Source organism: Phaseolus vulgaris, chromosome 6 (assembly GCF_000499845.2).
Source record: "Phaseolus vulgaris cultivar G19833 chromosome 6, P. vulgaris v2.0, whole genome shotgun sequence".
NCBI classification, from domain to species: Eukaryota; Viridiplantae; Streptophyta; class Magnoliopsida; order Fabales; family Fabaceae; genus Phaseolus; species Phaseolus vulgaris.
Window position 1 is genome coordinate 5,038,530 of NC_023754.2, and position 72,089 is coordinate 5,110,618.

The 72,089-nt window shown below is 33.6% G+C and overlaps 2 protein-coding genes across 3 annotated transcripts; one reads left to right on the top strand and one right to left on the bottom strand.

Moving 5' to 3' along the window:
- Positions 1-9,735: 9,735 nt before the first annotated feature.
- Positions 9,736-12,928, bottom strand: LOC137830983 (protein ETHYLENE INSENSITIVE 3-like). Of its 2 annotated transcripts, none has more exons than XM_068638436.1 (2): positions 12,662-12,928; positions 9,736-12,037 (listed from the first exon to the last, which is right to left on the bottom strand). In XM_068638436.1, the coding sequence occupies exon 2, from the start codon at positions 11,900-11,902 to the stop codon at positions 10,043-10,045; it is 1,860 nt and encodes a 619-aa protein (XP_068494537.1). In that variant the 5' UTR covers positions 11,903-12,037; positions 12,662-12,928; the 3' UTR covers positions 9,736-10,042. The 2 variants fall into 2 exon arrangements, with proteins under 2 accessions (XP_068494537.1, XP_068494538.1); XM_068638437.1 differs by having other exon boundaries at positions 12,562-12,671.
- A 15,246-nt stretch (positions 12,929-28,174) lies between these two features.
- LOC137830984 (uncharacterized) lies at positions 28,175-30,907 on the top strand. The gene is made up of 4 exons (XM_068638438.1): positions 28,175-28,458; positions 28,531-28,640; positions 29,808-30,606; positions 30,694-30,907. The coding sequence occupies exons 3-4, from the start codon at positions 30,145-30,147 to the stop codon at positions 30,766-30,768; spliced, it is 537 nt and encodes a 178-aa protein (XP_068494539.1). The 5' UTR covers positions 28,175-28,458; positions 28,531-28,640; positions 29,808-30,144; the 3' UTR covers positions 30,769-30,907.
- Positions 30,908-72,089: the final 41,182 nt, after the last annotated feature.

Here is a 72,089-nt window from a genome sequence, read left to right on the forward strand (position 1 = left end):
GTATCATCATCTTACTCACGAAACACATTCACGTCTTTATTTTATTGTTTATCAGCACTTAAACAAAAATATCAAATATCTATTTTTGACTTTCTTCTAACATATAGTTTATAGAAAGTTTACTTTTATTGTACTTTTTTAGGGCTTATAAAAATTTTATCAAACCGAATTAAAATTGTGATAAAGGTCATATTTCAGCTATGTGAAGTTAAAAAATGGTAATGAAAGGGAAAAAAACCCTCTAGGTGAAAATCACACAAGAAAATTAAGGGTTAATCTAAATAATTTAAACTTAAAAATAAATAAGAATCCAACAATTATAGTTGTGTGTAATTATTGAATAGAGAAACGACAAAGCTTAGAAAAATACGCACAAAACCAACCATTTAACCACCCACGATGGACAAACACATAAGATGCAATATTTTCATATAAAGTGTCAATCAAACAAACAAATCTTTTGCCCACTAATTTCCATAATGCATCTCATGTGTCATTCTCACAAATGCTATTCTAAATGGAGTTTCCATCACCAATGTTATCTTTCTAAAAAATTTAGAAAAACATAAATAATTTTAACAAGCAACGATAAAAAAATGTAATTAAGTTATTGACAAAGATATTTAATAGCGTATATATAAGGTGAGTATTTCCCTTTTTAACATGTTTCATTTCATATACAAAATGATATCATTCCAGTCTTAGTCCACTTAATTATAAAAAATAAACCTACAAGTTATATCAACCACTATGATACTGGACATTAAAAATTACAAACACTAATATTTTTATTTCAAAATTTTAATAAAGTAAATTAAATTTATCACTTAATTTCTTCTAATAAAAAACTCCTTTTTTTACACTATGAGAAAAATGTAATGTTTCTTAAACAATTAGGATTTTTAGGATAATATATAAGAGCGTGTTTAAGGATAATATATAATTGCAGCAGTAAGCTTTTCAAAAAAATTCAAAAATTAGTATAAAAATTAAAAATATAATATAATTTTGTAAAATTTTTATAAACATAATTTACTCTTTTAATATTATAATATTTCAACATGCAGGGTGTATTATATATAACGTAATTAACTTTCCTATATTTTTATGAATTTGTTTGCATCATTCTTCTACAATCGACTACTTTATTGTTAAATAAAAATATATTTATATTATTGCTCCCTAACATAGGATATGATCATTTGTTGATTATCAGAATCTCTCTTGAGATCATAGTCTATAAAATTTCTTGATAATTGGGGATATTTGAAATGCTTTGTTCTAGGTTTTCCTCATCATATTTATATTGGAATATTTTGGCATTCACTTTTGGAATTTTGCAAAACTTTTGCCGACACTTTTATTTTCTTGTTGTATTTGATACTTGTAGCTAGATACTGTATGACCCACTTTAGAAGAAGTAATGGCAGAGCTCCAAACCCTAAGCCAACAAAATGAAGATCCACATTAGATGTCATTTGAAATAGGCTCATCAGATAGCAATGTAAAATAAAGAAAACACAATAAGTTGAATTGTATAAAGTGCTTTCAACATCAAATATATTATAGTCAAGTGTTATGGCAAAACCCAATTGTCAAAAAATTGAACGATCACTCTTTTAAAACATTTTCTTTTCTAATACACTAAAATATAAATTGGCGTTATATTTATATTAGTTCATCTCAACACAAAATTATGTTAAGATTTTGATAAAATTTTCAAATTTACTAACATGAGTATTTTTTTAATGTCGATTCTAGCTCACAATATGAGTGTTGATAAATTCTAAAATCTTCTCCAATCATAGCATGCCACGTTGAAATCCTGTGTTCGAGAAACTCTCCATTTAGTAATTGACACATGGCACCAAATGATTGGAGAGTTCTTGAATAACAAGTCTTTAAAAGGAGCTTGAAGAGTCACTCTCTCAAGGATTACATGGATATTCTAGTATTTACAAAATTATACAAGTTTAAGGCATATATTTTCTTCTGTATTCTTCCAAGGTTAATCATCTACCTTTAGTTGAGAAAAAATGTGGCTTTAGAGAGGATGGTCCTCTATGAAAAATGGAGCCACAAATAACCATTGAAACATCTTCCTTCTCTAGATCTCAACGTTTATTGGAGAAGACTCTCCTTATTGAAAAGATCGCATGAAGATGTACATTAAGTCCACACATTAATAGATGTGGTATATATCATCATTCTCGGTGATATTAACATCACATCCTTAGAGGAAGAGTGACAAGAAGAAGAGTTTAACGAAATGTAGTTAAACAACAAAGTAAGTACATTTTTATTTGTGCTTTCTCTAAAAATGAATATAAAAGGGTTTGCAGGTTGAAGACTGCCAAGTAGATAGAGGAATCCAAGACATTTCCTTACACTTCAGTTTTGTTCGTCTTTCATCTGCTCTTTTTCTGCGTAGTTCCTTTTCGACATCAATGTGAGTGGAGGTGCTTTTAAATTTTTGTCATTGACTCTACTCGATTTCGGAGTAAGGACTCGCTGAAGGTGATGCAATGGATTTTTTCTCTTGTGGTGGAGGATGATTATGGTAGCGGAAGTCTTGGAAGAAGATGGAGGTTGCACCAAAATGGGTTTGGAAGAGATAGTGAAGAGGTGTGTGGGTTTAGGTGCAAAGGCCAAGGAAAAGGTTAGGCCAACTTCCTTGAGTGTCTACTAGGCTAGAGAGCAGCTAACCAAGAGAGACTTGGAGAGAAATGTATTGAAAATTCAGAAACACAATTCAATATTCATTCAAGCCTCCAAATTACATGAGAGAAGCCTTTATTCACCTTAGTTAAGTTAAACTTAACTATGCTGAAGATTAAAATAACATGATCGTCTTAGGTGCTCTAGAAATGCTTAAATGTTAAGTGAAGGTTTCTATAGTGCCTAGGATTTATTTTCAACCTATTTTAAGAATTGGCTCAAAAATACAAAGCCAAAGAAATATTATTTTACTATTTACAAATTTATACAAGCTAAGGCAGAGATTTCTTCTGTATATTTTTGTGGTTGGTCTTCTGCTCTTACCCAAGATTATGGTGGCTTGGAAGTGAAGATGGTCCTCCATCAGAAGGGGATTGCACGAATTCCTTTCACAAAAGTGTTCATGATCATCGCCTCATTTAGTTGTTGGATATGCACTAAAACCTTGCATAAATAGTTGAGGTAATCTTTAAGGGGTTCACCCTCTTGCTGCCTACACTAGTACAAAATATGAATTCTACGACGCCCTATAAAGATGGTTCGTAAAGAACAATCATTATAAAAGAGGCGGTGGCACATTTGTAGTTTTTCGCAAAATTTCAGTGTTTTTAACGACGATTCCCGCCTGAACCGTCATTATATGTGTTTTCAGTGTTTTTAACGATGATTCCTTGATGAACCGTCGTTATATGTGTGTCCAGTGTTTTTAACAACGGTTCCTTGTTGAACCGTTGTTATATGTCTCCTGGGCGCTTTTTTCTGCGCGGGCTCCCTTCACTCTCTCCTCACTTCATCTTTTTCCTCTCGCTCCCTTCACCTTCCTCACTCTCACTTCACCTCTTCACCTTCATTGCACTAGGCGTTGCTTTGTCAACCACCCTTAAACACGCCACCCCCCCCCTTACACTCACACGGCCAACCCTAAGGTTGTGTCGCCTGCCTCCCTTCCTCCTATAACCGCGCGTTACTACCGAAGGAGAACATTGCTACCAATTTTGTTCCGTCTTACCACCGTTCATCTTATCCGTGCAACTTTTTTTCGCAGGTTAGGGTTTTAATACTCTTTATTGTTTTTAATAAATTTGTGAATACAACGTGTTGGTTGGTTCTGAGTCTAGGGTGTTCGACCTTCAGCAATTTTGATTTAGAAGGTTTTGAATTAGATAATATTTGCGTTGATGAATGTAATGTAATAGACACAAAATGGGTCTTGAGATATGTTCCTGCCGGTTGACTCGATTATCTTTGCGCGTCTACGAAGATCACACGCCCAATTGTGTCTGCCTTCGTTCGTGCCTTCTCTCGATCAAACACCTGAAAATGCAAAGACAAAGGGTGCCCTAGAGGTCGTTTGCACTCCGACGCTCAAGTCAGGGCTAGGAAACACCAATGTAAGCTGTAAAAAGCTTTATGTGTATCTGTGTGTTCTGTGTAAAAACTGTTACGAATGAATCGCGAGTACCTTATTAGGTTTGATACTACCCTTTATATACTCTAGGGTTTCCACTGATTTCGCTAACCATAATTAGGTTTACTGAGGGTGGGTCTTAGTGCCGCTATCACTCACTCTTAGGGCAATCTAGCGCGTAAGGCTCCCTTACTGAAGTGCAACCTCTGACGGGATGACCACCTGGATACCAACTTGTGCACCTAATCTCTAGGGCCATCCGTCCTGGGAGTGCCCTAGTTGTTCACGTGCCATGCATGCATCTCACCCCTGGAACGTGACCCTCACAGGTCGTCTCTCTTCCAGTGGCTCTTTACTCGTGTTACGCTTGAACGCGTCATCCACACCACACAAAACGACCCCTCGTGATCTAGGCTTCTCTCTAACTGATAATCGGTGTATGGTCTAGGATCCACCTCTCGTGGCCCAGCTCTACTGTTTGAGTCACCGATGTCCGATCTCTCATCTCCCTCACTACCCTGACGAGGACACATCAGCACATCCTGGTGATCGATCTCTAACCACTCTTCAGCCTTGGCTCACGTGCTTTGCGAGGCACTGGCCTAGCCGTGCTCGTGGGACCCAACTTACGTGGCTCCATCATTACTAGCGGTCAACGACATCCGAGGACTGGTCAGTACAAGATACAAAAGGGATGAACAACGTAAGGAAATATTGTAAAATTCATTAAAAATAGGTAGAAATTGATTTTTGATCCAAAAAATTTTGTGGGATCTTGATTTAGCGTATATTTGATGGAGGAGTTCTCGTATTGAAGAGAAGAGTGATAGATTTGGATTTACCAAAAATTATTGTGGCAAAACTTCAAACGATCATAACTTTTGATAGAGAAGTCAGATGGAGACGCGTAAAAAATGAAAGTTGTTCGAAACGAGGTAACAAATCTAGCTGCCATGCCCAAAGGGAATTGGCCCCACCAAAATTCCAAAAATCCATCATTTACTATCATTTTTTTTATTTTTTAGTATTATTTGTGTATTTTTTAGGTATTTTGAGGTTTTAGTTCTCATACTTACACTTATCAAAAAATTATGAAATTTTACATGATGTTTTCTAGTATAAATTAGAGATTTATCAAACCATTATGATTACATTATACATTCAAAAATTTATTTATTACTCATATATTACATTACATAATCTTATGTGTGTTCTAACTTGAAATCTTATTATTTCAGTACTTATTTTGGATATAACATGTTGAGTAAGGGAAGAAATGCAAGTGCAAATGCAAAGAAACTCACTTGGATGTACCTTAATGTATAACACTTTAGAATTATATCAAACTTTTCCATATATTTATAGAACTTTTTGTACACTTTTATATATTTAAATTATGGTATTACATGTATTATTGTTCTGAAAATTTGATATTTTATGTAGGATTAGATTAGAGTACAAATATAATAATAAAAAAAAATACACTTATAACGATGGTTCTCCAATAGAACTGTCTTTAAAAAGCATTTATAATGATGGTTCTAGTGGGAAACCGTCGTTATAAGTGTATTTTTTTTTAAAAAAATATTGTTATTTTGTATAACAATGACAGTTTTAGAATCGTCGTTAAAGTGGTTTTATAACAACGGTTCTGAAATCATCGTTATAGATAGTTGATTTATAACGACAGTTCGAGAATCGTCTTTATATGATCTTTTCAATCATCGTTAATGTGCTTTTTTGTACTAGTGCTAACATCATAAAGGTCAACAATTTGTGGAGGTTTAACCTTATTAGTCACAAACTGCTCTTCAAACATCTTGGTGAATGCCTTAAACGTGGTGATGGAACCGTCATTAGGTCCCTTTACTTATTGGTCCATTTTTCCCAAGTAAAACACAATGATCCCAAAATGATTTACCTGACGAATGCCTTAAACGAGGTGATGGAATCGTCATTATGTCCCCTTTACTTATTGGACCATTTTTCCCAAGTAAAACACAATGATCCCAAAATGATTTACCATGTTTTTGGGAAAAATTAATTACTTTCCAAAAAATTCTTCGAGGATACAAGACGGTTACAATGGGTCACAAAAATGATGGTCTTGGGACTGCTCGACTTATATCCAAGCTGAGAGTACCGAGGGACGTCTTACCCATCTCCGGGTGTTCCAAAGTCACCTACCTTGCATCGCATACCGTTGTAGACCTTTCCCTAAAGCCGACTCGAGCTAGGAAAACACAATTTCCAATCATTCTATCATTAAAAGGGGATTGGAGCATATCAATTGAACATTATGACCATTTCTTTTTTTGACAATGGAGGTTGTACCTAAGCACGTACCATTTTTCAATGCTAACACTACAAGAAAATCATTAAATAACAACTAATTTTAGAAAAAAAAATTATTTATTATATTAACTAAGTTAGATACTATTTTATAAACTGAACAACTATTGGTATCTAAAGTAATTTATATTATTAATAAAGATTTATAAAATAGTTTCTAAATTGGTTGAATAATCAGTAGCTAAAACCTTGATAGCTAAGTTAAATACCAATTTAGAAATTACTTTATAAATTTTTATTAGTAATAAAAACTATTTTAGATACTAGTATTTATTTAGTTTATTTGATAAAATAGTATCCAACTTAGTCACTATAATAACTAATTATTTTTTATAAATTAATTTTTATTTAATGATTTTCTTATAGTGTAAAAATATTCCTTAAATGTTTCACTTTCTTTTTCACCATGTTTGAGTTGAGTCTGGTTAGGAGCCATGCCTATGTTGTACTTGTATCATTTCAAAAAAGATTATGTCAAGTCTTTCCAAGTATGTATTCATCCTCGCTTAAGTTCATAAGTTTATGTCCCAACTCAAGACGAGTCCCACAAGGACTTCTTGAAAGAAAATAATCAACAACTTATTATCTTGAACGTATAAGACCATTTTTCTATCATACATGATGAGATAATATTTTTTTACATCTATTTCCACTTTATTTATCAAACTTTGGAACCTTGAATTTCTGAGTGTATGATAATAGTTTTTTTTGTTGGATTAGGATATGAAAGATTTAAGAGGACTTCAAAAAAAATTGTAATAGTTATTTTTTATTTGTATATAGCGATGTACGACGTATATTTAGAAGGATGAAGTGGGATTTAGGTATGTTGAGGTTTAAGTCTTGAATTAGTGTTTGGTTTAATGGGTTTGGAATGGAGCTACACACATAATTTGTAAGAAGACTTTTTTTCTCAATTTTAACCTTTATAACGTAGTATGTTTAAAATATGAATAAAATGAAAATGGAATTACCTTATTCTTTTTTGGAATGCAAGGTTGTTTAAGAACCATAAGTCATATGATTCATTGTGAAGATTTCCTCGACCAAAGCTTAAAATCTCTCATCCTAAGTACTTAGTCTAATAAAAAAAATGTAGACAAAAATTATGTGTGTTATCCAATTAGAATTTTCCTTTGTAGTGTTATGTTTGATGATGTTCCAAGCAACTCATCAATGTATTTTCATAAGACGCATGTATCGATGCTAAATAGTAGAGACGGACTACACATGCAATAGAATAAATATAAACACTTATTTTGTAGTAATTGACTCTTAGTGAGTAATATTCAATTTTGTTTCAAGAAAAATATTTTGATTAGTGTTGACTATCACTTTTTCCTTACACGGGTATATAACATCTTCCTTAACAAATCATCTTATCTTTCCTTGAGTTACAAACAAAAGAGTTTGAATGAATGGAGATTTACTCTCAATAAAGAACAAATATGAACCTCATTTTAAAATATCAATTTCACTAAGTGAAAGGTTTACAAATGTGTATTAATATCCATTAGATGAGTAGTCTTTGGATTAATAGTCTTATCACCTTCAATGTGACAATTGAGAGTAAGTGGTCTTTATATGTTTTTAAATAAAGCTATATGTGCTTAGAGAAATGTTAATCATTGTTAATCTAACTAAAAAAAATATTGGATGTTAATCTAATTAAAAGGGTGCTCGTTGTACCATGTCAATTTAAAATTTATTAGTTAAGGTACCAAAATCTTAAATAGAGATATTTGAACTAAAATTAATATCATTGAATTCAAAATATTAGTTAAAAAAGAGTTCAACATCATTCCAACATACATTTATATTTGATTAATTCATTTTAGTTATTTACCTTAATCCTATTTTTGAATGCATGTTCAATAGAGATGAAACACTCTTTTGAAGAATTAGAATGCGATGAAACTCGACACCAATTTAAATAGGATGTTTATTAGTATTGGAAACATGGAAACATAACATGATCTAGTTTTAGTTTTTTTCAAGAAAATTTATTGACTTTTTATAAATTTTGAAATTTTAATATTAATTTGCTTGACCATTCATTAGTAAATTAACATACATTTATCTTACACGACAAACAGTATGTCATAACAAAATTGTCATTTAACAAAAATGCATGTCATATTATTACTAAAAAAATAGAATCTTTTTTAAAAATCAAATTTACGAGGATTAAAATTAATATAAACTAAGAGCATAATTAAATATTCGTAATTTTATAGAAAAAAATATGTTTCTTTATTTTAAAATCATTATTAATTTGATAGTGTTTTTTTTTAATTATTTGGATATTTTTCTCTTAATAATATATTTTATATTCAAATAACATCGTTAGAATTCAAATTTTGAACTATTTAGTTCTGGGATACAACTTGTTAATATTGATTTATATCTTTCTCGACCTCGTCAATAAGATAGAATGATATATATATATATATATATATATATATATATATAATTGAAGTTTTAACATTATTATCATCACCATTTACTAATTACAAACCATACTTGGTCCAAATGAAAATAAAGAACAGTTTTCTTCTTTATTTTCTTTTCTTCCTACCAAAGATCTTTTTGAGTCAACACGGGTCTCTTCCACCTTCCCCAATTTTTTTCAACCCGTGCTATTATTATCCTCAGCACATTTTCAACCAATAAACTTTATTCACTAAATTTCATGCCACTGTTCCATTCTACACCCACTTATTTTCAACAAGACAAGAAAGTAAAGTTTGACACAAAATTCAAGTCATACAAATTTTAACATTCCAATAAGTAATAGTTTTAAAAACTTTCATTAAAATATATTTAAAGAAAAGTATCCGCTTCATGAATTACGACCGATCTGTGTAGCTTAAAAATAAAATTTATAAAGAAGTTTTACACGTTAACTTTGATTTAAAAAGAAATTAACTATTATTTTTATTTTTTTCTCTTGCATATTGTTCTAAAAAAGTTTATCCATGAGATTGTACTTGAACAGCACATTAATGGTGTTGAACAATGAAAAACCCAAATGACACATAAAAGATGTGAATGGTGTGCCCCACCACACAGTCTGAAGAAGCAATCCAAATGGAATTCAACTTAGCATCAGCCAAAGAACTGTTATGGGGTCAGAACTGCAATGGGGTCCATTTTCACATGGGAAAGGATAAGAATAAGAAAAAGGCAGAATAAAGGACAAACCTTTCACCTATCCATGATTTTAGCATCAACTGGGTCAAACCGCCAAACTAAAATTTGGAAGAAACTTTAAATTTTATTTATATCACAGTCTTACATAGAATAGTGATTTGGAGTAACACAGGGTAGATTGATAAAAGAAGAGTGCAGAAGGATGGGGCTACTTAGTGGGAACATGTAAGTTTTTTATTGCAACAAATACTAGACCTGTAGTAAAGGATAAGCATAGAATATCTAATTTCTAGACATACAGAATTACATGTGAAGAAAATTGGGGTAAGACTTTTGGATGAAGGAACTTCACATGAAAGTAAGAGTTTGTGATGTAGACAATGAGCTTCCGGATTCCACTTGTCATCTTCACTAATACCATATCGAAAAATCTGGCTGTTTCTGAATACCATCCATCTCAGCTCCTTGCATGTCCTCCTTGAAATCAAATGATGCCAAATCACAAAAGGACCCAAACATTGAATTGAAGTTATTGTTGTTGTTGTGATTGGTCTCGAAGGGAGCATTCATAGCTTTGAACCGCTCAATTTGGCCTTCTTCTCTAGCAAATATGTGATGATTATTGGACATGTTGGGCTCATCAAAGATATTTCCTTCCATAGTGATTCCTTGCCCACGAATGAAGTTGTCATGTGGTTGCTGCATGCCATGCTGACGAAGGCAGGAATTCTCTGCAGCCATGATGCGATTACATGAACTTATGTTCTTGTTGCCTTGAACATTTGTTTCATAGTTAGTCATAAGGTCACTGATCATTTTCTGACCATCTTCTGAAACTTCAAGCCCAGTAAGATCAATTACAGGCGGGACCATGTTAGCAGACTGAGCAGTAGACTTGGGTTGAACAAAGGACTGGGGGTATATGATAGGCTTCACCTCATTAACATGAAAATTTGGACCCCCAAAATCTGAAGGACCTCTATATGCACAAATCAACTGATGATTGTCCCTGGAAATTCTGTCGGGAAAACCAAGGCGAACTTGACTATAAGGGCACTGAGGCTGTTCACATGTGTAAATCTTCATATCCATCACGTTAAAGTCATTTGAAACCTTCCTCTTCCTCATGAAATCCAAATTTGTAACAGCCTCTCCCTTGATTGAAAAAGGGGGCTGCTGACCTGCCAGAGTTCCCCTCATTCTCTCCATCCCCAGATTGGTTGTGTGAACATTCTCATGTTTCCTGTCTTCCACATCAAAGTTAGGTTCATCCTCACATCCTTCAACATCATACTCATTGCTATCATTGACCACCAAAGATCCACTACCTCCAACTGAGGCTAATGGAGGGATATAATCAGGGTAAAGCTCTCTTGCCAAGGCCTCCTCCTGATTGATGATTGCCAGCCAGGTTGCACTTTCCTTGGCTGTCATCTTATCCTGGAGGCACTTAGACTGCCTCACAAGCTTGCGAATTTTGGCAATATCAGGGGACATGTGCTTGATGACTGCAGTCAAAACGCCAACTTTCCATGCCTTCTTTAGGTCATGGGGCTTCTTGTAAGGAGGGGGACTGTGATCCTTAGGCAAACCAATTTGGGGCCACCACTCTTCATTTCCACTAGGCCACCATGGTGGAGGAATACCCTTTTCCAACGGGAACCGCCTCTGAGGAGGATCACAGTGTTGCATGAGTGCTGACAAGAGAGAACCCAAGGTTGTGTCCTGCAGCTCTTGCAAGGTATGTGGAGTTGGACCAATTGAATTGCATCCATCATTCCTCCCGGGGATTGCATTATCAGCTTGGTATTTGGCTATGGCAGCTGGACCATTTCGATCGAATCTGACTTTATCCTTCCACCATTCACGAAGATTATCAGATGCTCCAGTCACTGGTTTCCCCTTCTCGGGAATTATCCCATAAACAAATCCTTGGGCCTTACAAACCTCCATCATCTTCAGCATGTACTTCAAGATTCCATCTTGAGCTCTCGACATCTTTTTCCTCCTTGCCTGTTCTTGAGACTGTCTTTGCTTCACTGCATCGATTCCTTCCTTAGATTTACTTTGTTCCTTCAATCGCTTGAGACGCATTTTGTCCTTCCACATCCTCCTTTCAAGCTCATCTACCCCAATTTCTTCATCACTGAAATCATCCTCAACTATCGCCTCTGGATCAGTTTGCCGGGCGGTGATATCCTCTTCCCCAAGGACAGTAGACATCGTATCCAAATCATTACAAAACCCCATCTCCTCAAACATCATCATCATTTTCCGTGGAAAAAAATATGGATCCAACCTGTGAGCTTCTGATGATGGAAGTAGCAACTTGGATTTCAAACTAACCCCTTAGCACTGTACACCAATTCAACTCCACAAATTCTTAGCTTTTAAAGGCCTTTGCACCTGCCAACAGTAACAAAACAAAGATCAAAGAAAAATCAATATGGCACAAAACCAAATACTTTCTAGACGAAGAGAATCACACCATCAAAATATCTCCAAGCTAAAACCATCATGAAATTAGAACATGAATCCAGGCTAAAAACACGAATTAAAAAAACATATCATCACCTCAAAATTTAAAACCTTGTTGAAAATTAATAGATCAGGGCTATACCGTTTCCACAGATCCAATTCCTCAACGAATCAAACAGGGATACAAAAGCAACATAGGCACAGACAATAAATGAGGTGACTATAAAAACAAGGACAATAAATGATGATTTCGAAAGATTCTCTCATCAACGCATCATAAAAGGTTGCAGCTTTCAGATAAAACCGAAAAGTTAAGTTGAATTGATGAGGTGTTCTAAAAACCCCCACCACAAAACTAGCAAGCTAACAAAGGGAGAAAAGTTCCAACATCGAGGATTAAATAAATACACGAACAGGAACCTCATAGATCAAAAGGGTAACAAAATCAGTACCGACACAGAGCACAAATCAAAACAACAGAAACCCATGAATCTGATTGACCAAGCAGATAGCAAGAAGCTGTTTAACAGTGAAAAGTGTAGAGATGATTACCAGAGGAACCAGAGAGAGTCTCTGTGGTGGCCACGAGTCAATAAGAGAAGAAGAAGAAGAAGAAGAAGGTTCTTTGTATTGGGACTGTCATGAGAGAAGGTGGGAAGCAAGAGAGAGGGAAAGGGACACAGAGTTGAACATTATCTGGTTAATGGGAAGAAGGTGGGTTTTTATTGGTAGATTAAACCCCACATCGAGGAAGAGTTTTTATAATAAAGGTCAGTTATTTCTTTCTCCATTTTTCTTTTTGGTGTATGGTCAAAAGAGTTCTCTTTTTTAAGTTATAAATCCCAATATGAAAATGATTAGAGAATTAAGAAAAATAAAATTAATTATGGTTAGCTTATTATTTTTATTTATTTATTTTCATTGATAGCATACATCTCATTTTAAGTTTATCCCTTTCTGGTTTCAAATCAATTATTGACTTAAGTAAGTTTCTATAAAATGTCTTCCGTAAATCTCTTTAGTTATTTTAGATCTTTTATATTCTTATTGTTTTTTTTTAAAATTTTCTTATGAACTATAGTTAATTTATGGTTAAAATGGTAAGAATATCAGGTAAGATAATAAAAAATATTTAACTAAAAATTAAAATTTAAAGAATTTATTAATTATTTTATATAAACAATATAATTACGTCTTTTAATTTTTAATATATCATCAACGGTGATATTTATTGTTTTTAATATTATTCGTGTTTTTTTTTCTCAATAATTTACTTTTTAACATCACATTTATTTATATAATTTACTATGACACCTATAATTTATTTTAATACATTACTTTTGATATTATAATTTAATTTTTATATTATGATATTATTTATTTTTTAATATTTCACAGGCAATGATTTTATCTTAAAAAAATAAATATAGTAATTTTTTTTAATGTGTTTTATATTTCTAGAATTAATTTTTGTAATATATATAAAACATATGAAAATAATAATTTTTTCAATATAAAAGTAATTTTTTCCTATTATATTAAGTATATTTATTAATAATTCTTTTTTACGTGTAAAATGATAAATACATAAAATAAAAGTGCAGTATAAAAAATTATATGTAATTACTTTTTAAAATATTAAGAGTTTTTGTTAGAAGAAGGAACAATTATTTAACCAAAGTAATATAGAAATTTATTGTTTATGATATATTAAAATTTAAAATAAATCATATAATTAATTTAATAATTTTAATTGTTTTATTACTTTAATTATCTTAATTAATTTTTAACATTAAACTGATTAAATTTAATAGTAAAACCTAAAATATTAAAAATGAAATTTTAAAAAAAATATGTGAGAAATAAATCCCAAAAAAATCATATTTAAGAATAAATTATTTTTCTTTAAGGAAACATTAAAAATCGTCACATTAATATATTATAAGATAAAGATTCAGCAATAAAATCACATGGCTGCAATGTAACTAATTTTGCAATTTATATATCTACACTCATCTTCATTATAATTGTCCTACATCTACCGAGACTCCATGAGTGTAGGCAACTCAATATCCATGACTGAATATTTTTTTTGGAATTTAAGGACTTAATAAAGGTCATTTTGTTTTGGTACAAAATATTATTCTAAGATCGTGATTAATCCGTTAACTCGCTTAATTTATTATAGTATTGAAAATTCATTATCATCTTATTGTATATATGTATTTTAATTAAAGTAAAACGTAAGAGTTTATCAACATTTATCACATCATCATCAACGATCGAATTCTAATTTAACTAATCGTGATCAATTTAACATGCCTTAAACAGGAATTATTCTCGTCGGTTGACTCAGTCGTCGTTGACTTCAAAGGCAGATGGTGAGTTGTCCCATCTCCTGGTGGTTTTTGCTCTCTCTTTGGGTAGTTGAAGGTGGCTCCGTTGAAACATAGGGGGTCTTACCTGTTGATTGCAGTCCGACGATCAAGTCTGTACTGGGCTAAGAAACAATGAGTATGTAAAGCAGTTTCAGTCTTAGAAACGGCGTACCTTTCTAGGGTTCTTACCACCCTTTATATAGGCTGTAATTAGGTCAACTTCCCTATCCGTCAAGGATCTTTCCTTAAGTGGAATTAGGGTTTACTGGTGAGGCATCTTGTGACGCGTTGCACAAGCTTAGCGCAACCGTGACACAAGACTTGCCTCTTCTGGAGTGCAATCTTTCTAACAGCATGGCCGCTAGAGTACCAACTCTTGTACCAGCACTGCGGCGTCATATGTTCTGTGGGTGCCCTAATTATTCATGTGTCATGCATGCAGTCTTTCCCTGGAAACCCTAACCCTTACGGGCCTTAGCGCCTCCAGGGAACACTTGCTTGTGTCGTACCCGAATGTACTATACACACCCCATGCATGATCCTCTCGTGATTTAGGTCTTTCTGGTATCTGGGTGTTAACTCATGTTAACTCGACCTGTTTGTAGGGCCCAACTTACGTGGCCCATTATTACTGTCGGACCACCGAGGTCCGATGTCGACGTCTGATGTCGACCTCTTCTTCAGCTGAGGTCCAAGGTCTGGCCAGTACACAGGCCCCCCAGGCTCAAGCTGTGACTTGTTTCAGCGAAGAGGCTAAGTGATCGCCTGCGGTGACCTACGTGGCACTGGGGTGACGGGACGTGAACAGTGCACCGAAGTGACGTCTCACCATACTTTTTCAATCAGGGTACACGTGGCAAGATCAACGGCTAAAGCTCGTTGTCGCTTGCACTTCTTCGTATACGTTAAACCCTTCAAACCCCTACGCTCCTTACTGTTTCATTACTTCACTTAATCATTTCTCAGACATTTTCTTCTCTCAAACGCTGTTTCTTCTTCCTCAACCACTACGACCCTTCGAACCCTAATTGCTCAAAGGTACGTTCTTTACTTCATGATCACCCCTTGTTTATGATTTTGATGCTCATAATCTACTATAACTGTTCTGGGCCTGTTTATGTTTTCTGCACTTTACGATTCATGTTCATCGTTTTCGTATTTCTCTGTTTTCTGGGGTGCGCACACTTCCTTCTCTGAACCTTCGTTTTTTCTTCTTTTCCCCTCTTTTAGCTCTTCTTCTTGAGATGGCACAATTGAATCCTTTTCCGGCCTCAACTCCAAACTCTACCTCAACCTCAACTCCAACCTTAACTCCACCCTCAACACCAAACCCAACTCCTTGTCCTTCAGACTATAGGTCCTTGTACCGCTGGGCGCCCGACAACCTCTTAGAGGAAACTTCCAGCTTTACCTCCCTTGCGAGCATAGCAACCTATAGGAAGAAACAAACCTGTCATAAGTCTCGGGTCTTCGGGAAGGAGCATGATAAATTCGTGAGGGTTGTGCCCTGTAGGGTAGGTGAGCCCGAGTGTTCCGACGATTCATTGGACCCTGAGGGACCCTTCTGCTTCATCTACTCGATTGTTTTTCGAAGGCTCTCCCTACGCCTTCCCTTCACTCCCTTCGAGCGAGCTCTTCTCACCGAAGTGAATGTCGCCCTCGCCCAACTACATCCAAACAGCTGGGCGTTCGTGAGGGCTTTCGCAATACTGTGCCACTGCCTTGGCCATACGCCATCAGTGGACGTGTTCCTATACTTCTTTAAAGCGAAGAGCCCAGGCTAGAAGTTGTGGGTCAGCTTCAACGGAGTTGCTGGGAGGGTTCTGCTAACGCTCTTCCAACAGTCCTACAAAGGCTTCTAGAAAGCATTTTTTCAAGGTTCGATGCAATAGGAGGGACCCTACCCTCTTGGACGGGTTTCCCCTATACTGAGCGGGGAAACCTAAACTCAAGAAGCCCAGGTGCCTCGAGGACCTACCTCCATAAGAACAGGAGGTGTGCGACCTCCTCTCTGGCCTTCAAGCACCGTTTAACACGGTTGAGCTACTCAAACTTGAGTTCAGCCCTAAGGCCCTTAAAGGTTATATGGGTACTTTGTTCGCCTCTGCTCTTGCTTGTATTTCTTTGTATGTGCACTTTGCTTGATTCTTTTTTTATGCACTTTGCTTGATTCAAATTTTCATGTATCTCATCTTCTGGTGCAGGGACGGTACTGAATGCCGAGAAGAGGAGGCACCTAGCTGAAGTGGCCCTTCAACGCAAGGTTGCTCCTGGCCTTTCCTCTGTCGATGCCTCTACTCCAGCTACTTCTGCCCCAGGCCTTTCTACCTCAGGCCCTTCTGCACCAACCCTCGTAGATCAAAGGCAGAAGGGGGTGGCTAAGGCCACTGCCACTGAAGACAATGACACCTGCTCAAGCCTCGTTTTCAAGAGGAAGAGGAAAGTCAATGTTGCGGTGCCTGCGAATTCAACGTCGGATGATCGCGCCTCGTCCTATAGGGAACACCCCCCAAGTGCCTCTTCCCCTCGTGCCCTTGTGCTACAAGAAGGTGGGGGGGGGGGGGGAGCGCTTCCGGGGGCGACCGTGGTGCGCCCCTTACTGATCTGCCTGCTTTCCTCCAACGACCCTATAGTCTTTCCAAGATCAAGAGAGGATGGAGAGCATGGAGGAGGACCCCCTGCAAGAGCACGCATCAAAGTTCCTTGGGGACTTCCTTATTGTCTCTAGCCTCAACCTGATGCAGAAGTTGAAGGAGGCTGCTAGCCAAGATGCACTTCAGATCAAGGAGCTCAAGCACCGCGAAACTGCCATTTACTTGGAGGCGGCGAATCTCCGTAAGTCTGAGATAGCGGTGAAGAAACTCCTCTTCGAGAAGTCCCAGGAAGCCCTGGGAGCCCACGCCAAGGTCTTGACCCTCCGTACCGAAATTATTGGACTGAAAGAGAAGGTGGAGGAGTCGAAAGAGAAAATGGCTAGGCTCGAGGAGAAGTCGTCTCAACAGGAAGAGCGGCTTGCCAAACTGGAGGAAGAGCTTGCTCGAAAAGATGAACTCTTCTATCAGACTAAGGCAGAGCTCACCAACAATGTCGTCGATGCCTATGTCGCGGGGTTTGAGGATGTCATGGCCCAGGTTGCCTGCGTGCAGCCTGGGGTAGATCTTTCTCAAACCGACTTGTCAAAGAAGATTGTTGGTGGACAGCTGGTCAATGCTAAGGAGTGACTCTTTCTATTGTAATTATTTATCTGTTTGATGAACAATTGTCATTTGTAAATATATATGTATATGTTTCTTATATATATCTGCTTTCTCTGAACTGCTCCTTTTTTTTGTTAGCTATTTTGCCTGTCTTGCTTAGTCTAACAACGCTTTAGAACCTTTTTGACTTAGGTAGCACGCTTTTTTTATCGCTCGCTTGACCTTAATCTTTCTTCGTCATCTTAGGGTAGAGGCAGTGCTTACCCGAGCTCTTACTTTGCCCTATCCTTTGCCAAACAAAGGTGAGAGAGATGTTGTTCTTGACCTTGGCTCTTAAGGGCAAGGGAGATCTTTAACTAGGAACCATATTGTTCTGGACCTTGTCTTACAAGACAAGGGATACCTTTAACTAGGAACCATACTGTTCTAGACCTTGTCTTGTAAGACAAGGGAGAGGTTCACTTAACTGGACTCAACCTTTCCACATAGGGGTAAGGGAGATGTATAACTGGAAACCATACTAACCTTGCCTTACAAGACAAGGGAGAGGTCCTTCTTTCTGACCTCGCCCTAGCCGTATAAATGCAGGGGAGGATTTTAACTGGTAACTGTTCTGTTCTCGACCTTGGCGTTTCCACACAAGAGGGAGGCTCACTAAGAACCGTATTATTCCCAGTCTTGTTTCTAACCCAAAGGAGATGTTTACTGTGCTTACTGACCTCATCCTTGCCGTATAGGGGCAAGGGAGGATTTTAACTCAGAACCTTGCTGTCTCGACCTTGGCGTTCCCACGCAAGAGGGAGGCTCACTAGGAACCATATTGTTCCCAATCTTGGTTTTCTAACCCAAGGGAGAGGTTCATTAACTGACCTCGTCCTCGCCGTATAGAGGCAAGGGAGGATTTTAACTGGGAACCTTCTGTCTCGACCTTGGCGTTCCCATGCAAGAGGGAGGCTCACTAGGAACCATACACAACCTTTTTGTGCAACAACCATACATAACCTCACTAGGACTATTCCACATGATTGGAAGACTTATGTATCTCAGTAATACCCAACTTGACATAACCTTTTTTGTGCAACAACTTTCTCAATTTCTTACTAAGACTGGAATTACTCACTATGATGCAGCAATTAGAATTCTCATATATATTAAAGGAGCTTCGAGTCTTGGTTTATTTTTCTCTTCCAACACTTATGCTCATTTAAAAGCCTTTTGTGATAGTGATTGGGGCACCTGTAGTGATTCAAGACAATCGATGACTGGTTTTAGTGTGTATCTTGGAAATTCCCTCATATCTTGGAAATCAAAGAAGCAAGGAACAATATCAAAGAGTTCATGTGAAGCTGAATACAGGGCAGTGACTATTGTTACATGTCAAATTCAATGGCTAACTTATCTTCTTCAAGATTTCAAAGTTCCTTTTGATCAACCATCTCTTTTATACTATGACAATGACTCAACAATATACATTGCAACAAATCCAGTGTTTCATGAGCATACAAAACACAGAGAAATAGGTTGTCACATTAGACACCAGTTTCATAAAAAATAGTTATTTTATTTTAGATTGATATTTTTTTTTTTCTTTTGAGAAGTATCCAAAAAAAAATATAAATATCTCCTTTATAATTTAATATGCGTACAAACTTTGTTCTAACACTAAGAATCAACCTACCCTAGTTGTTCCTTCACTTCTTTAGTTGTCTTTTCCACACAACCCTATATAATAGTAACTTCACTAACTAACTCACAAAAGAGATAATATTATCTTTCTCCATTAATTTCAACCCTTCCCACTCTTGGAACTCACAGTACCTATTTCTGCTTCATGATTAAAGACAATTTTGGTTTTGGTTCACGGGTTTCATTATCACTCTCGTAAAAACTAGTTATAATTTTATATAATTTTTTTCTCATAAAAAATATTACTCTCATAAGAATAGTTACAGCCACAACTATATGTCATAAATCCCTAAATCCCCAAACTGCATGACACAACAACATTTGGTTGATGATTCCTAGGTTTGGATTTTTTTTTTCTTTGAATACATTAATGTTTATGTTGTAAATTTTACAAGGGTTTTAGGCCATGGTTGAAAATAAGGTGTAAACAAATTTTATGAAAGGGACCAACTTGAAAAATATTCTTCTCTATGATTGGGTCTTGACCATAAACCACACCTTCAGTTTATATTCTTCGTAATTAGGTTTGAAAAGAACAATCAGGTTAGTAGAAGAATATATACATATGGTTTGATCATAACGTATAAAAGTTAGATGAATTATATATTTAGTAATGTTTTATAAAATGTAATCAGTCTAACCATTGAATTTCATATTCTTAGGTAGATCATTTATAAAAGAAATTATACGATTTCAACATTATTTAAAAGTTTATTTTCTTGTGAAATTTTTAATGTATAGTATGATATTTGAAAATATGAAAATATTTATTATTAGAAAACATCTATAAAATTAATTTTTTATAAAATTTGATATCATAATTATAAAAATAATATCATAAGATTTCAATGATTGAGTTAATTAAATTTATATAAAAAATATTAAGTATATAATTTTAATAAATTTTTTTTGGATTCTCAACAATAACAAAGTAAAAAACACAAGAATAAGATTAATTTTTTTTTATTCAGACGATCTATACACAAAGTCTACTCACAATACAATATGTAACATTTAAGCCCCAAAAGTCTCTATATATAGACCCTATACTAAGGAGTAGCAACAAACCGTTAAAAACAAAATTGTTAAGATATTTACAACAAAACGTATTAGACAATCTAAATCGTTGTAACATTACTAGATAGTCCTTAGTAGACAATCTTCTTCTCCTTGACAATAAATGGTCTAAGTGTTTGACTAGCAGACAATCTATTATACATGATTTAACTAATCATCACAGTTCTCCAACTAGACTCCAAATCATAGAAGAACTTCCAACATCATATTCCTTAATCCTCAAAAGAAAACTTAATCAGCTTTAAGTACGCTAAACCTAAACCTTGGCAATGATTTTGTAAACACACATTGACGACTATTTTACGGCAATTGTACCATGTCATAAGTAATAAATTTGTACCTAAGGACGAATATCGAACCCACAAGGAACAATTGAATTCTCAAGTATAATATTCACTAAATATAAGACAATTTATAAAATTTTGTTTGGAAAAGGTTGTGTGTATCAATTTGCAAGAAATTAAATAAAGCAGAGTAAATTATTTATAAGAGTCAACTAAAAATTGGGATTTGGGTTCATCTTTCTCACTTGTTTGTATTTTTACAAAAGATTATAATATTCAATATTGATTGATATTGATGCACATATAAAAATTATTCATATCGATTCCTCGCATACGAAATTATTAAGGTAGTCTCCTAAATATCGATTTCGTGCATATTTATAAAACTCCTTATCATTTCAAACATATGTTATAAAGAAATTCACATTTCAAATTTATTCCGAGCAATCAAATATATTAGGCATTATCATTTAGGTTATATTCTTAAAAGTAATTTCCAGTCAAATCTAAGGATTAAAATCATGAATAATTCTTCCAATGATGTCTAGAATTATGCCTCATGCCTTCTATTTAATCTAGTTAGATTTTGGCAAAGTGACATCTCGCCGAAGTGAGTTATTAATTGCTTGGAAGAGTTTGACGAGAAAAAACCCAACTTCATTGGAGTGAACTCGTTTGGGCGAGCCTTGGGCGAGTTCCTCTGGAGTGATCTTTCTTGGACGAGTTTGGGCAAGTTTCCAATGTTCCAACTTTCCCTTTTCATCTTGTTTATTCTTCTTTAGCCATTTGATCTCCATTTTCTAATAGAATCCTGAAATTAACACAAATTTGGGAATAAATCGTTCTTATTCATATTATAATCACAAAATATGTAAAAAGGTTTAAACTTCTAAATTAAGGGTTGAATTATAGTTATTTTATCAATAAATATCCATAAGTGTCTATCTTTTAATATGAAATATTATTGAAATATGACACTTATCACATGTGCTGAATTATTCTTTGAGGTTGTCTTCTCGATTCTAACCTCCCCACACTTAACAACGTGTCTCACAAAGTACAATCAGATATGTATGTGTTTTGTCTTCTCATGATGAATCGGATGATCAACTAGATGTATAGTACGTTGTTTATCATAGTGAACAGTCACACAATCCTACACAATATCCATCTTTCCAATCATCCCTTTCAACCACATTCCTTCCTTTAGCCCTTTTGTAAGTGTGATATACTCTGCTTGGATAGTAAATAATGTCACCATTGATTGCAGATTGGATTTCCAACACACTACAATACTAATCAATGTAAAAACATACCCCGAAAATGACTTTATAGTATCAACATTCTCAGCATAATCAATGTCTACAAACCTCTCAATATCAACTTTGTTAAGGGTAGACCGTTTACACATTAAACTAGACGATGTTGTTCCATTAAGATATCTCAACACTCACTTCAAAGCCTCTCAATGAGCTTATCCAGGGTCTACCATGTATTTTCTAACAACACTAACAACATGAGAAAGATCTAGTCTATTACAGATCATCCCTTACATAATGCTCCCTACTCCATTAACATATAGAGTAGACTTCGTCTTCCTCATTTCCTTTTTAGTACTATAAACTTGGGAAATTGAGTGTTATGGGGTGTCCCAAAGTTGTTGCCACATGTTTAGATTAATGTATCATAGACTTCTCAATCACCTTCTACAAGTACCCCTGTTGATACAGACGTAGTATCCCAACCGTTTGGTCCCTTTGTATGTCCATCGCCTCTCGGGATCAAGATCTCTCATTTTAAACTGTAAGCTTAATTTTCCTTTGAGCTCCTCCAATTCATCTTCATACTTGGTGGCTATAAGAATGTTGTCTACATATAATAGCAAGAACATCATAAACTTTTCTTCTCTTTTAAGGATGTAGACACAATTATCATAACTACTCCTATAGAACATCGTTTGCCTTAGGAAGTCATCAAATCTCTCGTACCACTACCTTAAACTCTATTTTAAGCCATACAATGATTTCTTCAAGAGACAGACCTTCCACTCCTCTTCAAGAAATCTCTCTAGCTACTGCATGTAGACAATCTCCTCCAAAATACCATGTAGAAAAGTTGTCTTCACATATATTTTTTACAACATCAATCGTATTGGTTAACAATAGACAATAAAATCCTTAAAGAACAATGGTTTACCACATGTGAGAATATTTCATTATAGTCTACGCCCTCTACCCGTGCAAAACATTTCACCACCAGTCTAGCTTAGAATATTTTATCTTCCACACTTGGTACTCCCTTTTTCTTCTTGAACACCCACTTGCAACCTACCTCCTTTTGATTTCTTAATAGATTAACAAGCGTCCATATGCAGTTCTTTCACATAGACTCAATCTCCTCCACCATGACAATTTATCACTATTGACCTTCTACACCTCTGAAGCCTCATAGAAGCTTTTAAGCTAAATCATCTATCTCCTCAATTGATGTTAAAACATAACTAATAAAATCAACATATCCAAACCATCCTCCTCTCCCTATCATGCGTACGGTGATAGTTGGAGTCAACCTTTACAAGTTTGGGTCTTCTCATGTACAAGGTAGGAGGTTGGTCAACATTTTCTAATGCCTCCAAATGGTCTGATCAATTAATAAAAGGCTCCATTAACATGGACTTTCCATTTTTCCATTTTTCCATATCTACATATCATAGTCATTCTAGTCAACGTCTCTACTCCAACATCCACAACTTATACCCTTTCACACCTTTTACACATATAATGAAAATACACCTCTCAACCCATGCTTCTAGTTTTTCCTTCTTGACATGTGCAAATGCTAAGGCACCAAACACTCTCAGATTCTCATAATATGCAGGTCTTCCACTCCAGACTTTCATAAGAGTCTTATAGTTCAAAGAAAAGGATATACTCTTGTTTATTAGGTAGGCAACTGTGTTTGCAACTTCCACCCAAAAGGTCTTAAGAAATCTAGCCCCTAGTAGCATATATCTCATCCTCTCCAAAATGATTTTTTTTCATCATCTCAGCCAACCCATTTTCTTGTGGTGTATTTGCAACCATTTTATGCCTCTTTATACCTTTCACCTTGAAAAATTCATAACAAAATCCCTAACACAAACTTCATACCATTGTCTATCCTTAACAACTTCAATTTGGTCCTTTAATAATTACTCACCATGGTGTGTCACACTTAAACCTGTGAAAAGTTTTAGTCTTACTTTTCAAGATATAAATCCACACCCTCCTCGAGTATTCATCTAGATGGTGAGGAAATAAGATCTTCCATCATGAGTTTAAGCTCTCGTTGGACCCATTGCATGAGCATACTCAAAGGGTTTGCTAAACACATGCTTACCCTTAAACTTCAATCTATGAGAAATTTCCAGTATGCAGTGATCACAAAACTCCATGCCCTTTATTTTATCATCTCCTAGAAAGTTTCACTTCTCCAACTCCACCAAACCCCTCTCATTAATGTATCTCAACCTTAGAGGCCATAACTTTGTCTTATTTTTCATTGTCTGACTCACAACAGAAACATGTATGTCACTATTGAATCATCTAAGATATACAAATCATTCTTTCTCACCCCATTGCCAATTGTAGACACTCCCTCTTAGAATCTTTATCATTCCTTGTTCAAACTTGATTTTTAAACCAATATGATCAAACACAATCACTAAAAAAAATCCTTTTCAGCTTTGGAACATACCTCACTTCTTGCAACAACATCTCACAGTCATCAAATATCCTTAATTTGATGGACCACATGCTTTGCCCCTTATAGGCTTTATTTTCCTCAAGAAGGACTATTCCACCTTCTTTTAGTTCCAAGGTATCAAAGAACTTCTTCACCCAACACATGTGATAAGTTCATAACGACTCCACGACCCAACTCCTTTGTGTATCAGACGGAGACACCACCAACACTTTTGCAGACTTATAGCTATTAGACGTTACAACAACATCTTAAGATTCCTTCTAAAAATGATATTTCTTGCCTTTTCAATTTATCCTCTTCTTTGAACAATTGTACTTGAAGTTCTTATGACATTTTTAGCATTTGACTTTTGTTATTTCTTCTTAGTAACAAACTCTTCCCGGTACGTCAATTCTTGGAACCCAACAATTCACACCGTCTGTGGAAAATGTTATATTACAAGATTCATGTGTGGAACATTTTTTAGGTGGAAGGAGAGTTTGCATTGTATGGTGACTGAAACTTGAGGGGGAACTTGTAATGAATCCAAGTGTGCAGTCAGAATCCCACATTAAGTGGAGAAGAGTGCGATAAGCAATATATAAGAAGAAATACCCACAAGCCTAATGTCTTAAGGTTTTGAGTTGAGTGTAGTATGAATGCGATGAAGGACCATTTGGAAGGACTCGTAATGGGCTTCTATCAAGGGTCATGGCTAGAATATTGGAAGAAGAAGAAGAAGGAGCTTAGAAGACTTTTTTTTTTTTATGGAGAAGTAATTGTTTGCTCTTCCAATTTCTCTAGTTTTGTAAAACTTGTGTCAAGTAGTATAGGCTTTTTTTTTGGGTATGTATTTGGATCAATTTTAATGGGCCATGTATTGGACCAACTAAAGTAGGGTGTAAATAGGAAAAGAGAGTCTAGCTAGAGTTAAAATTGGGTCTTCTTGGACCCAATGGAACTCTAGATCATCTAGGGTGCACAAATAAATTACTAGAGTGTAAATAAAAAGCATGGAGTGGCAAGGAAGGGATGAATGTCCACATGTCATCCCCTCAATTGAGGGATTTTCACCAACTAAGAAGGACCACTTGTCAACCTCTAATTTGAGAGGATTTGCTTCAATGGGAGAAGGCCTTTTGTCATAATCGGAATGGAGAGGATTCTCTCCAATTAGAGGAGGACACTTGTCAAGCTAGGAGTGGAGAGTTTTAAGGTTAAACTTTTTTGAATTTTGGCACCTTTTAGCACTATTAATACAGTGCTAGCCACTTGTAAATTGACTTATAATTGATAAAGAAATGTTACCCAATTTTGTGCACAATTTGTCTTCTTTGCTCACTCTTTGTGTAACACTAGTTTTGTGTCTAACTTAGAATCATTTAGGAGTTGGCCTCACCTCTTCTAAGTCTCTATATTCACCAACCAAATTCATCTTATCAATTAAGTTTTATTCATATATTTAACCCATTTAAAGCATCCTTCAAGCTAACACACGTAAAAAGTTTACAAAGAGCTACGTGGATTCAACATAGGATTACATAAAAATGTCTCTAATATATGGGTTGGTTGATTGTTAAGCCAATAGACGAACCAATACCCATCAGACGATCTCATGGTATGAACGCTCCATATGTTTTGATGATAAAAAACATTATAAGATGTGTTATATGACAAAGCTCACTCATGTGTAGAAATAATTAAGACAAAAACATTAGAGAAAACGAGCAAGATTCACTAGACGATATAACAACATAAAAAGTTGTTAGATGAAACAATAACACATGATCACAAAATCAAATAATCTTGTATTGATGTTCATATTCTAAGTGGATAATATATTCAAGAGAACAAAAGAGATTGCACATATAAGACTGTCAGATGAGAAAAGATCACATCAGATGAAGGATGCATTAGACAAAGCTGGTGAAAAGCTCACACCATATGGTGGATCATAGGATACAATTAAGAATGATCACATTAGACTATCCTAGTGTTTATGAACTCATTGAAGATCATATCAGAAGAACCCTTTAGGCAATATAAGGCAGATGCACAAGTTCAGAAGGATCAGACGCATGCTAAAGAATGTACAGATAAGACAATACAAGAATTGTTAACGCGTCAGACCAACTACTACGCAGGGAAGTTTCCATATTAACTTTCTTATCATTTACATTATTTATGACACTACCTATTAAATTATAATTCTTATTTGATATTGAATTATAGTTTACAAATAAGATTATTGGATTAAATATTTCTGGAAAGAATTTGACTAGAAAATATTACACTGTAAAAGCTTTCAAAAATAGAGTATGAATATTTTTTATATCAAAGGTTTTTCAAAATATGATTAGTGGGATAATATTTAGGTTAAATATAATTATGCTTCAACGTTCTGAATCAATATTAATTTGGAATTTTTTTGAAAATGTTTTAAATATGAAATATCTGAGAATAGAAAACATTGATAAATAAACTATATTCAAAGTGATACCATGATTTAATTTGTATATTATATTGATTACTGATACTTATTTTGTTCTTAGAAATTATCAAAGGGACTTAAAGACGCGTGTAGAGCTGGAAACAAAAGTTTCCTTTCTTGGTTTAAATAAAATAATGATGGAGCTGACAAGTGAAATTTGTGCCAATCAAGAACCAAGCAACATTAAGAGGATTTAGACAAAGGAACACAATATGTGAGACTTTGAAGAAGTTTTAAGAGAAAAAATCACATTTAAGACATACACCTGAATTTTCCTATTTCAACATCTAATAAGAAAAAGAAGATGAATAGTGAAAATCTACTTCACAAAAGGTTAGGATTCCTATATTCTTAGACCCTACTTATGATATGTGCTTAAATATAAGAAAAAAAAGATAAAAATATATTAATATTTGACACTTCTTATGACATTTATTGGTATGGTCCTTTATGGGTTTGTTTCCCTATATAGATGTTTTGTGGCCCTTTATGAATGCGTGATGAGGGATATTTGCTATGGTATTGTAGCTCGTAAGGTTGTAGTATTAAGCACGACAATCATTATGGAAAGACTGATGATCTAATCACATAGATTAGACACCAGGTGATGAGAAGTTAAAAGAGGTTCTTATATTAAATCTTTCTAAAACAAATATAAGAAACTGCTCTAACATAATAAACTGGGGTTGACTTTTGATGATGGTGTTTCCAATCAGTTAAATGCTAGTATTTGTTGAGACCTGCTTAATATGAGTCTTGTGAAAGGCGTCAATAGTGACAAATTAATTATACTCTTTCATAACGATGAAATTGAAGATTCCTATATTCTTAGACATAAGTGACTCAATTGCAACTTATTGCATGTTCTCTATGTTGAGTATGAGTGAATGATATATGCATGTGTTGTTTATGTATATGTTTATCACGTTGTGTGGTAGTTTCACTACAAAAAAATATGTAAAAAATGGCGGTTTTAATATGGCGGTTATTAATAACCGCCACAAGTTTCAGTATAATACGTCATTTCATTAACTACCATAATTATCTTTCAAATTATGTCATTTTTAACTGTCGTAATTTTCTTTCAGAATTAAAAACTTGCTTTATTCCTATATTCACATTTTTAACTTGATTTAAAAATCCTTCAGTTTTTCACTTGAAAAATGATTTTTTTTTGAAAACTTAAGAAAATAATTTTTTTTGAATTTCATTTTGAAAACAAGAGTGAACCCTAAGTCTAACACTTTCACTCTCGTCCTTCTCTCTGCCTCACACTCACATGAACCCTGCGCTGCTTCCACACGAATCGAGCACTCTGCCTCATACAAACCCTAGTGATGTCTGACTCCCACGAACCCTAGTGCTTGCTGCTTCCACACGAACCTAGGGCTCTCTGCCTCACACGAACCCTAGCCATGCCTGCCTCACACGAACTCTGCCTCCATACGAACCCTAGCGCTCTCTGCCTCACAAAACCCTACTCTCTCTGCCTCTACACGGAACCGATTTGAAGGTAATTTGATGTTTAGGATTTGTCATGTGATTCTATTTGTGTATTTCATTATGTGTTTCATCTTTTTACTAGGTAGCTAAAGAGAAATTGAAGAAATTTATCACAGAGGCGGCAGGGGAGAAAGAGTTTCCTGACTCGAGTTCTGATTTTCGAGCAATTAAAGCAAGTTATCACAGAGGCAGGTGAGAGAATTCTAAAACTCATTTTTTGTTCCAATCCTGCTGAAACTGCTTTTCTGTATCCAAGGGTCTTTGTTGAGTGAGGAGAATGGTCTGTTTTCTTACATGGTTCATAGGTGAAGCTTGCCCATTCACGTATGAGTAAAAGAATGACACTGCATCGTCTTGACATTGTTGAATCTGATTTGTTGAGAAAGCCATTTGGCGGTCTGCAACAACCATTTGCCCTTTCCAGGTTTCAGCCTTGAGGACAAGGCTAACTCTATTGGGCAGGGAATTGATATCCCACTCAGGTCCATAGTTGTAAACCTAAGAATAAAAAGTAGGATTGATTGTTTAGTGGTTCTGTTTAGGTGTATTTCTGTTTCAATTAGTAGAGAAGGAGTATTTGGAGAATGGTCGATTCTGTTAGAGGGGAGTGGGGTTGGTCTTTTTCCTTTGGAAAAATGTTGAGATCATCCTGGGGGATTCATCAGTGGATGTTGAGTGAGGAGAAAATATTTTGTTGAGTTGCCACGAGATATTGTGGTTATAACTAGTGTTTTACTCTAAGATACTAGAAATCATTGTAATCATTACTCTTGGGGGTAGAGTTCTCTCTATATATGTCTTCTTGTATTGATTTACGTTGAATCAGTTCAATAAAGATCTTTTTCCTCTCATAGCTAACCCTTTTCAAGTGTGGATAATTGGAGCATACAGATTCCTCTCTTGCCAGAGAGAGCTCTACTCTTTGGAAACTTGTCTTTCTTTCTCTCAATTCTGTTATTTTCATTCTTTGATTGCAAGTACCCCTAATACAATTCTGTTATTTTCATTCTTTAAATTTTATTTTGTGAAATTATTTTATAATGTTCAGTACAGTAGTTTCTGTTTTTATGTCAAACAGATTAGTTATGGTTTATTTTATTGGATTTTGGATGTTAAAAAGAACATGTTAAAAAGGATGTCATATACTATTGACTCCCATTATCATAAAACCAACATAGTGAACCCTTTCTAATCTATAAGGTCTGTGGATTGACATTGTAGTGTCTAAATATGTAAATGTGTATAACTTCTTTTGCTCCCTTGAATCCCCTTACTTTAGAAGTGGATGGTCAAATAAGATGTCATTTTATAACCTAAAAGGAAAAGATGTAATTTCAATATTTGCTCTACTATTTGTAGATAGAACAGTACAAAGCTGAAATCAAGATACTTCAAGCATCTGAGGCAGAAATTAAAGCATTATCAGTTAATTATGCAGCTCTGTTAAAAGAAAAAGAGGTACGGTCATTACTTTGTGGAATATATGTAATTAATGTACATTTAATCTGTAGATTTTTGTTTTCATTAGTTCACTTGAACTGTGCACTCAGACTCTGTTGAGCCATTTTTTTACTACATAAACTTTTATGTTAATTGATTGGATTTATTCTGTTTAACTGGGGTATCTTCTATACGTTTTGGAGAACTATTGTTGGTTTTATGCAACTTAGGGTGTTTTAAAGTTATCGGATATAAAATGATTAATGTGCTGTCACCCAAAAGATTGAACTTTTGGGCTATGAGGCCTAGGTACATAATATGGTATGGGTATGATTTAGATACCCATACCAATTTTATCCAGGAAAAAATTGATGAACTAATGTTGACAAATCCAAAAGGTGGTTCAGATATATCTCCAGAAGATCCAATTGGTGTCATATTTGGAAAGGAGCATCCGGGTCGAGTTAGAGGGCTATCATATGGAGCTTGTCCCAGCCTTGCTTTCAAAGGATCCACAACAAGGCTAAGTGGTATGAACCATGCTTCCTCTAGTTCAACTTCGTCAAATGTGGAGGACAAGGTAACTCAAATGGAAAATGAGCTTGCAACTCAGAAAAATCAAATGAACACTTTGCTTGCATATATTGCTTCAAGAAAAGATGTTCCAGAACATTTTGCTGCAATGGCAGCTAATTTGGTTCATGCATCCACCAATGAGGTATTAATATATTTAAATATTTATTAGTGTCTTTTATTTTATAATTATAAACATACAAATTCATTAATTTCAAATTATTTATTTCAGGCATCAGATTATGGAAGTGGTGCTCCATCACCTAATCAAGTAATAGGATCAAGTGCTGGAAGCAAAACTAATTAGGGATGTGTGTTTTAATTTTAAACTTGATTAGGGATATATGAACTTTTGAACAATTATGTGTTGTAATTTTGAATTTGATTAGGGATGTATGAACTTTTTATGTGTTTTAATTTTCAATTACATATAAACTTTTTGAACATTATTATGTGTGCTTTAATTTTCAATGAAATGAATGGATGGTTATAACTTTATACATTATTTTATTTAATTATGAAAAAATGGTGGTTAAATTTTATAATTGTATAAAATTATAAAAAAGTGGTGGTTAAATTATAATTGTATAAAACAGATTACAAAAAGGGGTTAAATTTTATTTATTCAGTATTAAAATTACGTCAGTTAAAAACGCCACTACTTACGTATATTATGGTGTTAGAATTTTTTTCAATCATTGTAAATTGCGACAGTTATAACTGACACTACTTACATATGAAAACCGTCACTATTTACACTATGTTTAAAGTGACGGGTGTTGCGACGGGTAACATAAAACCGCCACATTAAACTTTGTGGCGGCCAGTTCTATGGCGGTTTGGGAAACCGCCAAAAATGTATATTATGGCGGTTATAAACGCCACTTTATACGGAAAAAACCGTCACAATATACACTTTTTTTTGTAGTGTTTTAAAGTAATTAGTTCACCCTTATGTGTGTGCATGTAAAATTTTCTATCATCATACTATACAAAAGCATATGATGTTGTAGGTAGTAATGAATGAGCTACCTAGAGATAGTCAGATATTTTAATTTTTTTTGTTCTAGACTTTATGGTGTATAATTGTATATCGTTTTGGGAACTTTGTGTTCAAATGGTTTGATATAAATTATTATATATAGGTGCTTTAGTAGATATATGCTATAGTTAAATTAAATGTAACATTAATATATATATATATATATATATATATATATATATATATATGAGGTATATGCAAGCTCAAGAAGAGAGGTGAATAGAGTACAAAACTAACTTCTTCTTTTTTTGTGAGAACAATAGACTATGTGGTGTTGGTCGTTTATAAATAAGTATAACACAGAGAATTATAAGGTTTCTCTTCCCCAACTATGCAATGACTAATGATAGAGAATATTGCAATATAAGTTTTTTTTTAAGAATATAGAATTATAGTTATGTTAGGATGTTTGTTATCTGCATTTGTCTCTTCTTCATTTATTTATAATTGCTTAGGAATATAACTGTTGCCGAACAATCTTTATCTTGATATTTTTAAGTAATTTTGATATTCTTTTCTTTTAATGTTATGTGCAAAATTAACATGAATATTTTCTCTTGCATCTTCATATGAAAGATTTTGTTTCCTTTAAATAGAAAAAAGCAAAATATTATATATATATATATCACTGTTTCAAAAGTATGATTGTTAAAAATCATTCTCTTCTGTACATAAATTTACTAAAATAGTGATAATATTATATAATAGAAACTTGTATCCCTTATGTATAAACCATACAAAGTTTGTCGTTGGATTCTCCCGCATTTATTTACATTAGAAAAGCTATTCGTTTGGTCGGTTAAAGAGATACTCTAAAAATTGTTTCTCTCATTATATACGAAGATGTTCTAGTAAAGAGAAGAGAATTATACCCAATTGGTGGCTATAAGTTCCAAAGTTGAAAGCACTTAATAAATTAATGGAAAGAAAAGTCCAAGCCAAACTTAGTGCAAATTCTTCCTGCAACTTACCAATTCCGACTTTCCCTTTTCAAATTTTCAAAATTACCTTTCATTCCAAAAATAAAAATTTTGTATACAAAAAATATATTTAAAAATAAACAAATTTGGAATAGATGATTGTGTTTGGGAAATGAAATTTCAGAATAAAATTTGAAAATCAAAATTTTATTTTAGAAAACAATTCCAATAAGTAAGAACACGTTCCGAATTTTTTTTTCAAAAAATAAAATATAAAAATGTGTTTTGGAATTTTTTTTAATTTTTTTTTAAATTCTGAAAATATAAATCTAGAAACGCATTCCATAAAAAGAGTTCAAGAAGTACTTTTGTTTCACACCTCTCCTTTTATCTAAAACATTTTTTCTCATTTCATATAAAAGTTAGATTCAAATATGAATAGATTCAAAAGTGCAGGAAGTAATTGCCAACTACAACAACACGATGGATTGATACTATCGTTAAACACTTTCACTGGTAGATATAAACTCTTTTTTTAGAGATTTTTGTTCTATAAATACTTATAAAAAGATAAAACAATATAAAATAATTGTTTTCAATAAATTAAAGTTAATTTATATATAAGTTAATATTTTTTATTAAGAAAACATATGCTAATTGTTCTGGCCAACAATTTGGGATTAGATGTTGGGATTAGATCTTGAAGGTGGTTAATCCCTGCAACTTTGAGCACCAGAGGATCGCTGTGTGATGAGGGAGCACCACCGGTTGACAAGACTCCAACGATCAAGTCAGTGAGAGCATAAAAATATCAATGTAGTATGTATCGTGTAAAATAAAACTTATCTTTGGTTGGGGACTTAGGACCCTTATATAGCACTCATAGATCCTTTTGCAAGAGATTGTAACGACATTTTAAGCTGCAAGTATCTTTCCCCTTATTCAAGAGATGATGATGCATAGAGTATCGTTTCTGGTTATCTTTTGCTAAATTGACACAAAAAAGAAATCATAATCACACCAAATGTCAAGCGTTATTTCCCTTGGACTTTAGTGACTCAACCCGATTTGTTAGACTCGATCTGACCGATTCAATCCATCTGACTCGGAAGCGTCTATTAGACCCGACCTATTGGACCGAAAACACCCAATCCACATGATGGAATTTTGACCCGATCATAATCGAACAGTACACTAATTTTAATCTATAAAAATATTTATCTTTTATAAGAAAAAAAAGTTTATCAAAACATATTTTATAACTAATTTAGTAAAAGTTTCCTTATTTTTAATATTTTTCCTGTATAAAATGTTACCATAAAATAAGATTCAACGTCACTAGTATAAAAAAAATCAATAAATATAATTAATATAATATAAATATATTAGTTTTAAGTCAAAATATTTAAAATATAATTTTAAATTTATTAAAATAATGTTATTAGAGTCAATTATCATATTAAAAATATTATTTATTTTTAAAAATCAGAATTCCTTTATATTATTTTTAAAAAACCTTTCGAAAAATTGAGAGAAAATTTATATTTAAATTATTCTTAATTAATTTTTAAACAGTACTACACTAAAACAAATAGATGTTAAATTTATTTGTTTTTATTAGAAATTTAATTAATATATAAAACTAAGAAATTAGGAAAAACATGTGAAAAGAAAAGAGCTATGAATCACGGTGGGTGAAAGAGAGAGAAGGTTCCGTCATAAGGTGTGACTGGTGCGACAATGGACATTAACTATATATGATGTTTCCAAGAAAATAATGAAAAGAATCCAACCCAAAATATGAATCATTCTTTAAGAAAGAAAAAAAGGTTCCATCCATCACCACCATCACTCTTTATGCTGTCACTCATAATTGGTGCCATCTTCACTGTGAGAGCTCTACCATGTGATTAATACACAATCCACCATAATTAGTATTTAATTAAAATTTTCAAATGATATAAGTAAATACTTTAGTATTTAATTATGATTTTTCAAAATAATATAAATATTTCATTAAGATTTTCTTACAATTGTGTTTAAAAAATATATTGTTTAGAATAGTATACAATTTTGGATGAATCATCTTTTAAGAAGAACTAGAACTTTTATTTTTAATATTACTAGATAATCAAATGAAGATTAATCTTAAATTTATTTTTGAAATCCAAAACTAACCATATAAATATATATGTTAATTTATAGAGGATTGCCATAAGAAAACTTGATGTTTAAAATCAACCGTTTATTAAAAAAAAATGATAATTTGAGAACCTTTAAAATTATATATAATTCTTGACATGATAGACTTAAAAATAAATATATATAATAAAAATTAATTTAAAATTAAATAATATTAAAAATATTAAAATAATAGTATTAGGAGTTGTAGATTATATAAAAAATATGGTTGTATATGTGTGATTATTCTATATATTAAAAATTAAAAAAAAATGTATTGATTTTATTTGTATTTTGTCAAAATTAATTATACAATTTTTTTTTACTAAATTGTGAGCATATTTATTTTCCTCTTTATAAATATAAGAAATGACAAAAATAATGGTAAAGGTAAGATAAAGATGTCTCACACCATTTACTAAATAAACACCAAGACACTAAAAAAGACATTTTAAAAGCAATGATTAAACGAGGAATAACTTCAAGTCACATCCAATAAGTATGTTCAATAGCTAAAATGAAATTATAAACCCAGGTTAAAAAATATTAATAAATCTAATATATGTCACAAACCCTTCCATAAACTCTCAAGTACTTCTAGTGTCACTTTAACAACCTCTCATAACTTCATCAATGTTATGTTTAATAAATCTTTCGTTTGATAATCTTAGAAAATCTCAGTTTTGGTGCAATGAAAAATATAAAGATATATCAGATTGAAAAACAGAAAAAAATACACGAAAAAGAAGATAATTTTTTATTTATTTAATATTTAAAAGTTTTTCACAAATATAATCTATTGATAGATGTTCACATGCTAGTTTTGTTCACTAAATGATGAGACTATAATGATTATAGATCACAATAAACAAAATTTATAATAACATATAATGTAAATGAGAATGAGATAGAGAAGAGAAATTTACACAATTTTATACTAGTTTGTTTGTCACAACAAATTATCAATCAACAAACTGAGTTTCATTAAGCAAATTAATGTTGCAAAGTACACTTAGAGTATTCTTTGTACTCATAGTCAATTCTAACTAATTCCTTGAGTGTTCTTTTCACAAGTCATCTTTGGTTTAATTGAGTCTTCTTTCCCTAGCCACTGTTGACTCATCGAGTATTCTTTTGGATTGCAATCACACCTAACTAATTATTAAAGAGTATTTTTTTTCTCAAGTCACTCTTGGCTCGCCAAGTATTCATCACAAAGAAACTTTTGTCTAAACGAGTATTCTTTACCAAGTCACTCCTAGCTAAATGAGTATTCTTTATGAAACTACTCCTAGCTTAATGAGTTTTGTTTTCCAAACAACCACTATTGGCTAAGCTAAAAAGGCATTGAGTTTGTATAATCAATAAATAATTGAGTTCGCATACTAGGGGTGTTTTTGTTTTATAATAGACATAAGGTTTAGGTGTTCTCTCCTAGAACAAATAATTGATTTGGTTCTCTAGGGAGGGATTGTGTCTTTCGATAAATACATGACTTAATAGCTCTCTCCTTGTTTGTTCTGTGAACACTTATTATGTTATTCTTGAAGCTTTTTAGGATTTAGAGATTTGGTAGGGTTTCTTCTTTATTCATAAGAATCTCTTAATCTTCTTGTTGATAGCTTTGAGGGATGCTTAACATATGAGCAACATTTTGGCATAGTGCATACTCAACTCTCTTTATTCTTCTTATTGAAAGGCTTTATATAGGCATTGGAAGAAGATAGTTGTTGAGAGTTCATTTCTTGATGTTAAGCTAATTATGTCCTTTTTTTTTGCCTAACAAAGCTTGAATATGGAAGTTACTTAAATGTAGTCCATGCAACTTTAAATACATTATTTCTTTATGCAACATTTTTAATCGTTGATAGTACTTATCTCCCTATGTTACATAGCCTTTTGCACTATCTCATGGTAAAAATACATAGAGCTATAGTTGATATTCTCTTTGTGTAAAGAAGTTGCAAAAGAAAACACCTTTAACTTGTGCTCCAAGAGAATTTTGATGTTGACTTTTACTTGAATAGATCTTTATGATAGATGATAGGAACGGACATTACCTGCAACATAGCATAAGCCTACAATGTGTTAGGAATACGAGGTTAACTTCATTTGTGTGTGTATCATATGAACATCAACTATGCTTATCAGACATAAAAAAAGATTGTACAGTGTTACATCGTCTGATAGACGAAACATTTGCATTTTACATGATCTGTTGTTGAAATAAAGCTATCATGTAATAGAAGAAGTATGTCCGTGTTTTACACTTAGCTGTTTTCAACATTAAACAAAATCCTAGGGTGTTGGAATTTTTCCCTAACAAAAAACCCTCTCAAGATATGTCCCAAAACCTTTAAAGAACTTATAACATCATCTGAATAATCCTTCGTAACTCTATAAATGTTACATTCAATAAACCTATCCTTTGATGACCTTTAGAAAATCTCTTTTTTTTGCAATGGAAGATCTAAAGTTATAATAAACCCTTTCCAAAATTATTAGGGGGTGTGGGTGCACAAATTTGTTTATTGATGTCTCAGTGCAAACCTCTCCTCAATAGGCCATGCTACTACTTTCTCCACTACCAAGTGAGGATCTTAATATTGAGGAAGGTATTGGCGAATCACCTTTTTATTAACACAAATAGCTTATTAGGTACAACTTTTAAAGAACTTTCCCCCAACATCTTAAGAGGATAATCCTCTTCCCACATTACTCTAATGGATGAAATTGAGAAGGGTCTATTTGTTATCCTTAATTTTCTCGAAAATGTGTCGAATTTGTATCATGTTACAAACTCTACATTGATGGCAGTGAAACTTTTTGATCAAATTATCTTGACTATGAAATCTTTTGTTGAGTGGTGTATGGGCTTCTCTAGAAACTGTTATTCAAGATTCATCAGAGAAGAGTGGGATCCAAAACTAGTTGAAAGAATCAAATCAATACCAAATCTTCCTTGATTTTGGGGATGAATTAGGAAAATTTATTTATTTTTTAAACCAATCTAAAAATTGTGTTAGGTCATATTCCACCAAACCTAACATCACCCTAAGTGATATTGATTAAGTGCTTTACGACAAAGTTTGAAACATAAAAGTGTATCAATTTTTCAAGTATCAGATCTCAAATGTAGTAGTTTTTCTTGATAACCACATACTAATGTCGCTTGCAATATATATTTGTCTAATAAGCTCGTGCTTAGACAAATGATAAGATATATAGTCTTCAGAATTACAAGTACAACTCAAAACTTATAAATGATTATACTAAGTTTTTACAATGAATGTGTTAGAAATGATGGCTTAAACAAGAAGGGGGGGGGGAGGGTGAATTGTTTTATCAAATATTTTTGCAAATACTAGCTTTAGAATGAATTCTTAACAAACAACTCAGATAAACACTTAAGGAAAACAATAAAACAATCTAACAGAAACAGGTATCAGAATTTCAACCGGTTAAAGTTACAATTTAATCGGTTGTTTATAGCAGCGAAAAATCAAACAGTTAGAGAGTTTGAGGGAAAGAGAGATTTACACACAAGGGTTATACTAGTTCACTCAATCACTGAGCTACATCCTGTCCTCAGTCAAACCACTGAGTATTCCACTATGTAACCAATCACAAATTACAAAAACAACCACACCACAAAGAGGTGACTTTGAATCCCACAAAGCCTACTCACCCCCTTTGCACACACCACACCTCTAGACAGAACACCCTCTGCCTTTACAGATTTTCAAATACAAACAGTATGTAATATGAAAAATTACAAGATACTAAACAGGATAGAAAGCACCTGGATTTACAGAACCAGAGATCCTATGATCAGCACTTGTTACCACACAACAAAGTTTGACAACAATTTTGCTTTTTAAAATACTTTCTTAAAATCCAATCTCTTTCTCAAAACTGAGTCAACACTTGATGTATTTCACCTCTCTTTTGATTTGAAATTGAAGCTATATTTATAACATTTGAAAAGCTATCGTTTAAGGCAGATTTGAACAACTGAAACAGTTAAAACAGATTTTCAAAATACTGTTATGAAAACACACATTTAACTGGTTGAAACCACGATTCAATCGGTTGAATGAGTCAAATAGTTACACAACTGATTCCAAAAATAGTTTCACAACTACTAGCCATCTAAGTGACAAACAACCGGTTGTTTTGATAAATCAATCGGTTGTTTTCCCTTTGCTTGGAAAAACACTTAGTTTCTTAAAACAGTTTTAATTAAGCTTTGTGTAGGCTTCAAGAACTGATCTTACAGAGATTCTAAACACCCTACTCTTAAAACCAAACCTAGAAAGCAGCACAACTCTAGGCTTCATGAGGATTTGATACATCAAAGCTCCAAGCTTCATGTCATCTTCAACAAAATGTTCTTTTATCTGATAACCAAGAAGATCTCACATGATAAGTCAACATTAAAGATCTCTTGAAGAGTTTGTTAAAGTTGGCATACGCCAACAACTCCTATAAAAATACCGTCTACATAAACCATCAGCCTTGTATGGTCTCGCCTTATACTAAAAGATGAGATAAAGTTTATTTGAGCTAGGTCTGATAAGTCATTCTGAATATAAAAAATATCTTTAGGAAGAATTTTTCATTTGTTATGCACGAAAATGATTTATTGAAACTCTTTTCATCAACTAGGGCACATGCAACTTGAAGAACAAAACCTTTCAAGACTACACATGATCAGAAAGAATATGCAACAACTACTTTCTCAAGTCTTCTATAAATAGAAAACATCTTGAAAAAGAAAGGTTATGAAGCCTAAAAGATCTTATGCTCTAGCCTGTGAAATTCTTTTGATAAAACAGACTAGTGTTCTTTAGCAATCTAGAGGAGTGAACTTAACCCTTCATTTGTCTTAAGATGTAAATCCTCTTTTAGTTAGCAACCTCACAATCTTTTATCACTTTCTTTGTAACCATGTCGTATCCAGGAGTGACTGCATATCCAAACAAATACTCGGTTTAGCCATGGGTATCTTTTTGATGGTGTGTGCCTTCATTCCGGTGATTTCTTGAATTTTTGAGAGGATTGGCGAAGCTTGATGGAGGGAGAGGAACAAGGATGGCTCCAATGGAGCTATGGATTCCTTGAAGGTGCATGAAGAGTAGGGAGATTGATTGGTTGTGCCATATCACTTGGAGAGGTGAAGAAGAAGACGAAAGGTATCTATCCTAGAGAGGTTTAGACAAGAGAGTGAGTAGGTCAACAACTTGGCAGCATAACAGTCTAAAATTGATCTTATTAATTCATGAGCCAAGCACTTCAATTTATAGGAGAGATGGTTGAACATTTTGGAGCCAAAATTTGAAAATTCAAAATAAAACTCTCCAAGGAGAAGGTGCCATGTGGAGTCATGCTTTCCATGTTTAGCTCACACATTCCATGCTAAATCCTCCGCACTTCTAGGTTGCCATGTGACGTTCATGTGCTCTATGCCAATGTAATTTTCATCATCTAATATACCCTAGACGTTTTAGTGTTATATTGGGCTCAAAGAAGCCCAATTGTTACCCTAACTAGTTAGTTTTAACCATAACTAGACCTATTTTACTATTGGTCCAAATACAAGCCAAAAAACCTATGCTACTTGGCCCAAATATTTGGTCCAATTATTTTATTGTACTAGGCCCAATACATGGCCCATGAAATCCTAAACACCTTTATACAATTTATTTAAGCTAAAGCTTAGCCCAACAATATTGTTGACTAGTCACCCGAAACTCAGTTTTCTTGTTTTCTTCTGACCAAAGCTTTAGTCACCCTAGAGTTGTCATCTTGATTGGGCCTATAAAATAAAATAAAAAAAACTGAATTAGACCCATATTTGCAAATAAATCCATAAACAACCTCTAGGTCTTCATCCTCCTTATTATGTGGTTATGTGTGACTGGGGGCTCTGCCATCACTTTTTGTCCAAACAATATTCAATTTTCATGGACTATAAATCCTAACTCACCTACTGAAACACGAAACACACATTTTAAAGGATCTTGTGATTCCACCTTTTTTAGATAAGGTTGCTTCCTCAAAGCCCAAAGGTGTATAATCATAAATACAATCCAATTTAGTATTCTCAATTTCTTCGAAAGGTATTTTCCTTAATTTTTCCAATTTTACAAAATATCCAAGAGTAAGGTCTCTACTCAATTACTACTACTTTTTAGAGACTATTGTCTTGATTTCACTATCACTTTTATCAGAAAGTAAGGTCTAAACTCTATTATATTTACATGAAGTAATTATTTTGACATTTTCAATTATGTAAGCCATTAAACAAGCATAAAAACTCAAATACTTTTCCTAGTTCATATTTAACTCTTATTTTCCCACTTTAACTTTGGCCTCATCCTTAACTCTAAATGCTTTTACAACTTCATTGAAAGTCTTCATACGATCGATATTTCTCTCTCTATATGCATCTTTAATCCTTCATGTGAGTCCTTTTGAAGATAAGTTTTGATGTCTCAAAGTCCACGGAGATTGGTTAAAGGCCTTGCTACTGCTTATGTGTGTCGATTCTCTTGGGTTTAATAGTGCCAAAGTTCAAGAGGGGGGGGGGGTGAATTGACCTTTTAAAATTTCTCGCAGAATCAGTATTTATAACAGTGTACAGAAAATAAATCAATTTATTTGAAATTGAATAGATTTATTTTGGCACTGTTTGTGTTTGAAAAAAACGTTTAGACAGTCAAGTTAATCACAGGATTATGCAGATCGATTTTCCAGATACATACACATTGATATAATGAACGAAAAACAGTGAATCACAAAACGGAAACCTTCAAATTTAAGCAATTGATTAAGGTTCAATTAATAGCTTTGACAATGACTTGAGTAACCTATCACAATCAATCTGTTCCAGTGGCTTTTAACAAATTTTATATGTTCTTATCAGAATCAAACAACTTTTCCAGAAATTAAGAACAATATGAAACACGCCCAGAAAGAACAGATTTATTATTGATTGAACAGATTTATTTCTTGGCAGTTTAGTAGATATGCAGAAATTTAAGTGCAGAGATTAAGGGAGAATGAACACAAGGCAATTATACTGGTTCATTCAACTGAGCTACATCAAGTCTTCACCTAAACCAAGGTGAAATTCACTAAATCACACTTCAAACAAACACAAATCCCACTGTTCTTGAAACCTACAAGAACTTAGGCACACTTGCTGAAAAACCCTATTTCAGCACACACACACTCTTCAAGAAACTCTATCAAGAAGAGTGTACAACCAAACTTTTACAAGAAAAGAAATCTGAAACGACTACACCTGATTGAGGATGCAGAAATCTGCCTTAAACCAGTAGAACAGATTGCTAGAACAGTAGCAGCACCTATCACCAAGCTTTTGGAACCAAACAAGAACAAGCACTTTGTGATTTTCGAAATCTTTTAAGAACAAATGCTAATTCTTTGTAAATCCTCAATTCTCTGATGCAAAACTTGTTTTTACAATTGTATGATCGATTTTTAAACTCAGAAACAAGTTTTCATTTTATAGAAAACCAACTTACAACATATTTTTGAAAAACAGTTAAAGCTGTTATAAAATGAACAAATTGAAAATAAAATGAACAGATTTATTTTCAAAAGAAGTTAGAGAATTTGTGATGTGAGGAGACTTAGTCAGCCATTCTGGTGCAGGGACAAAACTGAAAACCGTTTAAGCTAGACATGGCACCAAAGTCAAAAAAGAATCTATTCATTTACAGATGAACAAATTTATTTTTCAAAACGAAAACAGAAAAAACTTAACTATTTGAAACACAGTCGTTTTGAAAGGTAGAAGACTTAGTCAAAATACTTGATGCACAAAATCTAATTTTCACAAGACTTAGCCAAGGCATCAGTTTAAAAATGAATCTGTTTATTTGGAAAAGAACAGATTTATTTTTATGCAGTAAACATGTTTTTTTGTAAAACATGTGAAAAACAGTTTAAGAAATTTTTGTGCTTGCTCTTATCACATGGTCAGTGGTTAAGAGGTGAGTTACTCAGCAAAAAGCCTACTCTTAAACAACCTAAAAACACTACTTAAGACATTCTTAAAGAAAAAAGAAATATACACGAATTGTACATAAAAGTCTTCATCAAACACATGTCTTGAAGGGGCAGCAACCATCTTCAACAATCTCCCCCTGTTTGATGGAGACAAATCCCCATAGCTCTGTTGCTTTAAGAACCTGTACTGCACCAAATATTAAACCAGAAAAACAGAACATTGCACAACATGTAAAAAGGTTTTAAGGTGCATAATTTTACTTCCTGTTTCAGCTAGCTTCACCTAGCATGGTGAGCTATTTTTCTCCCCCTTTGGATTCATCAAACAACATTTAAGCATAAGGGAAGATAAACCAGAAACAGATAATAGTTCAGAAAATAAAGAAAAATCGTTCAGCATTACAAAATTTAAAACCTGATAAAAGAAAGCATGAAAATCAAGATACTTCTAATCCTTGTAGTATAGCTCTACAAGCTGTGCCTGGACCCCTTCAATTTGATCATCAAGGTGCTGAAACCTTACTTGAGTAGTCTCAAAGTATGCCCTCTGTTCTGCAGTCATGACATCAAGGCGATGCAGAACTTGCCCTTCAAACATAGATAATGGATCACCTCGGTATTCTGGAGTTTGATAGGCAACAATGGCATTCTGATGGGTTGCAGCAGCCTCTTCATGCACTGATTGGGGAGCAGGTGAGTCTCCTCTGATTTCTACAGATGGAGAGCTTGTCCTTTGATTTCCAGCATGTTCAGCAGATTGTTCTTGTCCATAGGAGTGATGGATAACATAACGTGAACGTTCTGCAGCTTGAACTGTGTCATCCTCCATGGGAACAACTTCATCCTCATCCTCGGTGTTGAGGTTAGAGGCTCCATGTTTTGCTTGAGGGTTCTTGCCTTTGAGAACCACCCAATTGTCCTCTATTTTGTGGAATCCCATCTTTGTGAGAGTTGAATTGTCAATCTCACTTACAGCCTTAATGGGGTCGTTTCTCTCATTTGTAGCATCAACACCAAAGAAATCAATCAATTTTGAAACAAGTATAGCATAAGGAAAGCGATAATCAACCAACCTTTTGGATTTCAACATTCATTGATAATGAAAACCCAGTTTACCTTAATCTGGTTCATGATGCAATATAGAAGGATTAAATCCTCTTCATGTAAAACAGCATGATTTGTACCTCTTGGGATGAGCTGCCATGCTATAATGTAGGCAACAAGACATGGTGTAAGGTTCAAATGACCTGCATGGAACCTGCTTATGCTCTGTGTAGGATTCCTCATACAGCTTTTATAATATTGCAGCTTGTTGAATTCTTGAATCCCACTGGTGTTTCCTTTTCCCACTTTCAGTCAAGCATACTTGATTCCAGCCACAAAATTCTAAACATCACTTGTGATCTTCATCTTGATCCCTTTCACATAAGAGACAATGTTCTTTCCGTCCAAGGTTAGATTAGTGTAAAACACCTTAACTAAATCAGGATATACATTACCCGTTAATTCCAGCAGCTTTTTCAGTTTCTGGTGCTTCAACACAGCCCTTGTTTCTGCCAATTTTTCTGATTTCAGCCAGTTGAAATCCATCACCTTGGGTATATTAATCTGCTTTCTGCTTGTCTCGTGGATGTAGGCATTGATTGCTTCTTCATTTCCAGCGAACCAACCTTCTAGCACACCTTGAAAGGTGCTTTGCTTGCCCTTATTTTTCTGTTTCTGTCTTGAAGAAAAAGCCATGGTTGAACCAGGATTTTTCTCTTGGTTTCGAATGGTGAGAACAGAAAATAGGTAGCCAATGTGGGTAGCAGATTTTCACACAGATTTATATTGAGAAATGAATAGGTTGATATGGCAGTTATGAATGAATATGCATGAAGATTTTATGCTCTGAAATTGTGCAGTGAATCTTTGAAAATATGCAACAAATATTTAGGGTTATGATGCACACAATTCATACCTTTATTGAGCACCCAAACCATCAAATCGGTTACATAACCATGACCAAAACCGTTAAAGGTACAGAGGTTAATGCCCACTAAGTCAGTCAAGCAATCAAAGATAAGAATTTCTCTTTCCTAGTCATCAATGCATATCAGTACCAAAAATAAACACATTCAATTACGAATAAACAGATTTAATTTTTCACTGCTAGGCACAACTGACATTTATAATACCTAATTCATTGAGCAGAAAATTAAACCTATCTTTAGCCAATGGTTTTGTGAACAAATCAGCAAGTTGTAAATCTGTACCAATGAACTTAATCTCACATGTTCCATTTGAAATGTGTTCCCTTAGAAAATGATGCCTAATTTCAATGTGTTTGGTTCTTGAATACATGACAGGATTTTTGGTTAAGTTGATTGCACTTGTATTATCACACAGCAGATGTATATGGTTAAGTAAGATACCAAAATCATTTAATTGTTGTCTTAGCCATATAGTTTGAGCTCAGCAACTCCCTACTGCAATGTATTCTGCTTCATCCGTGGAGAGAGCTACAGAAGCCTGCTTTTTGCATTGCCATGAGATCAAGCTTGATCCAAGCAAGTGACAGGTTCCAATGGTGCTCTTTCTATCAATTTTGCAACCTGCAAAATTTGAATCAGAATATCCAGTTAAGCTTAATGAGATGTTACCTGGATACCACAAGCCAACTTCTTTAGTTCCTTGCAATTACTTCAAAATCCTTTTGGCAGCATTGTAGTGTGATTCTTTAGGAGCAGATTGAAACCGAGCACACATGCACACTGCAAACATTATGTCAGGCCTGCTAGCAGTGAGATACAGTAGTGATCCTATGAGTCCTCTGTATTTGGTTTCATCAACAGCAATTCCAACTTCATCATGATCCAAGTGACAGCTTGTTGAGAAGGGTGTGCTGATTGGTTTAAACTTGTCCATTTGAAATTTCTTCAGCAGATCCTTGCAATACTTAGCTTGATTCAAGAAAATGCCATCCTTGAGTTGTTTGACCTTCAAGCCTAGAAAATAGTTCAACTCACTCATCATTGACATTTCAAACTCACTCTTCATGACTTTCATGAAAGCTTCACACAATTCTCCATTGTTTGATCCAAAAATGATGTCATCCATATATACTTGTACTAGAATTGTGTCATCCCCTTTCTTCTTGATGAACAAGGTCTTATCTGATGTGCCTCTATCATAACCTTGTGAGGTGAGGAAATCACTTAGCCTTTCATACCATTACCTAGGAGCTTGCTTGAGCCCATAGAGAGCCTTTTTGAGTTTGAACACGTATTCTGGATGCTGATGGTCTTCAAAGCCAGGTGGCTGTTAGACAAATACTTCTTCATTTATATATCCATTCAAGAAGGCAATCTTCACATCCATTTGAAATAGCTTGAACCCTTTGATGCAGGAGAAGGCAAGTAGCAATCTAACAGCTTCTAACCGAGCCACTGGTGCATATGTCTCATCATAGTCTATTCCTTCTTCTTGATTGTACCCTTTAGCTACTAACCTAGCCTTATTTCTGGTAATCACCCCGTGCTCATCCATTTTGTTTCTGAATACCCATTTTGTTCCAATTATATTCATCTCAGGTATTCTAGGAACAAGAGTCCATACCTCATTAAGAGCAAATTGATTCAGTTCCTCTTGCATGGCTAAAATCCAGTTGTTGTCCTTGAGAGCTTCATTCAAATTCTTGGGTTCCACTTGAGATACAAAGGCCATTGCCTCACAAAAGTTGTTCAAGGATTTCCTAGTTGATACTCCTTTCTCAATGTTCCCAATGACATTATCAAGGGTTAGGTCTCTAGGGGTTTTTCACTCTTTTTTCAAACCTGCAGGCACAGTAGATTCTTGCATAGCATGTGTATCAACAATATCAAAATGAATCGATTCATTTTGATTCAAAACAGATTTAAATTCATTACTGTCAAGGTCATCAGCAGTAGTTTTAGATATGCTATGATCAGTTTCATCAAATACCACATGCATTGATTCTTCTACTATGAGCAACCTTTTATTGAAGACTCTATATGCATGACCATTCAAAGCATAACCAATGTGCACACCTTCATCAGATTTAGCATCAAACTTACCAAGATTTTCTTTGCCATTATTCAATACAAAGCATTTACACCCGAATACCCTAAGGTGGCTTACACTAGGTTTTCTGCCCTTATACAATTCATATGGAGTTTTCTTAAGAATGAGTCTAATTAAGGTTCTATTTAACACATAAGCTGCAGTATAGACTGCATCTTCCCAAAAATACTTAGGAAGCTTAGATTCATTTAACATAGTTCTAGCTAGTTCCTCTAATGATATGTTTTTCCTTTCAACTACACCATTTTGTTGGGGTGTCCTAGGGGCTGAAAAGGTATGTGCTATCCCATGCTTCTGACAGAACCTCTCAAATCTAGCATTCTGAAACTCTCCCCCATGATCACTTCGAATTGATTTAATGCAGCAGCCATTTTCATTTTGCAGAACCTTTGCCAATTTCTTAAAAGCAATGTAAGCATCATGTTTATGTGCAAGAAATAAAGTCCATGTAAATCTAGAGTAATCATCCACAACAACTAAAGCATACAAATTTCCAGCCAAGCTAGCAACTCTAGATGGTCCAAATAAGTCCATATGTAACACATCCAATGGATTTTTTGTAGAGACAATATCTTTTAACTTGAAAGAGGATTGGATTTGTTTACCTTTCACACAAGCATCACAAAGCCTGTTATCCTGAAATTTAATGTTAGGTAAACCAGAAACTAAATCTTTAGATTTCAGTTTATTTAAGTGATTAGTGTGTTTGTGAGCTAACCTCCTGTGCCACAGCCAAGACTCATCACTTCTAGACAGCAAACACTCATTTGAAGAGTTAGTTTCCATGATATTCAACAGATATATGTTATTCACTCTCTTACCAGTAAACAACACTTTACCAGATGAATCACTTGAGATTGTGCAGCCATTTGACTTAAAATTCACCTTGTATCCTTTGTCACAAAGCTGACTTATGCTGAGAAGGCTATGCTTGAGTCCTTCTACATAAAGCACATTCTCAATAGTGGTTGAGTTCCCTGTTCCAACAGTGCCTCTGCCCAAAATTCTTTCTCGGTTGTTATCACCATAGGTTACATGTCTTTCTGCTTTGAGCTTCAAGCTAGTGAATTTTGTAAGATCTCCAGTCATATGCTTGGAGCAGCCACTGTCCAAGTACCACAGATTTTTCTTGTTGCTCATCTGCAAAACAGAATAATAATGATACAACTGGTACCCTTTTCAGTATAGGGTCCAACACAGATTAACACCTTCTCTTTGGTAGCCATTTTGCTAAATTCTTAGGAACAAGATGCTTTCTAGCAATGCAAGACCTAGAGGTATGACCAGATTTCATGCAGTAAAAACAGGTTACATGAGATGCCTTTTTGCCACTGTTAAAAGCTGAAAAACCTGATTTTGCAGGAACAAAAAAACTTGAAAGCTTTTTGACATTGGTTACATTTCCAAGGGTATAACCAAGACCATTTTTATTGAAAACAACATTCTGTGAGCCAAGGAGAGACTCAAGGTTCTCTCTTCCCTTGGTGAAATTGGAAAGGGTTTTTAGCAAATACTCCACTTCTTTTTCGAATTTTTTGCAGTTTTCACAGGTTTTAATAGAGGCATGCAAGCATGTTAGTTCAAGGCTTACCAAATCTGTTTTGGCCTTATGCAATTCTTCCTCAAGTGTTTTTATTTTAGGTGCAAGCACATTATTTACCTTTTGCAGCTTATTGCATATTACAGCTAGCCTATTTGCTTCATCATGTGTTTCCTTGAAAGCAGCAAGCAATTTATCATAGTTATCAGAATCCACAGAAAATTCACTTACTGAATCAGAGATTGACTCCTCATCCTTCATCATGAAGCACAGATTGTTTTCCTCATTCTCAGTTGAAGAGCTGCTGGTTGAAGATACTTCATTTTCTTCCCATGAGATGTAAGCTCTTCTTCCCTTGCTCCTTTCAACTCTCTTGCTGGCAGATTTATCCTTTGATTGATTGTTTGGACAATCCGTTTTGATGTGCCCTGTTTTGCCACAGCCAAAGCAAGTATAGTTAGAGGAATTTGAATCATTGGGTTTAGGATACCTTCTTTTCTACTGGTTCCTATCTCTGCTTTTCTTCTTCAGGAATTTGCTGAATCTTTTTGTAAGAAGACTGATTGTTTCATAATCTTCAGCATCTTCTTTTTCCTCCTTGATCTCATTCTGTTCACTTGCTTTCAGTGCAAGACCTTTGGGTTTTCTCTTTGTTGTTTCCTGCTCTTTGAGTCTCTTGAGCTCTAGCTAATGCTCCATAAGCTTTCCAAAGAGTGCAGCAGTTCCCAGCTTTGACAGATCACGGCTTTCAGATATGGCAGTCACCTTTGGTTGCCAGCTTCTGTCGAGACACTTCAATATCTTTATGTTGAGTTCCTCTCTGTCAAATTCTTTTCCCAAACCAGTAAGGTGATTCACAATATGAGTGAACCTTTTCTGCACATCAGCAATGCTCTCCTCGGGTTGCATTTTAAACAATTCATATTCTTGGATGAGACAATGTTTTCTTGACCTCTTCACATCTTCAGTACCCTCATGAGTGACTTCTAAGACTTCCCACATCTCCTTAGCTGACTTACATTGGGATATTCTGAAGAACTCATCCATTGTTAATGCAGAGGTTATGATGTTCTTGGCCACAAGATCATGTTGAGCCTTCCTCCTTTCGGTCTCATTCCATTCAGATCTTGGCTTTACCACTTCTTCATCCTTGACAACCTACAGATTTTTGTGGCTTTACCAACTTACAACAAATTTTTGAAAAACAGTTAAAGCTGTTATAAAATGAATAGATTGAAAATAAAATGAACATATTTATTTTCAAAAGCAGTTAGAGAATTTGTTATGTGAGGAGACTTAGTCAGCCATTCTGGTGTAGGGACAAAACTGAAAACCGTTTAAGCTAGACATGGCACCAGAGTCAAAAAAAGAATCTATTCATTTATAGATGAACAAATTTATTTTTCAAAACGAAAACAGAAAAAGCTTAACTATTCGAAACACAGTCATTTTGAAAGGTAGAAGACTTAGTCAAAATACTTGATGCACAAAATCTAATTTTCACAAGACTTAGCCAAGGCATCAATTTAAAAATGAATCTGTTTATTTGGAAAAGAAGAGATTTATTTTTATGCAGTAAACGTGATTTTTGTAAAACATGTGAAAAACAGTTTAAGAAATTTTTGTGCTTGCTTTTATCACATGGTCAGTGGTTAAGAGGTGAGTTACTCAGCAAAAAGCCTACTCTTAAACAACCTCAAAACACTACCTAAGACATTCTTAAAGCAAAAAGAAATATACACGAATTGTACATAAAAGTCTTCATCAAACACATGTCTTGAAGGGGCAGCAACCATCTTCAACAGATTCTAGGTAGTTTGAATTTGTAAATTCACTCTTAGTTAGGATCCAAAGTTGGTTTAAATCAAATCCTTTTGAAAAAAGTGTTTTACAAAGAAGTGGAAAAACAACCAATTGTCTTATCATTTCAATCGATTGTTTTACACTTAGTGTTTTTGAAACATGTTTTGACAAAGCTTGGAATTGGTTGACTTTGGTGTTAAACCAATTCAATCGGTTGTTTTGACATTTCAACTGATTGTTATTTGAAAATCCTTAACAAAATTTGTTAAGTTTGCTAAATCTATTTTAATTGATTCAAAACTGATTTGACTCCTTCATTAAATGTTTTTAACTACCCTTTTTTAGTTTAAATAGTTAGTTTTACACTCCTAGTAGGAATATATCAGATTACAATCTTTCAAATAAGTTTTCTACAAGATTTACTTCAAGCTTTGGTTTGACATGTGTATGAGTGGAATAAGACTGCTATGTAATTTTGAAATTCAATCTGTATCAGGTGTAATCAATCCTTTTTCTCTCTTGAATACTATAATTTTGTAAACTTGTTTTGTGCAGATACAAAGGGTGTTCTATGACCTGTAGTGTGTGGTTTGCCAAAGGATGCGTGTGTTCTTGAAGGGTTCAAGATCACCTCTTTGGTGTGTTGTTTGTAATAAAGGTTGTTGATTGCTTAGTGGAATAGCCAGTGGTTTCTAAGGACTGGATGTAGCTCTTGGTATAAGAATGAACTAGTATAAATCTGTTGTGTGATTCTCTCTATCCTTACTTTCATTTAAATTTGTTTTGACTGCTGATAAAAACAACTGGTTGAATCGCATAAACAACTGGTTGAATTTATGGAAACTTAATAAACATATTTGTTTCTAGGCTAACTTGATTCCTTTCACTTTGTTTCTTCATTGGGTTCTCTATACTTTCAAAGTTTGCGAAAATCTTTTAAAAACAATTCACCCCCCTTTTGTTTAAGGCCTACAATTCTAATAAATCCATCCCAAAAAATATCTAAGGCTTTGTATTCTCGTTGAAATCTTGCGTATCTTCAAAGAAGTTGGGCCTTGTTAATGACATTGCCTTGAGAGGAAAATATTGTCAAAACATAAGCCATACAATTATTTTGAATGGATTTACTATCATAAGATGCCCATCTTAATTCTATTGGAAGATCTTTTGATGCAAAGTTGAAGGGACTGCATTGGCTTTAGGGTTTAGGGTTTATTAGGCATGGTAAATAAATCCATCCCTGCGAGTATTGTCCAAAACCTGTTGCGATTATGATGGGAAATTTCTGCACTGATTGAGTATGACTATTGGTATGCATAATACCCGATTGTTTAAATTGGGGATAGGGATGTGTATGTATATAAATATCACCCTCCTCGTCCTTATACATGTCATCGTTTTAACTTACTAAAAAACTCATAGTTTATTAGTGAACCAAAAACCTTATAATCATTATTTTCTCTTGTCCTTAGTTTTGTTTCATCTAGAAAACCCTTCTTTATTTCTTTGCCACACAATTTTTCATTATCTCTCAACTATTGTTCGACTTATTTAATACTCACAAAGTTCACTCAGATCCCTAAGGTACATTCCCTTTTATCACAACCTTGATAATACATTTTTTTTCCTTTGTGCAGTTTCATTCCAATGATGTATTTCATTTCACAAAACACAAACATCAATTTTATTAAATCAAATAGTTTTTAAGACAGTTATTTAATTATTTCTACTCATCTTTAATCTTTTTATTTATTATTTTTTTCAAATCAGAATATATGACTCTCAATTTCAAGTATTCAATGACATAAACCCTTACAATGTGTGTCCTTTTTACATTGAATCTTGGGATAATATTGTGTTTCATAGCTGTGATTTTTTTTTTTTAAATATATTTGGAATAGTAAAGGGGTGGGTACGAGTATACTCGTTATCCAATGGGGATGAGGATGAGAAAAAAAAATTCATAGCTATTGGATATGACAATGGGGTTGGGAATGAATTTTACTATGGGGATGGGAATGGGATAGTCAAACTCACATCCGCCTCACCCTGCTGCAATCCCTAGGCCCCATGAATCCTTTCCTTCACAAAATCACATTAAAGTTGGTTTGAGAGAGCAAAAAAAATGGTATTGTAGGTTGAGTGTCTGACCCCATCCTCATGTTATGTCATATCATTCCTTCACTTTGCAATGTCTTTTCACTAAAGTTTGACACCATGGTATTACGAGGTACTATCCAATTTCTTTGCAAACCTTTTTTATAAGTGTTATAATTCAGTAATATTTCATACAAAAAGATAGGCACTTATGAAATTTAATTAATAAAATAGTTATAATTCAACCTCTAATTTAGGAATTTGAGCTTTTTTTTTTACATATTTTGGGATTATAAGATGAATATGAACGATTTATTCCCATATTTGTGTTAATTTCAAGAATATAGGGGAAAATTGAGAGGAAAGGGCTAAACAAGAATGGACAAGTTAAAGACAAGATGAAAAGACAAAGTTAGAACATTGAAAACTCGCCCAAACTCGTCCAAACAAGATCAGTCTAGAGGAACTCGCCCAAGGCTCGCTTAAGCGAGTTGATTCCAATGAAGTTAGGTTTTTTCTTGTGAAACTCGCTTAAGCAAGAAATATTTCGCTTAAGCGAGATCTCACTTAACCCAAGCCTAATTAGGTTAAATAGAAAGCGTGAGGCATAACCCTAGACATCATTGGGAGGATTTTGAGGGATAGAAAATCCTAGAGGAGGCAGTAGTCAAGGAGAAACATCATGGATCCTCTTGCTTTCCATGCTTGTGGTGGCCAACATGAATGGCTAATTCTTCCCTTTTGAATTGCGAGTAAACTGTTCAAACTCTTATATATTAAGGTGACATTTATTTATAATATTTTTTTTTCTTGATTGATGATTGGTATTGTCAAGTTTGAATCTTTATTCATGATTTTGATCGTTAGATTTGACTGTAAATCCTTTGACACATCTTTTCATATTTAGTGAATATTATACTTGAGATTTTAGAATTGTTCCTTGTGGGTTCGATATTCATCCTTAAGGATAATTTATTACTTCTGACTCGGTACACTTTCCGTAAAATAGTCATAACTTTTTAACATAGTTTATGGTAGAATGTTGATTGTTGCATCACCATCCACCAAAAGCTTCTTAGTAAATTCACCTTAAGTTTCAGTGTCTAGAATCTAAGGTTTGTGATGTATCTTCATTTCATTAGTTAGAGGTTCCAAATAAGTTATTTCCTTTTTAGGCTTAACACATGACATATTATTATCTCAAACTATTTGTGCTCACTTTTATCATCTCTCTTAAGAAGTGGACTTTAAGCCTCTTAAAAAGTGAACTTTAAGACTAACTCAACCTTACAAAATCGACATATACAATGAGATTTGCACCATTTATATAAAATAAAATGTCTTTATCTATAGTCAACGTGGGATCTCCAACACCCCGCCCCCCTCCCCTCTCACGTCGAGACCTGTCAATTCGTGTGTGAGACTATATATTTATGGGTAATCAGATAGCAGCCTGATAGTCGGTGTAATAAACCCGACAAACTCTCGCTATGATACCATCTTTAGAAATATATTTTAAGCCTCTAAAGAAGTGTACTTAAAGCCTAATGCAACCTTACAAAAACAACCTATAAGGTGAGGTTTGCATTCACTTATATACTATGAAATGTCTTTATCTTTAGTCGATGTGTGATCTTCAACAACCTCTAAAAAATTTCTCGAGCAAAATCCTTTCCTTGAAGACTTTGTTTAATGCTCTTTTGATACTAAATTAGAATAATTGAGATGATTCTAATTCCCATATTAAATAGTTTCTCTGAATAGTCACTCAAAAAGGGTACTCCCATGACTTGGAGAAGATTCATCAACCATGAGCCATTTTGAACTGAGACTTCCTTTCCATCATTTTCTTCCTTTGGAACCTTCACCATTGGAGGAATTGTAAGACCTAGAGGAACATTATTGAATACAATATTATTCCCAAACATGCCCATAGTCCTTGAGCAAGTTCCCATAGCAATTGAAACAATTTGCTATCCTTTCATGTTGAAGTTATGTTATTGCTTTTTTCTCTTGAGCTTGGACTTAATGAAGGTTGAAAGCCTTCTTCATAGTTTTATTGAATACAACACTACACCTTGGAAACAAAGATACATTCTCATTGTTTTCTTTCTTATGAGTTGGATACTCAATAAATGATCTTGTTGCTTTAGGGTATACTTCCTTCTCTTTGTCCTTCTTTTCTTATTCAAAGAGATCCAAGTATCTCTCTATTGTGTCTTTGGTAGTATTTGATTTTATGGGTTGAAGGTTGACATCGTTAACAATTATCACCATCATAATAGGTTCAACAAATGACACCTAATATTTTAATAGAACAGTGTCTACCTTCGTTGATTTCTCTTCAAATTTTGACCTCTGTTTTTCAATACCTGCCTGAATGATGATATTCTCGAAGTGTATACAATTTTATCCTTCCTTTTGATCAATTGAGAGATTTTATGGTCACTACTGAATTGAATTTGTTTATCCATAAGAAGAATATCGAAATTTTTTGTTAACTTTAGTAACGATAAAACTATATGTTCTATTTTTTAACTCATGTATTGTTTCTTAAGAGTAACGAGGTCCATTTTTCAACTTTATCATATTAAATTCTTTTTCGTCATATAATATATCTCTCTCGTACTCCATTCATGTTCAATGTCTAAAAAAAGTAACTTTTTATTTTCTTGAATATTTCTCAAACATTTTAAATATTTCCTTCTCTCGAGTAATTTATTTGATTCTTGTAACCTTATGTGCTAATTGAGACATATCTCTTAGAGGTTAGTTCACTAACTTTTTTTTTTCTTTATTGAGATCTCTAATCTAACTGTGACAATTCTAATTAATCCATACTTGGGTCTTTGTGTATAACATCTCACCTTTATTTGTCTAAATCAATTTAAGTAATCACTTAATTTTTTTCATTATAACATCTCTTATTATGCATTAAATCATAAGATTTACCTTAGCATTTTCTGAAAAAATTCTCATGAAAAGCATTAACATTTTTCCCTCCAAGCATAACATAAGTGTTTCCACTCAACGAACTTGATTATTCATTCCTAAATTACCTATATTATTTTCATTTAGAAACAAAGTTAAGACTTCACCCAATCTAGCAATTTGATTATCTAACATTCTAAACTATTCATAGTTGTTTATACTAGAATTGAGTAAAATGTTCATTCTTCAAACTAACATATCAATAATCTTAAAATTACCATGATTAGTTTCTTATCTTTAATAACACTTCTAAAGTTGTACTCAAGATACAAGTATTTACATTATCATTCTCGAGATTTTGACTATATGTACAAATTGAATTTCGACTACCATTAAATACTAATCCAAAATTATTATTTAACCTTACTATTTGGATACTTTTGCATGACATTCACCGAGGATACATTTGACTTAATGTCTCTACCCCATTGAAGGTATGATAGAAAAATATAGAATTGTTTCCACTCAAATTGTCATTACATAACTCGTTAGTAGGTTCATAATCAGACTAACCATAGTCAAGATTATTAAGGATGTCGATATTGCACTCTACACTCTACGTAGTAATTGTTTCACTACTTACATTTGTGATTAATAATAATAATAATAAAATTATTATTATTATTATTAAAATGATCATTATTATTATTAGTCATATTAAAAATGTTACGGTTATGTAATTTCATAAACCAATATCAATATTAATTGATAGAAAATCATACAACAAACATGCAATAAATACTAAACAATTTCCCTATCACTAACTGAAACAAGGCAAGCCAACAAGAAGATGACCAAGGATGCAAATGACCATTCACACTATGAGAAGTCATCTCAACATACAAGTGGAGACCTCACCAGAGGGAGAAATGGACAAAGACCAGAGCATCTAATGTTCTTTTTGTTGGTCTTCTTAATGATTAGAGTATGTTGTAAATAATTTGGTTCAAATAGTAGAATAAGCTAGAGTAGATCCATATAGCATAAATAGGAGGTGTAGTTATCAAATTGGGCCTATGAGAAGTCCTTTAGGGAAGAAAGCTAAATCTACCTTCTAGAATGTGAGTGATGGTGCGACATTGACAAAGGTCAATACCCTAGCTGCACCATATGTGTCATTTTCCCATCATACCCTCCTTCTTGTTCTCCAAGGCTCCTCCACTTATAAATAGGAGGCCTCCCTTTTTTTATTTCTCATGTTGAAATTAATAGAAGAAAATTTACTCTGCACAAATTGTGTGAGATATTAGGGAGGCTTGACTCCTCTTAGCATTTAGGTCTTATGTTGTGAGTAATTGAAATTTCTCAAGTGGCAGCTAACAACACTTATATTGGAGGCCAATCACACTCCAAGTGGTGTGTTCCCATTCTCAAATCCATCACATAAGATTTCCCCTTCCTTCATCTCTTCTTCCATTTGTCATTCCGCTTTTAGTCTTGTGTTATGTTCTTGCTTTTATTTCATTCTTCCATTCGGCAATTCTTATTTGGTTTTCCTTTCCATGTTCTTTAATTCCGCACCTATTGGCATCATCCTGACCTTGTAATTGTATTTTCCTTTTTCTCTTGTGAAGTGAACCTTCGCACTTACTTAACCACTGGGTTAAGTTCGTGTGTAGTGGGGATCTTCTTAGAGTTCTCACCATATACTTGGTTAAAATCTCAATCTAAGTAAAGTGTCACACCATAAAATGAACAATCCTAAAATCAACTCACATTATGTGGTTATTAGAGCTTAAGTTCTTGAGCTTATTTTGCTTTGAGTTGATTGACACTTTACATTCTTTACATTCAAGCACCTTTAATTTCTTGTCTTTAAATTCAAGTACCTTTAAATTCTTGTCTTTACATTCTTGCAATTTAAATTTTCAACCCTTTATTTTCTTGCAATTTTATTCGGCCCATTTTACTTTTTCATATTTTTGTTTCACTTTTGGATTATTATTTTTGTGTCTTATTTTGTTCTTGCCTTTTGCTTTGAGTCATATGTTCATTACTGTTCTAGAAGTCCTTACTTCGATTCTATTTACTTTGATTTAATTTTGAAAGTTTAAGAAGTAATTAGAAACTTGTTTTAGTAAAAGTAGATTTAAGTTCCAAACAAAAGAATTGAAGTGTTCAATTATATTGAATCCCAAAGTTTTTGTGAAAATTGGAGTTATTGGAAAATATGCATGATCAAAACTATGGACATTTCATTTCCATAATTCAATAACTAGTATAAAAAAAAGTGAAAACACATTTGGGTATCAATTCTTAAAGAAAAACATTTTCAAAATTTTGGATTCATCTTGATTGGCAAATTGATTTCAACCTTTGTGGAATTTTTATCCTTTTGCTTTAGCAATTTCTAAAGAAAAAGTTTCATTGTTAAAATTTTAGTAAGTATCTTTGAGTCCTTTTTGTGATCCTTTTTCTTGATTGTCTTTCTTCAAGTTTTGTCATAATCTCTTTCTCAAATTTGGTTTAGCTTTTCTTGCTTAAGCTTTTCTTGTTTGTCTTTTATTTCTTTTCCTTAAGATTTGTGGTGGTTTCCTTTAAGATTAAGTGTTTAAGGCTTTGACCTTTTTCATTTGAGAGTTCTCAACCTCAAGAAAGTTCTTTGTGAAGTGGAGGAAAATTTTCTTTAAGTGCTTTGAGTGATCTCCCCAAAAGTGGCGCAAACTTGAGAGTGTTTTTTTTTTACTAACTTCTATTTCACTAATTGTTTGTCACTTGTGAATTATGGCTCATCTTTGTTCAGGAGAATCTTCTAAACCCCAATCTCCCCAAAAAGCGTTCCTTATGGGTGAGTTGGCGACGGCCAAAAGATTCTTAACACAAAAGGATGAAGAAATGAGATAAATGGAGGAGAGACTCCAAAGACTTAAATCGGCCCATGATAGACCCCCAAGAGGAAGAAGATGGAATCAAAGACGTGACTCAAGGAGTTATCACCAATATGGCAGCCAAAAAGAAGAGGAAGAATGGAGATTGAACAATTTTGAAGAACGGCGACAACATGTTCCTAAATTTTCTTTGCCTTATGTAAAAATTCCTAGTTTTAGTGGGGAAGGTGATCCCAATATCTACCTAGGATGGGAGGCTAAATTGAACAAATTTTTAATGTACATGAGGTCTAAGAAGATCAAAAAGTCAAGTTAGCCTCAGAATTTTTAGACTATGCCATGCGGTGGTGGCATAAAACTGTAATGGACATTGGACTTAACAAGAGGATATCAATGGTCTCTTGAGAGGATTTAAAGTTATGCATGCGCGCTAGATTTGTTCCTCCACACTATAGGAAAGAGCTCTTGTTGAAGCTCCAACGACTTCAACAAGGAACACAAAGTGCGGATGATTATTTTAAAGAACTTGAAACAACCATAACTAAAGTTGACATGCATGAAAGTGAGGAATCCAAAATGGCTAGGTTTGTAAGTGGCTTGCGAAGGGAAATCCAAGATGTGGTAGAACTATATGAGTACTCATCTTTAGAAAATTTGGTTAACCTTGCCATCAAGGTTGAATCACAACTTTCAAAGAAAACCTCTTCCAAATATTCTCATAATGATGGCTACTACCAATCATCTTGGAAAACTAAAAACAAGTTTTCTTCTAAAACTTTTCCCTTCAATTTTGTAAAGGAGCCCTAGGGATTCTAAACCCTCCACTATAACACCTAAGTCCCCTACCAAAACCTCAAGTAAAAAGTGTTTTAAATGTTTATGTTTTGGGCACATAGCAGTCGATTGTCCAACAAAACGAACCATGATGGTTAAGGGAGGGCAAGTAGTAAGTGAACATAGTGATCAATCTTCTAGGTCTAACTCCCCTTCTCCTTCAAAAACCCCTAATGAAAATGAATGTGAGATACCTTGTGTAGGTGACTTATTGGTAATAAGGCTAATGCTAGGGACAATTCCAAAACCTTTGGATGACACCCAAAGAGAAAATATTTTCCACACCCGCTGCCTTATCAACAACAAGTTATGTTCCATGATAATAGATGGGGTAGTTGTGCTAATGTGGAAAGTACAAGAGTAGTGGAGAAGCTTGGCTTACCCACTATCTCTCATACAAAGCCCTATAAACTACAATGGCTTAGTGTCGAGGGTGAAATCATGGTTAATAAACAAGTCCTCATAACTTTTACAATAGGAAAGTACAAAGATGAGGTTTTATGTGATGTTGTGCCAATGGAAGCAACACATATTCTTTTGGGAAGACCATGGAATTAGGATAGACAAGTTCTACATGATGGCCTAACCAACAAAATGATTTTTACCTTACAAGGGCACAAGGTTATCTTAAAACCTCTATTTCCCAAAGAGCTTCATGAGGACCAATTAAAAATGAAACAAAAAGAGAAAGAAAGAAAAGATAAACCGAGTCACAACATATAATCTTCCACCATTAAATCAAACATGTTGACTCAAGCCATGATATAAATTGCATCTCCAAGGTGTCCTTCTTCCTTATCTTTTCCATTACAAAAGGTTTCTACCTATACACCATCTTTGTTAAAAAATGTTGGGAATGATTTTCAAACCTCTCAAGGTTTCCACCGAGGATTTTCTTCAACAAGATTTTTCATTCCTAAAAAATCTTTCCAAACATGGTATGTACATAGAGGCTCGTCTTTTGAACTCCCCAAGCTTAAGGAACATAAGTCTAATTCACATCCCACTCCTTGCACTATCTTATATGTGAGGCAACTGACTATGTTATCTGCAGGAGTTCTAAATTCAAGGTCGAATTCTCTCAAACCTGGGGGGCATGATACAAGCCAAGACAACAAGAAGATGACCAAGGATGCAAATGACCATTCACACTATGAGAAGTCATCTCAACATACAAGTGAAGACCTCATCAGAGGGAGAAATGGACAAAGACCAGAGCATTTAATGTTCTTCCTGCTGGTCTTCTTAATGATTAGAATATGTTGTAAATAATTTGGTTCAAATAGTAGAATAAGCTAGAGTAGGTCCATATAGAATAAATATGAAGTGTAGTTATCAAATTGGGCCTATGAGAACTCCTTTAGGGATGCTAAACCTACCTTCTAGAATGTGAGTGATGGTGTGGCATTGACCAAGGTCAATACCCTAGCTGCACCATATTTGTCATTTTCCCATCATACCATCCTTCTTGTTCTCCAAGGCTCATCCACTTATAAATAGGAGACCTCCCCTTTGTATTTCTCATGTTGAAATTAATAGAAGAAAAGTTACTCTGCACAAATTGTGTGAGGTGTTAGTGAGGCTTGATTCCTCTTAGCATTTAGGTCTTATCTTGTGAGTAATTGAGAGCTCTCAAGTGGCGGCTAGCAATACTTATCTTGGAGGCCAATCACACTCCAAGTGACGTGTTCCCATTCTCAAATCCATCACATAAGCTTTCTCCTTCCTTCATCTCTTCTTCCATTTGTCATTCCGCTTTTACTCTTGTGTTATGTTCTTGCTTTCTTTCATTCTTCCATTCGACAATTCTTATTTGGTTTTGCTTTCCATGTTCTTTAATCCCGCACCTATTGGCATCATACTCACCTTGTAATTGTCTTTTCCTTTTGCTCTTGTGAAGTGAAACTTCACACTTATTGAACCACTTGGTTAAGTTCGTGTTCAGTGGGGGTCTTCTTAGAGTTCTCACCATATACTTGCTTAAAATCTCAATCTAAGTAAAGTGTCACACCATAAAATGAACAATCCTAAAATCAACTCACATCACTAACCCTTAATATTAAAACTAACCATTACACTTATCATATTCAACTAAACTAAAATGAATGTTAGTCGAAATGTGTGTACCGATTTAATCTTTTGTGAAAATGAATTCTAGAACAATGTTTTTAAACTTTCAATTTTTAGTTTTATTTATTTAGCATTTATTAAACAAATATTTCTAAATCGGTATAAATATTTGGATTTAAATAATTATCAGAGTCTACGGTATATCTTCACACTAATATGTTTACAAATGAAATATGTTGTATACTAACTAATTTAGTTATTTGTTTATTTATGTGTAGCAGGAACCTATGACAAAACTATTCGTGGAACAAAAGAAAACATTGTCCACTGATGATTTTGTGGTAGCATTGGTGGAAGTTGCTATGACTCTAGGTACAAACCCCATAGAGATTTCATGGGATGACAATCTTTTCAGTAGAGAGAGTGATGTGCAATTATGGATGATATAAGTTCAATTATTAAAACTTTTATATTCCTTATTTGTTATATGTTATTAAAATTTTATACTCCTTATAAGTTCAATTATTAATAATTTATTAAAATTTAGGTATATTTATGGATTATGCTTCGATTAGGAGAAACAAGATATATATAGTTTTTTAGACCCTGAACTCATTAATCATTGGTTAACTAAAGACCAGAAACACAACATACATCACCAATATCTTATTGAAGGGAGGAAAAAAATCATATTGCTCTATATATCCAAGAGTAAAAGTTCATTTTCATTAAATAATTTATACTAAATTATTGAAATAAGATAACCTAACTATTTTTTTTATGTAGGTGTCATTGATAACTAATGATTATATTTATTCAAGATCATACCACTACATGATTTTTCTCCTTACATAAGGAAACTCTTAACTATTTTAAACAAATAGTAGATTGATTAGACAATTTCATTTAACATCATTTATTACTTCTTCATTGCATAATGTTATGTGTTCTAACATGAAATATTTTTATTTTTGTGCTTATTTTGGATATAACATATTGAGTAGTAGGCCAAGTGCAAGTATTTAAAGTAAATATGTTCACTCACTTCAATGTGTGTCATTGATTGATCTAACAACGTTTATTTTGACTTGTAGTGAAATAAGAAATCTAGAAGTTATGAGTGTGGTTACTATGCGATGCACTGGATGTCAACTATTATACGAGCTAAAATTTATAAGATCAGGTAAAAAAATCAATTCAGTAATAAATTGAAATTTAGTGTTTATTACATATGGATTAATCGAAATAATTTTCAAATGTTATAATTTTTCAGTGACCCACAACTGTTAGACTCAGAAGCACTGGAATATGTTAAAACAACATGATCAAAGTATTTTGTAACCATATATAACACCTTAGGAGAAATGAATGATTAGAACGACATTAAGTTGATTGTTGAACTTTTTGAAATACAATTTGTTGTTCAAGTTATGATGTTTTATTGAGATTTTTATGTTTAAGTTATTATGTTTTACAACACATGTTTGCATTGTCTGGAATTTTTGTTCATATAAAAGATTTAAAAATAGCAATATATAACCACAAATTAAAAAAAAAACTAAAAAACATTAAAACCCGTCAATATAAGCTTTAAATTAATGACGAATAACACAATAAACTATCATTAAAATCATCATAAAAATATAGGTAAATCACTTTGAACAACGGTTGTTAGGTAAAATCGTTGTTAAAAAGTAGCATATGAATTTTTTATTTGTTTTTCTTTTAATAATATTTAGAATGATAATTTTTATCATAATTACTGTTAATTTATCACTGTACTGAACCAGAGCGCTACGCTTAGTGATCGGTGATTGGACATTGGGACCATGTATAAAGCAGGTCAGCTCGGTGGTCTGGTCGCGATAATGGGCCACGTAAGTGAGCACATGAATGCGTGCGTTGAGGTTCATTCATATATATAACGCTTGATCAGCAAGAAAGTGCTTGTGGTGCGTATAGTACATTCGGTTCTAGCACAAGTAAATATTCCCTAAAGACGCCTAAGCCCAATAGCGTTAGGAATTTTGGGGATAAGCTGCATGCATGATACGTGAAGGCTAGTACGCCTACAGTAAACAGATGAACCCCATGATGCTAGTACATGAGTTGGTACCCTGGCGGCCATGCTGTTAAGATTATGCACTCCAAGGAGGAAGATTTTGTGCGATTGGGGTACGAAGATTGTGCACATTGTAACAGACTCTCCTCCCATCAAACCTACTTTCACTCTAGATAAGATTCTCGTGAGAGAAGGGTTGTTACAAGAAGTAACCTAAAGGCAGACTATAAAAGGGACTTGAGATCCCTGGTAAAGGTACACCGTTTCTAAGACTGAAACTACTTGCTTACTTACTCATTATTTCTTAGTCCAGTATTGACTTGATCGTCGGAGTGCAATCAACACGTAGGGCCACCTCTGTTTCAAACAGAGTCGCGTTCCAACATCCCAGGGAAAGAGCAAAATCCAGCAAAGGCAGACAGAGTCACAACCTGCTCCCAGAGTCAACCAACGACCATGTCTACCGACAAGAACAATCACTTATAACAACGATTACAATCATCATTAAAGTCAACTTCAAATATATTTTTTAATCGTTGTTAAAAAATATTTTTACATTAGTACATGAAAGAATAATTAATTAAAAAACAATTGTTCTCGCCGGTTAACGTTCAGGTTGATTGGATGAGCAAACTCCACTTCTAATCTGCCTCCTCTTGGTGCACTGGAACAACGCTCCACTAAGATAGAGGGGGCTCTAGTTGTTGATCACACTCCGATGATCAAGTCAGTGAGAGCATACAAAATAATAATTAGTTTCAGTCTCTAGCACTCAGAAACAATATACCTTTTCCAGGGGTCTCAAGCCACTATAATAACTATCCCTTTAACAACTTTCACTCACGAGAATATAATCTCAACTGAAAGCATATATAACAGAAAAATATTTTGCCTACGGACACCATGAGTAATGGTGCTAACAACAGAAGAGAATCTCGTGCACCTTTATTCACGAGTGCTTGCTACTTAGTTAACTTTAACAACTTATATATTCAATTAACAACTTATATATATTCATTAATATATATTCAACTAACAACTTTATATTCACTAAGATATGCCTTATAATATCACATAATCAAACTTAATATTTTTTGTCTTTTACCGAATTTATTATAGTCAAATGCTTGGACCAAGGTCCCGAACACTCCGGTGTAGTACAACAACATTTAACATAAACTCTTTATAATAATTATTAAATAAATAAAATAAGTTAAATTAAAAAATATGCATTGACATCTTTATAATTTTATCGAACTAGTCCATATCATTTCGAAAATAATTGATAATGTGTTGGTTGTAGTTTAGGATGCATGCTTTTTTTTCACTGTTACTCTCACAATTATACATATTGTCATACTTATTCATGATAATAAAACAAAATTAAGTATTTAATTTTAAATTTTCTCATATTTATTAACTATTATGTTATCCTCCTTTTATCATGTTATGCTACTCATTCTGATATTCAAATCTTGCACATGGTAACTTTATTGGGTATGATAATTTATATAGCTAGTAACATCTATTTATATAGATAAAGAGATCATATGTTTGCATTTTAATAAATTGATATACTTGGTTTAATATTACTAAAAATTCACTCTGATTTAATTTTGCAAAATCATTTTAATAAATAAATAAATTTATTTTTATATATACCAGTTTAATTTTATTTTTTAAATGTTATGGGATCTTCAACCTATAATATAAAGTATTTTTACTAAAGATATCAAGCACAAGAATAAAGTGGACTTTAATAATAAATGAGATGATAGATTTAATTGATTTCATTAAAATTGATCGGTTATATTAGTAAGTAAATTTTAACTTTAAATTAATTTGATAAAATTATTTAGTAAGAAAACATTTACCCCATTTATATATTACATAATTTATTATATATTTAAACGCTGTGAAAATTCAAATAAACCTTAAAATTATTATATTATTATATTTTTAAAATTGAAGAACTGCATTAAACTTTTTATGAGTAAAAACTTAAATTGAAAAAACTAAAGTATAAAATAATAAAATAATAATAATGATGATGGTAGCATTGAGCTTGATGTGCCAACCAATTAATATTAGAAAGAGGTACAAAAGCGGTGGAGGAAAACGTTATAAAAGTGTTGCCAATGTTTGTGGTTGGGAATCCAAATTGAGATGCGAATTCACCAAAATTAAATGCCAAATTTCTCGGAATTGCATTGCATTTGGATGAAATTAAGGACCACTTACCAAGATTTCGGTCTTCTCCTTTGTCGGCAACAATTCCTTCCTTACAATTTTTTTATTTTTTATTTTTAAATAATAATACACTAATCCCAATATCGTTTAGATAATTTATGTATAAACAAAAATATTTTCCTTCTCCTCATCCCAATATTTTGCGTATATCTACATAGTTAAAACTTAAACTAAAAAATGTTGATTAAATCATAGTATAATCACATGCAAGTTTGTTAAATCAATTGAGTAACCCAAAAATTATATTAGCCGAATCAAATCAATCTAACTCAGTACTCATTATTTTTAAAATGAATTTTTTTCGAAAATTTGATGAATTTAAATTTATAAATAGTTTTTTTTAATTTGTTTTTCTTTTGAAAATGAGTAGTATATTTTTATTAAAATCATGCTGATGACATTAACATACTAAAAATGTAAGATTATGTAAGAGTGGTTTTATTTTCCCTTTTAACTCTTTCTTCCTTTTAAGTAATTTGTTTGTTCATTTCATATCTTTTTTTAATTTTATTTCTCCAAACTTCATTTCTTTCAAATGTGATTATACTTTGTAACAACTGATAAGTTTTTCAATTAGAGTAAGTTGTGGTTTATTCTGAACATTTTTTATTTATTTATTTTTTATCTTTGATTAATTTTAGTAGACTTAATTGAAAAAAACGATAATCTCGACTTGATTAATCTTATATTGAAATTTTGTTAGGTTTGGAAGTAGAGTGAAAAACTTTGAAAAATCAACAAATTCATTTTTTGTTCAACTCAATAAAAACTTAGTTATAAGGTTTTTTTTTTCCAGAAAATCAACCTGTTATTTTTACTAAACAACCGATTATTTATACCAGTAGAATATAAAACCAAGATAAAACAATTTATAAGAGAATAGATAGAGAGAATCACACAAGATGTCTATATTGGTTCACTCTTAACCAAGAGCTACATTCCGTCCTCAGCTAACCACTAAGAATTCATTATGTAATTAAACCTAGATTACAAAACGCAAACCAAGAGTGATGATCTTGAACCCCTCAAGAACACACACTCTTTAGTCTTGACATTTTTCCCTTTGGCAGTCATTCTTCAAACCCAAAAGTGATTCTTGGCTGCCAAGGATCCCTACAAGAAAAGTTCAAGAAGTAAGATTTCGTCCCTTTGTAAATTTGGATCCAATGATGTTAGTAGGAACCTTAGAAACCATAGGAACCCATTTCAAAATACCTTTAGGAACAGACTACCTTCTCACTCTGTAGAATCTAATAGTGTGGTCCCTTTTCATGCAGTAATGGAAAATTTCAACTGATTGTTTCGACAAAACAATAGGTTGTTTTTTCAAAGAAACTTGAAAAGAGTTTTGAAACTTATCTATTTTTGTTGTTTGGTTAAATCCCAACCTAGTCTTTCCAAAACCACAATTTTGTGAAGCAAAAATAGTTTCAAGATTTGATTAGCCTTTGGAAAACTTGCCCAAATTTTTTAAAAGATAGCGAACCTTTTTTTGAAGAGATTCACAATTTTCACAAAATCTTGAATCAACACACTTACAAGAAAAGTTTTAGTAAATCATTTCTAGGTTTTCAAAATCAGTTTTTGAATTGCTTAACTCTTTTTCTAAGGTCTTGACTCTATTTCCCAACTAGTTGTTTAACCCTTTCAACCGGTTATTCCACAGGGCCAACCTGTTAACTTCCTCATGAGTTTCTTTGAAGGCATTAAGAAGTTGACGATAATTCTCAAAAGTAACAGATGAGCTTGAACTTACACTGCTTGATTGTGATTCTTCATTTGCCATCAAACACATATTGGCTTCTTCATCTTCCTTTGATGATGAGCTTGAGGATGAATCATCATTTTCTTGCCAAGCTATGTAGGATCTTCTTGCTTTGTCTCTCTTTTCAAACTTCTTGGTTGCCCCCGTCTCTTTGCTCTCATTGTTTGGACAATCAACCTTGAAGTGACCTTGTTTACCACATCCAAAACAAGTATAGTTTGTAGAATGAAATTCATTCACTTTCTTACTATTGTACCTGTTTGATGGTTGATTCTTGTCCTGACTGTTCTTCTTTAAGAACTTGCCAAACTTCCATGTGAGCAAGTTAAGAGTCTCACCATCATTGCACTCACTTGAGTCTTGACCATCCTTAAAACCAACAACTCTTAAGGCAATGCTCTTCACATGCTTTTCTTAATTTTCTTTGTCATTAAGCCGATTCATCCCAAGCTCATGCTTCCTTAGCTTTCCAAACAAGGAGGTTGTGGTCAATGTGGTCAAATACTTGGATTCTGAAACTGTAATAACCTTGGGTTGCCAAGATCTATCCAAGCATTTGAGGATCTTGATCTTCAGCTCCTCCCTTTCAAAGATTTTTTCAAGGCTAATGAGGTGATTCACTATGTGGGTGAATCATTTATGTACATTCGAGATGGTTTTCCCTTTAAGCATCTTGAACATTTCATATTCTTGGATCAAGGCATGCTTCCTTACTCTCTTCACATCAGTTGTGCCTTCTTGGGTAACCTCAAGGATGTCCCACATCTCCTTTGCAAATGCACATTGTGAGACCCTGAAAATTCATCAAAATTCAAAGTAGAAGTGATAATGTTCTTGCCAATGCAATCATATTGAGCTCTTTTAATTTCACTCTCAGTCCATAGGGACCAAGGGTTTTCAATGAAAACATCATCTTTTTCAAGCTTAGGTACAAAAAGGTCATTTGTGATTGCATCCTAGATTCCTCTATCAATTGATTCAACAAAAAAATTCATTATAACCTTCCAAAATTGATAGTTCAGTCCACAAAACAAAGGTAGTCTGTTTATAGAAGCACCCTCCCCAAATGGTAGTTTTCAGCCATTTTAAAATAGGTTTTAGGATTGAAACTTTAGTAACTTCAAGAACTCGTCTCCTTATGCCAATTGTTAGAATTAATGGCCTAAACAAGAGTGGGGCTGAATTGCTTTCACAAGATTTTTACAAAGATTGGAAGTAGAATGAAAAGCTCTGAAAAATCAACCAATTCTTTTTCTGTTCAACTCAATAAAATTTCAGTTTTAAGGTTCTTTTCAGAAGATCAACCTGTTATTTTCATGAAAGAATCGGTTATTTATACCAGTAGAATATAAAACCAAGATAAAATCGTTTATAAGAGAAGAGATAGAGAGAATCACACAAGAAATTTATACTGGTTCGCTCTTAACCAAGAACTACATCCAGTCCTCAACTAACCATTGAGAATTCACTATGCAATCAAACCTAGATTACAAAACACACACCAAGAGTGATGATATTGAACCCCTCAAGAACACACACCACTTATTGGAAACACCACAATTTGTAGAAATACTTTTCTAAAACTGCCTTATAGAAGAACACACAAAAATACAATGTTCAAGAAGAAGAGAATAAAATACACTTGGTGATGTGAGTTGATTTTATGATTGATCATTTTTATGGTGACACTTTACTTAGATTTGGATTTTAGACAATTAGAGGTGATAACCTAAGGAAAATCCCCACTGGACATTAACTTAACCAAGTGGTTAAGTAGATGTGAAGGTTCATTTCCATAAGGCAAAAAGAAAAAGACATGAATAAGGTGATGATGAATGAATGCTGAAACTTAAAGAGGAGAAAAGGAATGCATCAATGGTGTACAAGCCATTCCAAATGATGATCCATACTCAAAAGAGAGCCTCCACAAAATCCGAAACAATTAAAAGGACAAGGAAGATACAAACATGAAAAGGAATGGATAAATGGAATAGATGATGAAAGAAGAACTTATGAATGGTGGAGCAATGGTGTATCACGCCACTTGATGGGGTGGAACCACTAAGAAAAGTGGGAGGAGACCACCACTTGAGAGCATCATTACCCACAAGATAGGACCAAATTGGAGGAAACTCACTCACTCACTACTCACACAAAAATTGTGCAGAATTTCTTTACTATAATTTCAACTTGTAAAATACACTAGGTGGACCTCCTATTTATAGATGAAGGAGCCTTGGAGAACAGGCTAAAGGGGTTGGATGGGAAAAGGGAAAAAATGGGCAGCCTTAGGGTTTGACTAAGTCAAAACCCCATCCTAGGCTTGTCCTTATAGAAACTAGTTCAAAATGCCTTCTAATGGGCTAGGAACAAGCTAAAATGCTACACACACCCCCTATTATGCTAAAGGTACCTTATTCTAGCATATATTTGCTATTTGAACCCCCAAAAGTGAGACCAATTTATTTACAACATATTTAAATCTTTAAGAAGACTAGCAGGAAGAACTTTAGGTGCTCTGGTCCTTGTCTAATTCTCCCTCTGGTGAGGTCTCTACTGTGAGATAAATTCTCATTGAGTAAATTAGCATCCTTGGGCATCTCCTTGTTGACTTGATTCGCATCACCTAGGTATTGCAAATCTATAGTTCAGAAGTATACAAAACCCAATCCTATTTCACTCACTTGAGATGATCCAATTCTCTTGAATTCTTGAAACATTTAAAACATTTCAAAACACTAAACAAAATTCTGTTATGAAAACAACAGGTTGGTTTCCAAAACAATCGATTGAAATAATTTTCCCGTTAAGGTTTTCATAAAAACAACCAGTTGTTTTAACAAAATAATCGGTTGTTTCAGTTTGACAGCTAAGGCAAAATAAGCATGGCTTTTCCAAATCATTTTTAAAATCACTAACTGTCAAACAACATGTTGTTTCGAAAATTTAACAGGTTTAAAAACTTGTCTTAACCTCAAACCCTTGAGTAGCATCAAAGCATCTTGTTCAACAAATATAATGTCTTATTTTAAGGCATTTAAAAATTATAAATGGCGAATACGTATGTCACAACAGTATATATGCCATCTTCAAATATATTTTTAATAATTTTCTTACCATGTTTTTAATAAGAAAAAAAAACAATTATATATATAAAAGATTCAATTTTTATCAATTAGGTAATAATGGAGCTATTTATTTTTAGAATAAGCAGATTAAACAAACACAAAAATCTATTTATTTAAAAATTAAACATAAACACATCAAATTCATATACTATATTTCTATGAGCCTAACTCAACTTCACTAAATCGATTCAGAGAGGTGGGATCTGTTTCTACTTATATACTATAATTTGGTCTTATTTTTAGTTGATGTGTGATCTTTAACACCAAGGACATTAAATGTGAGAATTATGGAGGCCCGTAGGTCCAATTCTCAATTAGGATATACTTTTAGTTATTTTGATACCATACTAAAAACTAGTTATAATTACCATTTTGGTTCCTACACTTGGGGTCAATACTCAATTTAATATAGTAGTTTTTAAAAAAAATCAATTTGATCCCAAAGTTTTTAAAAATGTTCAATTTTGTCCCTTCCGTTAAGTTTCCACCAGTGACGTTAACTGTTGATGACGTGGAGCATACAGTGGCACTGGTTTGCACATGGGGACAAAACGAAATTTTAGGGTTTGAAAATTGGGAAAACAAGATTGAGGAAGAGGAAGGCAGAGACAACAGCGACAGTGGTAGTGGAGAATGGTTTGTTCATTATTAGAATTATTTTAAGTTCAATAGGAGAATGATTGCTGATATATAGTCTCTGGCATTTGCCGCAGGAGAACTAAAACACTTGTTAAAGAATTGAGTACTACATATCCTGATTCTAAAGACCTTTATCTTCCTTCACAGTACTCAACTTTCTTCTTTACCCAATGTATGAATTGCTTATGGAAACAATATTGGTCTTACTGGTGCAATTCTCAATACATTGCCCTAAGATTTCTATTCTCCACTACTATAGTTTTTTTTGCTTAGAAGCATGTTTTGGAACCTTGACTCCAAAACATAAGATCAAACAAGAAACTTTGACATGTCAATCTCATTTGTTTTGTTTCGAATGTTTCATGAAACATGAAACTTCCCCATCAATTATTGTAGAGAAAAGCAACAAAATCTTTTCAATGCCATGGGCTGCATGTATGTTGTTGTTTTGTCCTTCTTAGTATTAAGAATTCTAATACAGTGCAACCAGTAGTTGTTGTTGAGCCGACAATCTTTCACAGGGAAAGAGTGCCCCTCCCTTGGCTCCACCATGTGCCACCCGCCTCCCTCTCCCTTAATCTTCTTTTTCCAAATTCAAAACCCTAAAATTCTGTTCAGTCCACTTGTGCTAATCTGTGCCACTCTGGGCGCCACATCATCAACACTTAATGTCGTTGGTGAAAACTTAACGAAATAGACCAAATTAAAACTTTTTAAAAATCCTTGGGACCAAATTGATTGTTTTAAAAATCATTGTATTAAATTGAATATTGACCCCAATTGTAGGGACCAGAAAGGTAATTATACCTAAAAACTAACTCTAGTATCATATTAAGAAAAATGATTTTAATACCATATCAAAATATACTATAAATTATGTTTATCTCTAGTTGATGTACAATCCCTCCCCCCCCCCCCCCCCCCCCCCCTTCCGATGTCCATGCTGATGATATTGAGTGTGAGAATCTAGGGATACCTAATAGCGTGTGGCACCATAAACCCAAATCTTGACTATGATAGACTTTGATATCATATTAAAGATAATGAAATTTGTCCTAAAAAACTAGCTCGTAAGGTGATTTTTGTCCTACACTTATGTATTATAATTTGGTTATTTCTTTAGTCGATGTGAGATCTCCAACACACAATTTCATGCCAAAAAATGAAGATCTCAAATATGAAATTATATATATATATATATATATATATATATATATATATATATGGTCTAACAAAACCAATAAGGTTGACATAATAGCTCCAAAGAACTAGATTACGATAGATTTTCAATAACTCTAATACAATATTGTTTAAAAATAAAATTATGTTTAATTATTTTCTCTGGTCCTTTTATT

Excerpts from the sequence above, each read along its gene's own strand:
- LOC137830983 (XM_068638436.1), bottom strand. The coding sequence starts at position 11,902 with ATGATGATGATGTTTGAGGAGATGGGGTTTTGTAATGATTTGGATACG.
- LOC137830984 (XM_068638438.1), top strand. The coding sequence starts at position 30,145 with ATGATTAATGTGCTGTCACCCAAAAGATTGAACTTTTGGGCTATGAGG. Across the intron at positions 30,607-30,693 it reads TTCATGCATCCACCAATGAG|GCATCAGATTATGGAAGTGG; the intron begins GTATTAATATAT and ends TATTTATTTCAG.